A 60948-nucleotide genomic window follows, 5' to 3' on the forward strand; every position below is an offset into this window, starting at 1 on the left:
GCAGAAGGGGGGGCGGATAGGGAAGTCGCAGCGCTAAAATATCCAAAAGGCAACCCCTTTGTTTGGTGAAAGGCTGGCCTGTGCTCTGCGCTCTCTCTTTCTCTTTCCTGCTACACAGTTGTGCTCCGAACTGTCCTTATTCTCATATCTCTCTCTCTCTCTTTCTCTTTCTTCATTTTCCTATCCTGCCTGCCTCTGCTCCTGCTTTGCTGTGCAGCAGCCAACAGACGAACGGAGCTGGGTGTATTCGCCGCTCCATTATAACACTCAGATCCACTCTGTCTCCGACGAGGAGAGCGATACAGTAAGTCGCTGGGGGTGTGTGCATGAGATAACCGTTTGGGTCACGGGGAAAAAGCTCCTTCTCTGATGGTGTCCTGATGAAGCGGACTTGTTGCATGCCCCCGAAAGCTTGCCTTATTATTCCCAACATTTGTAGATCCTGTATCGCTGTGGACAGCCACACAAAACCGGTTTGCGCAACAAACTGGTTGAAACAACAGCGTGCGTGTATATACAGTCAAACCTCGGTTCTCAAACGGCTCCGTTTGTTTCGGCTCCCGAATGATGAAAACCCGGAAGTAAATGTTCCGGTTTTTTGAACGTTTTATCGGAACCCGAACTCCCGACGCGGCTTCCGTTTTGAGTTTCCCTATTGAATCCACTTTCAGTTTTCAAACGTTTCGGAAGTCGGACGGTTCTTCCGGAACGGATTACGTTCGGAAACCGAGGTTCCACTGTAGAATGCAAAAACCACATGGCGAAACCTAAAGTTTAAAAAATGGGCGTAGCGTGTTTTTGAACTTGAGAACCCTGCTGGAATCTAACGTCTGACGTTTAGCAGGGAGGGCAGCTGTCGGATCTCAGCCAGCAGGGAGCTCTAGAGTCGGACCCTCAAAATTGACTACAAAGCTTCTGGTGTGGCCTACACACCATGGGAGGGGGAACCATTGAGAGTGACCGCCCCAAAGATCTCGGCGACCAGGGAGGGATATAAGGGGTCAGGTGGTATTTTAAGGGTCTTGTGACGCTGTGGGTTAAACCACAGAGCCTAGGACTTGCTGATCAGAAGGTTGGCGGTTCGAATCTCTGTGACGGGGTGAACTCCCGTTGCTCAGTCCCTGCTCCTGCCCACCTAGCAGTTCGAAAGCACGCCAGCGCAAGTAGATAAATAGGTACCACTCTGGCGGGAAGGTAAACGGCGTTTCCATGCGCTGCTCTGGTTCGCCAGAAGCGGCTTAGTCCTGCTGGCCACATGACCCGGAAGCTGTATGCCGGCTCCCTCGGCCAGTAAAGCGAGATGAGCGCCGCAACCCCAGAGTCGGCCACGACTGGACCTAATGGTCAGTCCCTTTACCTTTAAATTAATCCAAGAATCTTGAACTACAGAAATCTTTCTCCATTACCTCTTTACCCCTTCATGGTTTATATCAGTGAATGAAATGGAGAATTTTGTAGTCGGGTGTAATTCCTAATCAGTTCTATCTGCCAGCGGGTTACCTTACAAATGCGGTATTTTACCTTGCATTCTGTCTCAGGTGCAAGAGCTTACACGATCTTGGGCGGGCAGGTTGTTGAAAAACGCAGTGGAACTCTGAAAAAGAACCTTGACCTTCGCCCAGCGGGGTTTTCCCAAGCTGGGGCTCTCCCGCTGTTGTCAGACTACAACTCCCATCATGCCCGACCGCTGGACGATGGGAGTTGTAGTCCGACAACAGCGGAAGAACCCCAGCTTGGGAAAACCCTACTTTAAATCAACAAGGGTCATATGCCGGCAGCCGTCTGTCCCCACAATCACTGCGGGATTTACTACGCCACAATTTGTACGTGTGTGAATTTGTACGAAGGCGGCACATGAGTCTCTGCCGGCATAGTGGGGCTGGCGCCGTGCGTCGATGCCTTTTTCCGAACCCCCCTTTTCGCACCTGCCCCGAGCATAGATTGCAGGATAGTACAGTGGTACCTCGGGTTAAGTACTTAATTCGTTCCGGAGCTCCGTTCTTAATGTGAAACTGTTCTTAACCTGAAGCACCACTTTAGCTAATGGGGCCTCCTGCTGCTGCCGCACTGCCGGAGCACGATTTCTGTTCTCATCCTGAAGCAAAGTTCTTAACTATTTCTGGGTTAGCGGAGTCTGTAACCTGAAGCGTATGTAACCCGAGGTACCACTGTAATACCAGCCAGAAACAGTTTTGTTTTGGCTCTTCCAGTAACTCCTTTCTCTTTCCTTTTTTTGTCCCCCTCCTGCAGTAACTTCTATGCAAAGCCCCCGACCCCAAGAAACGAATTGTCCTTCTTGCCACCAGTCGCGGGGTCCCCTCTCGCCCAGCCCTGCTGCCTGCTGCTCAGCTGGGACGGGGAGCAGGGGCGGCGTCACACCTCCTGGATCCCGACCCGTCCTGGGGAAGACAGGAAGAAAAACCTCCATCAACCGCGTCTCGTTCTCTCCTTCCTCTCCCCCCTCAAGATGCGTATTTATATCCATCCAAGCAACGACCTGTAAACAGCTCCTCCTTCTTGGGGGGGGGGGGTGTGTATCAAGCTGGGAAAAGGCCCCTTAATTCTGGGTAGTGACCAATTTATACATATATATATCCCCCCTCAAAGTGCACTATATTGTAGCTGTATGTGATACTGTGAACTTCCTCTCTGTTTTATTTTAAAATCATGTATTTATTTTTTCCGTCCTTGCACAGAATTGTAGCACTGTCGTGCTTTTTTTTTTTTTTTAAGAATTATTATTAAGGAACAGTTTACTGCACTTTTGGGGGCGCGAAGGACAGGGGGGCGGCGTTGTGAACCTGCACGGTTGGTCACCCGGGTGGCCGCAAGCCGGGTGGCCGCAACCCCCCCCCCCTCGATTCCCCGGGAAATGGGGAACGGCTTTCCGCTCAGAAAGGGGGGAGATCAAGGAGCCCCCAAGGAACTCGGCGTGGTCAGAAATACTGCTGTGCCAGAGTTGGCAAGGCTGTCTCCGTGGACGTGGCGCAGAAGCAGTCATTTTGGCTCCCGTGAGCCATTCATTTCAACACTGAGCATTTTGTGTGTGTGTGTTTGTGTGTCAGTTTTGGGCCGAGCCTTCTTTTAAGCAAAGCATCTGCGCACAGCTGGCCCAGCCCAGAGATTTCAACGAGACAGCGTCTTGCCTGGCGGTGAGGTTGAGAGACGGCCCTCTCCTCTCCTTGCCTCTTGCCATGTTGATCTGCGTTCCTGAAAGAAGCGCAAGAAACAAGGCCCCTGTTTTGGTGGCGAAAGGCAGCTCGCTTCCACCGAAGCTTTGAGTGGCTCCACATCGCATCGACTTTGGAGGACCTTGCAGCCCACAGGAGAAGGCTTTTCCGCGCCTCCGAGTGTTAACCGGAGTTGGTTAACCCCGCAGGCTGCAACAGGCAGAGGGAAGAGCTGTCTGGTGAGGCTTTGCAAGTGAGGCAGGCGCTTTTTTTCCTCTTTTAAAAACCAGTTTCCGCCCACCTGGTCTTTGGGACAGAACCGGTTTGAGCGTCTTGTACGCTGCTCTTCGAAACCAAGACCCGGGTAGCAGGAATCGTGGTTCCTTCGAGAGGAGGCCTGCCGCATGCCGGAACGGAAGGCAGTGTTACAAATCCAGCCCTCCTGACATTTTGGGCTGCGGCTGCCATCAGCCCCCCGGCCATCCAGCTGGCAGGAGTTGCTGTTCAAAGCTTCTTGGAGGTTTTTCGAAGGCTGCCCCACGCACGTCCCTGAAAAGACAGCGAAGGCGAGATATTTCCGCAGCCGAGGCTGCCTTAGCTTGCCTGTGCATACGCTCGCTCGCCATCTGTTTTGTTTGCACAGACAAATGTCCTTCTCGGGAAGCGGTTTCCTTAAATAGCCCTTGAGAAGCGAAAGGTCTTGTCCCTCTCAGCGCAGCCTTCAAGAGAAAGCCTGGCCGTGCCTCTCCACGTGGCAGAGCCCCAGATCTGCCTTTGAAACACAGAAAAGCTCTCCTTGCCATTTCTGGGCGTCCTAGCCATCTGCCTCCACGAGCGACCCAGAATCGGAGGGATCCTTTCTTTGACTTAAGGGGAGAGATCTCTCCCTGCCTGTCAAAGAAACCTGCCACCTTCTAGAGGCGTTTGGCTTTGCAGTCCAAGGACAGGAATGTATTTGGGGACGCCTGAGAGCTAGTTGCAAAGCTCTGTGAACCTTGGGCATTACTCCTGGTGAGCGGACTTGATTCCTTCGCCCGCCCTTTCCTTCATCTTGACAATCCGCCCTCAAAGACCTCTCCGTGGAAGCTCTCGCCAGCTTGGAGCCCTGCCCCACATCGCGGGCGATAGGAGCTGTAGTCGGAGCTGCCTTGGGGGCGCTCGGTTCGCCAAGTCTGCCCCAGCTGCCATTTCCCGACGCTGCTTGTGCTGTGTTCGCCACCACCCTTTTAAATTTCCCCGCCACCCCAAAACAGCTGAGCCCACCCTGTCGGAGCGTGGAGCTACTCGTTCTCACCCATCTCCCCATTTCAGCAGGAAAGACAAAATTGGTGCTGTTGGCCAGCAGGGAGCGACATCGGACATCTTTTCTTAGAAGTCTACATTACACCCGTGGGGTGTGCGTGTCTGTATGTACATTATAAATATATATATATATATTTATATCTCTCCCGGTTTTATTTCGTTTTGCAACGTGTTTTCGGATCTTGAGCGCTCACCCCTGTTTTGACGCGCTTTGTACAGAAGGGGGCGTGCAGGATTTTGGGGAGGGGGGCAGAAATCCTGCAGGGCTTGCTCTAGGTCGATGGTCACATATCACCTCTTCCGTTTGGGATTTCTCTCCGCCCGCCCCCTCCCAGAAGTGTAAATCGCTGTGTTGATGACGAACCATTGTAGTTTTGCTGTAAAACCAGCGGCTGTTTCCTTTCTCTCTCGATATATATATATATATATATATATGTGCGTATATCTACAAATGCAACCCAACAGAAAAAAATTCCTCTCTCTCTCTTGATTTTTAAAGAAAGATTTATCTCCTACCCCTCCGCCCTTTGTAAATAAGCTGTGGGGTTTTTTTCCCGAAGTGTGTGATGATTTCATCCTCCATCCTTTCTATAGACCAAGAGCTTCTTGGCTCCCATGTGGAAGATGCAAAACTTCTTGTATTGGGGGGCGGGAAGCAAAATCCTGTTTTGTTTTTGTTTTTAAAGGGGGGATGCAACCTTATCCTACGAAACAGGAGAGCCTTTCCCACTGTTACATCAGGTTCTTTCCTCGGGGGGGGGGCATTTATTCCACCTCCCCATATCTCCCCACCTCTTCCTTGGTGTGTTTAAGGGTTGGGAGGGTCTCTGGCGACCCGGCCGTGCCCATCGATCCTTTCAGGGACGTACCTCTTTTCCCGTTCAGCCCAAAGGCTTGGGGCATCGAAGCGTGTTTTATTATTATTATTTTTATTGTTATTATTATTTCAGCTCCCGTCGGGTGTGGCCCCCCCTCCCCCCCGCCGTTCGTTTTTAACTGTTGTAATTTATTATTAAAACGCTTTATTTAAGGAGAATTTCGGTGTTTTCGTTTTTGGGTTTTGTTTTTTTTTTAAAGAAAAAGTTCTCTTGCCTGATAATAGTAAATGGACAATCCCATTGTGCTTCCTTCTTCCTCCTCCCTGTCCTCCGCTCTTTTCGAAAGAGGCGACGGCAAACCAGATTTCTGTATCCAGGCGTAGAACCGTACGGAGACAAGGTGAAATTCTTGTATGCAATGTCGTCCGTTGCTGCCTTCTGGCATTCCATCCCCCCCCCCCCGTTATTTTTGGAAATATCTAATAAAATAGAATGATAAAAGCACTCCTTTGTTGGGTTGTGTGTGTTTTTTGCCTCTCTTTTTCCTTCCCTCCGTTTGGCTGCGATGGAGCTGAGCGTTCTTACATAATCGCTTGTTTCGTTTATAAATTGGTTCCCTGGAGGTTTCCACACTCTTCCCCCCCCCAAAAAAAAAAGAAACTTGAGAGATAATTAAAAGATTAAGCAGCGCCCTGTGTTGAAATGATCTCATGTGTAAATAAACAGTACAGAGACACTGTAAAGCCCAGCAAGGGAGATGCGGGAGTCGTTCGCGGAGCATGGCGTTAAACTGTGGAACTCTCTGCCACAGTAAGCAGGGAGGGCCAGCTTGGATGGCTTCCAAAAGGGGGTTGGGCAAATGCATGGAAGAGACGGCTTTGGGCGGCATATAGATAATAGAAAATATTAACGTAACATAGCGAAATTGGCTTGCGAGGTGGTGTGTTGTTCAATAAGAGATTGAGTGTTTGGTGGGGGGAGGGAGGGTCATTTAATTTCATTGTACACAGGTTGTGCAATGACAATAAAGCTGGTATTATTATTATTATTATTGGGATGCGAGTGGCGTTGTGGTCTAAACCACATAGCCTAGGGCTTGCCGATCGGAAGGTCAGCGGTTCGAATCCCCGCAATGACGGGGTGAGCTCCCGTTGTTCGGTCCCTGCTCTCCTGCCAACCTAGCAGTTCGAAAACACATCAAGTGCAAGTAGATACATAGGTACCGCTCCAGCGGGAAGGGAAACGGCGTTTCCGTGCGCTGCTCTGGTTCGCCGGAAGCGGCTTAGTCCTGCTGGCCACATGACCCGGAAGCTGTATGCCGGCTCCCTTGGCCAGTAAAGCGAGATGAGCGCCACAACCCAGGAGTCGGTCACAACTGGACCTAATGGTTGGAGTCATTATTATTATTATTATTATTATTATTATTATTTTATTTTATTTTGAGGAATGGAGCAGCTAATGCATGAACTTTATTAGTATTGAGCTTCCTGGACCAGGGATCTGGCTCAGTGTAAAGCAGCCTTCATTATTATTATCATCATCATCATCAGTTTATATACAACCCCTTATCAATAGATCCAAGGGCATTATACAACGTTAATAACACGTAATAAAAAAAATGATTTAAAAAAACTTAACAACAGTCAGAATCTTAGAATTACAGAATCCTGGCGTTGGAAGGGACCCAATGGTCATCTAGTCCAAGCCCCTGAACGGAGGAGGAAGTGAGGAACGCATAGCAGTAGTCCAAGCGGGAGATAACCAGAGCATGCACCACTCTGGCCAGACAGTCTGCAGGCAGGGAGGGTCTCATCCTGTGTACCAGATGGAGCTGCCCTGGACATAGAACTGACCTGCGCCTCCATGGACAGCTGTGAGTCCAAAATGACTCCCAGGCTGCACACCTGGTCCTTCAGGGGCACAGCTAAACCTGAGCCATTCCCTTTGTGAGGCCTAAGGATGCCTCTGCCTGAAAGCCTTCGTCTCTCACCCGGCCCAGTGCTTGACCCTGACGGGAAACGCATTATCCAGACTTTGGATGTGGCGTCGAAAGATTGCAGTTTCCGGGTCACCTTCAAAGGTAGCCCCACGGACAGCGCATGGCAGTAGTCCAAGCGAGAGATAACCAGAGCATGCACCACTCTGGCGAGACAGTCCGCAGGAAGGTAGGGTCTCATCCTGCGTACCAGATGGAGCTGCACTGGATACAGAATAGACCTGCACCTCCATGAACAGCTGCGAGTCCAAAATGACCCCCAGGCTGTGCACCTGGTCCTTCGGGGGCACAGTGACCCCATTCAGGACCAGGGAGTCCTCCACACCAGCCCGCCCCACAAAAACAGTCCTGCCTTGTCAGGATTCAACCTCAATCTGTTATCTGCCACCCATCCAGCCGCCTACAGACACTCACACAGGACCTTCACTGGTTCTGATTTAAGAGAGGTAGAACTGGGTATCATCTGCATACTGATGGACACCCAGCCCAAACCCCCTGATGATCTCCCCAACGGTTTGATATACATGTTAAAAAACATGGGGGAGAGGATAGAGCCCTTAGGCACCCCACAAGTCAGAGCCCAGGGATCTGAACACTCATCCCCCAACACCACTTTCTGGACACGGCCCGGGAGAAAGGAGCAGAACCGCTGTATACCCCATATACCACATACAGGTAGGTAGCCATGCTGGTCTGCCGTAGTCGGAACAAAATAAAAATAATCCTTCCAGTAGCACCTTAAAGGTAAAGGGACCCCTGACCATAGGTCCAGTCATGGCCGACTCTGGGGTTGCGGCGCTCATCTCGCTTTACTGGCCGAGGGAGCCGGCGTACAGCTTCCGGGTCGTGTGGCCAGCAGGACTAAGCCGCTTCTGGCGAACCAGAGCAGCGCACGGAAACGCTGTTTACCTTCCCGCCAGAGCGGTACCTATTTATCTACTTGCACTTTGACGTGCTTTCGAACTGCTAGGTTGGCAGGAGCAGGGACCGAGGAACGGGAGCTCACCCCGTCGTGGGGATTCGAACCGCCGACCTTCTGATCGGCAAGCTCTAGGCTCTGTGGTTTAACCCACAGCGCCACCTGCGTCCCTGGTAGCACCTTAGAGACCAACTAAGTATGTTATTGCTAAGGTGCTACTGAAGGAATTTTTAAATTTAGATACACCAGAGTAATGGCTCCCATTCCCCCTTCGCCCGCCACTTCTGAGCCTGGACTCGCTCTTCCTCTTCAGGGGGCCTTGTGGAAAATGTTTCCTCATCCCCCCAGGATGAGGAAACCACGCTGGCTTGAGTAACACCTTCCCGGATCCTTCCCTTGCGCTGACGAGGGGAAAAGCAAACCACCGACCTCCACTGTCGGGTTAGGCACCGGTTTAAGCTCTGAGCTACTTCCCTAAAGGAAAGCTACACAAAGATCTCCAAAGATCTATTCTCCCAGTTGAATCCTTTCGCCCAGAGATCCCTCGAATACAGATCCCATTCCTTGAAGATGGCAAAAGCCTCTCGGGCGTTCCTCCTCGCGAGAACGCCAAGGTTCCTTCTCGTCCTTCTCCAAGCAGGTAAGATGAGAAGTTTCGGGTGCGTTCGGGTTACAATCTCTCTGCCACCCTGAGGACACCGTCATCATCTTTGGCGATCCCTCTTAGCCGAGTAAGATTGTCTTCCATGAAAAGGGTCTTAACAGTGAGTCCGTAAGTGACTGTGGAGGCCAGTTCTGGATCCCCACGTCCTTCCACAGTGGAGATATAGGTTTCCGGGTGGGAGTTGACCCCAGTGTGGATTTGCCAAGCGTGCCTTCCTCTTAGCACGTTTCTCCCTTGCGTCCTGAGTTCGGGTGTCTTCAAAGCCCACAACACCTTTGGTAAAGGCTGTTCTCCAACTGGAGCGCTCGCAGGCCAGTGTTTCCCAGTTGTCGGTGTTTATACTACATTTTTAAAGATTTCCCTTGTGAGAGTCTTTGAACCTCTTTTGTTGACCACCAGCATTACGCTTTCCATTTTTAAGTTGGGAATAGAGTAGTTGCTTTGGAAGACCATAATCAGGCATCCGCACAACATGACCAGTCCAACAAAATGGTCCAAGGCCTGGAAACGATGCCTTATGAGGAACGGCTAAGGGAGCTGGGCATGTTTAGCCTGGAGAAGAGGAGGTTAAGGGGTGATATGATAGCCATATTCAAATATATAAAAGGATGTCACATAGAGGAGGGAGAAAGGTTGTTTTCTGCTGCTCCAGAGAAGCGGACACGGAGCAATGGCTCCAAACTACAAGAAAGAAGATTCCACCTAAACATTAGGAAGAACTTCCTGACAGTAAGAGCTGTTTGACAGTGGAATTTGCTGCCAAGGAGTGTGGTGGAGTCTCCTTCTTTGGAGGTCTTTAAGCAGAGGCTTGACAACCATATGTCAGGAGTGCTCTGATGGTGTTTCCTGCTTGGCAGGGGGTTGGACTCGATGGCCCTTGGGGTCTCTTCCAACTCTAGGATTCTATGATTCTAACTCAAAACAAAGTTGATGTCAAAGAATCATCGCTTTGACACGGGTGATCTTTGCTTCTTCCAATACAGTGGTACCTCAGGTTAAGTACTTAATTCATTCCGGAGGTCCGTTCTTAACCTGAAACTGTTCTTAACCTGAAGCACCACTTTAGCTAATGGGGCCTCCTGCTGCTGCCGCACCGCCAGAGCACGATTTCTCTTCTCATCCTGAAGCAAAGTTCTTAACCTGAAACACTATTCCTTGGTTAGCGGAGTCTGTAACCTGAAGCGTATGTAACCTGAAGCATATGTAACCTGAGGTACCACTGTACACTGGCGTTAGTTTGCCTGTCTTCCGAAGTGATGTGTAAAAAATTTTGGAGACACTGTAATAGGCCAGGGGCATGAATGCTTTTATCAGTAAATAGATGCAAACAAGTTTTTAGGTGGTCCCGGTGGTCTCTTCCAACTCTACCCATCTCCCACCTTTCTTCCTCATGTAAAACCACATCAGTTCACATCTATCTGCCGCCTTTCATCATACTGCTGTTTCAGTTTATTCTGAAGCAACACTTCGGTTTTTCTTTCTCTGCTACGTGTGAGGGGTAGCGGAAGGAGACCCAAGAAATTCACAGAGATTACTCTGGCTCTGTACAGTGGTCCTCAATAAAATAGGACTATGGGAAGCAGAGAAGAGGCCTCCCCCTCCATCTGGAAATAAATTACCGGGAGTTGCAGCCCCCAGTTGCTTTAGATTAAATTTGCATTTGATCGAACAATGTCGGCTGACAAAATATATTTAGATCAGGAATCTGTGGCGCTGTAAATATTGCAGGGCTATGACTCCCATTGGCTGGTGGTGGTGATACAGTGGTACCCTGGGTTACATACGCTTCAGGTTACAGACTCCGCTAACCCAGAAATAGTACCTCAGGTTAAGAACTTTGCTTCAGGATGAGAACAGAAATCGCGCGGCGACAGCAGGAGGCCCCATTAGCTAAAGTGGTACCTCAAATTAAGAACAGTTTCAGGTTAATAACGGACCTCCGGAAAGAATTAAGTTCTTAACCAGAGGTACCACTGTATATACATTGATAAGGAGCCTTCATAGAATCTACATAAGACTTTGAAGGGACCACGAGAGTCATCTAGTCTAACCCCCAGCAATTCAGTAATCATCATTATCACCATCATCATCATCTATTACTTAGACCCCGCCAATCTGGCCGGGCCTCCCCAGCCACTCTGGGCGGCTTCCAACAGAATATTAAAATACAATAGTCTATTAAACATTAAAAGCTTCTCTAAACAGGGCTGCCTTCAGATGTCTTCTAAAAGTCTGGTAGTTGTTGTTCTCTTTGACATCTGGTGGGAGGGCATTCCACAGGGCGGGCGCCACCACCGAGAAGGCCCTCTGCCTGGTTCCCTGTAACCTCACTTCTCGCAGGGAGGGAATCACCAGAAGACCGTTTGAGCTGGACCTCAGTGTCCGGGCAGAACGATGGGAGTGGAGATGCTCCTTCAGGGATACTGGGCCATTTAGGGCTTTAAAAGTCAGCACCGACACTTTGAATTGTGCTCGGAAATGGACTGGGAGCCAATGTAGGTCTTTCAGGACTGGTGTTATATGGTGTCCACTCCCAGTCCCCAGTCTAGCTGCCGCGTTCTGGATTAGTTGCAGTTTCCGGGTCACCTTCAAAGGTAGCCCCACGGAGAGCACATTGCAGTAGTCCAAGCGGGAGATAACCAGAACATGCACCACTCTGGTCAGACAGTCTGCGGGCAGGGAGGGTCTCATCCTGCGTCCCAGATGGAGCTGCCCTGGACACAGAATTGACCTGCGCCTCCATGGACAGCTGGGAATCCAAAATGACTCCCAGGCTGCGCACCTGGTCCTTCAGGGGCACAGTGACCCCATTCAGGACCAGGGAATCCCCCACACCTGCCCGCCCCCTGTCCCCCAGAAACAGCACTTCTGTCTTGTCGGGATTCGACCTCAATCCATTAGCCGCTCTCACAATCCCTGCTCACAACAACACGCTGTGGAGAACCATAGAAGAAGAGCCTTGCTGTCATTTTGAAAAGATACCTGTCCATTACTCTGCAAATAAAATAACATCCTTTGGGGCCTAACTATTCCGTACTCCGCTGAAACTGCATACAGTCGTACCTCTGATCCCAAATTCCTTGGGACTCCGACATTTCAGATCCCGAACGCCACAAACCCAGAAGTGAGTGTTCCGGTTTGCGAACGTTCTTTGGAACCCGAACGTCTGGTTCCGGAGCTTCCTGCAGCCAATCGGAAGCCGCGCTTTGGTTTCCGAACGTTTTGGAAGTCGAACGGACTTCCGGAACGGATTCCGTTCGACTTCCAAGCCCTGACTGTAAATGTTCCTTTTGTTGTCTCCTGACGCAACTTTGGAGAACTGCTTTTGAATAGTTCTGCCGCAACCTGCCGGACGTTTTCTGACCCAATTCATCCAACAGCCTTTTCTCACACAGGTCTCTGGTTCTTCGCCCCTAGCGCTTGGGGGGGCTGGGTTATCGGGGGCAAGGAAGTTGTGCCCCATTCCCAGCCCTTCATGGCCTCCATCCAGGTGAATGGGGCGCACGTCTGCGGTGGGTTTTTGGTGCGCCGAAAGTGGGTCATGACAGCGGCTCACTGCCTGATGCCCAGGTAAGTTGGAACCAGGGTGGATAAAAAAATCAATGATCCTGTTTTTAAAAAATTGAAACAAATCAGATTTTTATATATATATAAAATCCTGTTTTTTTAATTTAAATCATATTTTCTGGATTTAAATCGGATTTTTAAAATAAAATGCCGGGGGGGGGGGCGGGATATTTTTCTATTTAAGTTACATTATAGTCCAAAGGCTAAGGTAAAGGGGACCCCTGACCATTAGGTCCAGTCGTGGCCGACTCTGGGGTTGTGGCGCTCATCTCGCTTTACTGGCCGAGGGAGCCAGCGTACAGCTTCCGGGTCATGTGGCCAGCAGGACTAAGCCGCTTCTGGCGAACCAGAGCAGCGCATGGAAACGCCGTTTACCTTCCCGCCAGAGTGGTACCTATTTATCTACTTGCACTTGACGTGCTTTCGAACTGCTAGGTTGGCAGGAGCAGGGACTGAGCAACGGGAGCTCACCCCGTCATTGCGGGGATTCGAATCACCGACCTTCTGATTGGCAAGTCCTCGGCTCTGTGGTTTAACCCACAGCGCCACCCACGTCCTTTCCCAGTCCAAAGGCTATTCATCAGGAAATAAGGATTTGTTTTAAGTTTTTCATGTGTGGTTCAGATCCACCACTCGGCCACAGTCCTCGCTGGGTGATGTTGAGGGGGTCATTCACTGCTTAAGATTAAAAATTCAGCAATAAACTAAGGACATGTCTGGTTGGACTCGTCTAAACAGGAGCGTTTTTCACAGGGACTGAAAGAACGACAGCGGAGGCACCTGCTCAAGTTCAAGTGGCAGGCAGTTCCAGAGTTTAGGTGCTGCCAGATTAAAAGATCAATTTCTTACAAATGTGCAATGGCTATTCTGCAGCAACTGGGCCAGTAAGACAGACAGCTGCCTGTCTGGGCTGTTTCCTCTGTCTGGATTTTCCTGCCTTCCCTTCCCATATCTGCTGGTGGTTGTTTTTTTAATTAAATTTTATTTAACATAATTATTACAAAATACAAGCGAAATACTGCAAATACATACATACATACATACATACATACATACATACATATTTCAGATAAGCACACACATATAAAAAAGAACAAAAAAGAAAAAAGGAAGAAAAGAAAAAATAAGAAAAAACAAGTAGAAAAGTTGGAAGAATTTCTTCCAAATTTATTCTACAAATATCTCAATAATAAAATTCCATTGACTGACTTCCATCGCTTACACTGCACTTCCATTTTAAGCAAAATTGTATCCGTTATTCTGTATTTTCCCCATACAATCTCCTACAAACATTCTAATCAATAAGTTTCCTAAATCTATTCTAAACACAACCAATCAGCACCTTAAAAAGTAGAGACAACACCTTGCCAACAAAGGTCCGTATAGTAAAAGCTCTGGTTTTCCCAGTAGTGATGTAGGGAAGTGAGAGCTGGACCATAAAGAAGGCCAATTGCTGAGGAATGGATGCTTTTGAATTCTGGTGCTGGAGGAGACTCTTGAGAGTCCCATGGACTGCAAGAAGATCCAACCTCTCCATTCTGAAGGAAATCAGCCCTGAGTGCTCACTGGAAGGACAGATCCTGAAGCTGAGGCTCCAAGACTTTGGCCACCTCAGGAGAAGAGAAGACTCCCTGGAAAAGACCCTGATGTTGGGGAAGATGGAGGGCGCAAGGAGAAGGGGACGGCAGAGGACGAGATGGTGGGGCAGTGTTCTCGAAGCTACCAGCATGAGTCTGACCAAACTGCGGGAGGCAGTGGAAGACAGGAGGGCCTGGCGTGCTCTGGTCCAGGGGGTCACGAAGAGGCGGACACGACTAAACGACTCAACAACAACAACAAACACAACCAATACCTTACACTTAATCTACATAAATAATCATTTAAATGTTTCCATTGTTTCTGGGCATAGCTGTCAACCGTCCCTTATTTGGAGGGACAGTCCCATATCCCAGCGCCGTGTCCTGCTGCTGTCCCTTATTGATGATGTCCCTTCAATTTCCCGGGTTTCAAAGAAGCAGCTCCTCTCCCTCCCTCCCTCGCTGCCGGCCAGGGAGGAGGGAGGCTCCAACTGTGTTGCTTGGCTGCGTTGCTCACCCAATAAGGAGTCTGAGAACGACTGGGGGGTGGAGCTTGCATGCCTTGTGCTGATCAAATCGGCCACATTGCCTGGGGACCCGCCTTTGCTCAGCGCTTCCCAGCAGAGAGGTGATGGTGGTTTTCCTTGCTGCATCCCCTTTGCCGGGTTGCTGCGCTGTGGGAACCACCGCTTGAGGCTTCGTTTGGCTGCTGGCTGGGCTTTCTGCCTTTGGCTCGGAGGGGCTCCGAAGTCGAACATACCTGTGCTCCGAAAATCCCTTATTTTGGCTGCTGGTCCCTTATTTTCGAGGCTGCTGGTCCCTTATTTTCAAATCTGTAAGCTGACAGCTATGTTTCTGGGTTATACTTTTTGGTTTTTGTCTGATCAAACCAGTCAGTATCTAGCTGCTTTGTAACCGCGCTTTCCAAACTGAAACTCCAGGCGATCGCCGTCCGTCCGCATCGTGCTTGGCGCCCACTCCCTCGCGGCCCCCGAGGCCTCGCAGCAGATTTTTGGGGTGCAAGAATCCATCGCTCATCCTCTTTACAACTCTGGGACCGTGATGAACGACATTCGCTTGCTCAAAGTGAGTGGGGCGAGGGAAGTTCTGGCTAAATACCGTGTTTTTTTGCTCTATAAGACTCACTTTTCCCCTCCTAAAAAGTAAGGGGAAATGTGTGTGCGTCTTACGGAGCGAATGCAGGCTGCGCAGCTATCCCAGAAGCCAGAACAGCAAGAGGGATTGCTGCTTTCGCTGTGCAGCGATCCCTCTTGCTGTTCTGGCTTCTGAGATTCAGAATATTTTTTTCTTGTTTTCCTCCTCCAAAAACTAGGTGCGTCTTGTGGTCTGGTGCGTCTTATAGAGCGAAAAATATGGTACATCCTGCTCTATAAAGTACCGTACTGGGAGTGGTGGGGAACCTTTTCAACCCTGGGGGCCGCAATCCCTCCTGAGCAATTTTTGTGGGGCCGGATGACAACGGGGGACAGGGCCACAGGTAAAATTGGGTTGGGTCAAGGTTTGCAAAATCATCCTTTGCTCAGCAGGCTAGATGTAGGAATGGATTCAGACCCGGGGGGGGGGGGGATATATTGTTCAGTTACAGTGGTATCTCGGGTTAAGAACTTAATTCATTCCGGAGGTCCGTTCTTAACCTAAAACTGTTCTTAACCTGAGGTACCACTTTAGTTAATGGGGTCTCCCGCTGCCACCACACAATTTATGTAATGGGGGCCCCATTAGCTAAAGTGGTACCTCAGGTTAAGAACAGTTTCAGGTTAAGAACGGACCTACAGAACAAATTAAGTTCTTAACACGAGGTACCCCTGTATTGTGTCGGGAGCTGCCCAGAATGGCTGGGGAAACCCAGCCAGATGGGCGGGGTATAAATAGTGAATTATGATGATGATGATACTGATGATGATGATGAAAGGCTATTTTGTTCAGTTATTATCCTTCCTTGCTCAACAGGAGTGAGGTCAGTAGAATATCCTTTTCAGCTGAAACTTGGAAACTTAACAAAAGGTTGATTTAGCCTTCTAGAAATGATAATCCATAATCTGCTTTAAGGCAGACTGGGCTTCCCCCTGAACCCCGCCTTTCTCCCCTTTAAAAGCAGCAATCACACACACATGCACACTGAAAAACCAGTTGTTTAGGAAACAGGCAAACCAGGCTCATATCAGTCGATCAGTTTTATCCAAAGAGCTGCCCCGTGGAAGATGGAGCGAGCGATGCTTTAAGTGAGATTCCTCCATTCCAAGGGGTTGGACTAGATGTCCCTGTGGGGTTCCCTTGCCACTCTACAATATAATAATAATAATTTATTATTTATACCTTGTCCATCTGGCTGAGTTTCCCCAGCCACTCTGGGCGGCTCCCAATCAAATATTAAAAACAATACAGCGTTAAATATTAAAAACTTCCCTGAACAGGGCTGCCGTCAGATGTCTTCTAAAGATAGGATAGCTGCTTATTTCCTTCACATCTGAAGGGAGGGTGTTCCACAGGGCGGGCGCCACCACCGAGAAGGCCCTCTGCCTGGTTCCCTGTAACTTCACTTCTCGCAATGAGGGAACCGCCAGAAGGCCCTCAGAGCTGGACCTCAGTATCCGAGCAGAACGATGGGGGTGGAGACGCTCCTTCAGGTATACAGGACCGAGGCCGTTTAGGGCTTTCAAGGTCAGCACCAACACTTTGAATTGTGCTTGGAAACGTACTGGGAGCCAATGCAGATGTCTCAGGACCGGTGTTATGTGGTCCCAGCGGCCGCTCCTAGTCACCAGTCTAGCTGCTGCATTCTGGATTAATTGCAGTTTCCAGGTCACCTTCAAAGGTAGCCCCACGTAGAGTGCATGGCAGTAGTCCAAGCGGGAGATAACCAGAGTATGCACCACAAGGCTGTGACATGTTCACTGGTGCGCCCTGTCTCAAAAAACTGACCAGTAGGTGGCAGTATGATCTTCTGACAAATGACCACATGTGAACTCTGGAGATTATCCAAAAGGGGAGCAAGGTTTGGAACTGTCAAGAAATGCAATAGGAATCACTGCCTTAAATATAAAGTTGAGGTTCTAGACCTCATGAATAAAGGGGCGATTTAAATAGCAGACTGCCTCAAGCAGCAAAACATCTTGGGCCAGCTTTGCTTTGTATAAGTTTAAGGCTCCCCCAGGGATGCGGGTGGCGCTGTGGGTTAAACCACACAGCCTAGGACTTGCCGATCAGAAGGTCAGCGGTTCGAATCCCCGCAACGACGGCATGAGCTCCCATTGCTCCATCCCTGCTCCTGCCAACCTAGCAGTTCGAAAGCACTTCAAAAGTGCAAGTAGATAAATAGGTACCGCTCTGGCGGGAAGGTAAACAGCATTTCCATGCGCTGTTCTGGTTCGCCAGAAGCGGCTTAGTCCTGCTGGCCACACGACCCAGAAGCTGTATGCCACCTTCCTCGGCCAATAAAGCGAAATGAGCACCACAACCCCAGAGTTGGTCATGACTGGACCTAATGGTCAGGGGTCCCTTTACCTTTACCTAAGGCTCCCCCACGCCCAGTTTTAAATAACGTACATGTTGTTACAAAAGCCAAGTGTCTGTCCATCTCTATGCCAAACGGCAGCAAGAGCCCATAGAGTCTGCGTCCCTTTGGAGAATGGAAGACACAGCAGAGACGGTCCTGCTTTAAGAAAAATGATTTCTTCTTCTTCGGTGATCCCTCGTAGCTGAGTAAGATTGTCTCCCATGAACACGGTCTTAAAAGTGAGTCCGTAAGTGACTTTGGAGGCCAATTCTGGAGCCACACGTCCTTCCACAGTGGGGACATTGGTTTCCGGGCGGGAGTTGATCCTGGTGAGGGTTTGCCAAGCACGCCTTCCTCTTAGCACGTTTCTCCCTTGCGTCCTGAGTTCGAGTGTCTTCAAAGCCCACGACACCTTTGGGAAAGGCTGTTCTCCAACTGGAGCACTCGCAGGCCAGTGTTCCCAGTTGTCGGTGTTTATACTACATTTTTTTTAGATTTGCCCTGAGAGAGTCTTTAAAACTCTCTTGTTGACCACCAACATTACGCTTTCCATTTTTAAGTTCGGAATTTAGTTTCTTTGGAAAATGATAATTGGTTTTCCGAATAACATGACCAGGCCAACGGAGTTGATGTTGAAGAATCCTCCCGTCCATCAGCCTTCCTGTGCGTACTTCCTTTAACCCAGAATAAAAAGGTAAAGGGACCCCTGACCATTAGGTCCAGTCGCGGACGACTCTGGGGTTGTGGCGCTCATCTCGCTTTACTGGCCGAGGGAGCCGGCGTTTGTCCACAGAGAGTTTTTCCGGGTCATGTGGCCAGCAGGACTAAGCCATTTCTGGCGAAACCAGAGCAGCGCACGGAAACGCTGTTTACCTTCCCGCCGGAGCGGTACCTATTTATCTACTTGCACTTTGACGTGCTTTCGAACTGCTAGGTTGGCAGGAGCAGGGACCAGGCAACGGGAGCTCACCCCGTCATTGCGGGGATTCGAACTGCCGACCTTCCAATCGGCAAATTCAAGGCTCAGTGGTTTAGACCACAGCGCCACCCGCGAATAGAGGACCTCAAAACGATTTTGAGTCACAGTTGTCCTTGCTTAAATACCCCGTTCTGCCGCTAGAGGGAGACAAAGCTTAACCCCAGCACTAAACATGTCCCCTGATTCACCTTGCAGCTGAACGGCTCGGCCATCTTCAATCACGCCGTTCAACGTGTCAGGATCCCGCGGGCCGACACCGACCCCCGCCCGGGAGTCATGTGTCACGTGACGGGCTGGGGGGACACCTCCAATTATGGGACGATCCCCACCATACTGATGGAGGCCAACACAACTATTGTCGACCGGAAAACATGCAACGTATCGTGGGCTGGCCAAATCCACCGCTGCATGATCTGCGCCGCCAACACTGACCCCAGTCTCCGGGGGTTCTGCTCGGTGAGTGCTATTTTTTTGGGGGGGGGGTGCCCAAATCAGAATTTTCTGAACCGGAAACCCTGGCGCCTTCTTGAATTCCGAATGCCAGGTTTTTATTTATTTTGTTTCTTTTTATAATCTCTATATAAAACAGAGAGAGAGAGAGAGCATTATTCAAAATAAAAATATGAAAAGCGAAACCATATACAGTGGTCCCTTGGTTCTCCAAGGAAGTCCGTTCCAAAACCAAAGCGTTCCAAAACCAAGGCGTGCTGCTTTCCCATAGAAAGTAAGCCCAAACGGATTAATCCGTTCCAGACTTTTAAAAACAACCCCTAAAATAGCAATTTAACATGGATTTTACGCTCTAATGAGACCATTGATCCATGAAATGAAAGCAATAATCAGTGATGCCAAAAATTCAAATGATATTTTTTTTCCTTACCTGCGCTGATGATGGTTGCTGTTTTGATGGGGGGCTTTTATCCATTTCCGCAGTCACACAAACAATCCATCAGTAGCTGAACTGGGTTCCAAACAGTCACAAAAGCAAATCAATTGAAAAAGCCTCGGAAACAGAAATGCAAAATAAACAGCAAAAACGAAAGCGCCAAACTTAATCCATTCCGGAAGTCTGTTTGACTTCTGAAATGTTCGAAAACCAAGGCGCAGCTTGTTTCCATGCGCTCTGGTTTCTGTCACGGCGTCCCGTTGCGCCAGAAGCGGTTTAGTCCTGCTGACCACATGACCCGGAAAGCTGTCTGCGGACAAACGCTGGCTCCCTCGGCCTGAAAGCGAGATGAGCGCCGCAAGCCCCTAGTCGCCTTTGACTGGACTTAACCGTACAGGGGTCCTTTGTCTTTACCTTAGGGGAGCGGGTGGCGCTGTGGTCTAAACCACAGAGCCTCTTGGGCTTGCCGATCAGAAGGTTGGCGGTTCGAGTCCCCGCGACGGGCTGAGCTCCCGTTGCTCGGTCCCTGCTCCTGCCAACCTAGTAGTTCGAAAGCACATCAAAGTGCAAGTACAGTGGTGCCTCACAAGACGAAATTAATCTGTTCCGCGAGTCTCTTCGTCTAGTGGTTTTTCGTCTTGCGAAACAAGCCCATTGACGGCTTAGTGGGTTAGCGCTATCAGCGCTATTAGCGGCTTTTAGCGGCTTTTAGCGGCTTATCGGCTTAGCGGATAAGCAGATAAGTGGCTTAGCGGCTTAGAAAAAGGGGGGGAAGGGGGAAAAAACCCGCAGGAACTCGCAAGACATTTTCGTCTTGTGAAGCAAGCCCATAGGGAAATTCGTTTTGCGAAGCACCTCCAAAACGGAAAACCCTTTCGTCTAGTGGGTTTTCCGTCTTGCGAGGCATTCGTCTTGCGGGGCACCACTGTAGATAATGAGGTACCGCTCCGGCGGGAAGGTAAACGTCGTTTCCGTGCGCTCTGGTTTCCGCCACGGTGTCCCGTTGCACCAGAAGCGGTTTAGTCCTGCTGGCCACATGACCCGGAAAGCTGTCTGCGGACAAATGCCGGCTCCCTCGGCCTGAAAGCGAGATGAGTGCCGCAACCCCGTAGTCGCCTTTGACTGGACTTAACCATCCAGGGGTCCTTTACCTTGCCTTTATATATTATTTTATATGTGTTGGAAGCCACACAGAGATGAGCGCCGCAACCCCGTAGTTGCCTTTGACTGGACTTAACCGTCCAGGGGTCCTTTACCTTACCTTTATATATTATTTTATATATGTTGGAAGCCACACAGAGATGAGCGCCGCAACCCCGTAGTCGCCTTTGACTGGACTTAACCGTCCAGGGGTCCTTTACCTTTACCTTCAGAATGGGTATCAGTGCCACTGACCTTTGTCTCCCTCGCATGCCAGGGCGACTCAGGCGGACCCCTGCTTTGCGGTTCCAGAGTCCACGGGATCGTCTCTTTCAACGGACGCCGTTGTGGAGACCGCCGGTTCCCGGACGTCTACACTCGCATCTCCAAATACGTTGCCTGGATCCGTTACGTACTACAGACGTTTTGAATTGGAGCAGGTTGTGTGTGTGTGTGTCTTTGGCAAAGTCCTTGTCGGGGATAATTTTTTTGTCCTCCCCTCAGGAAGGAAGCGATGGAGTTGGAATAACAATAGCTTTTTTAAAAAATTAAAAATAAACCCTCCATTTTATAAAAGAAGTAACTGTCGTCCCCATTAGACTCCACAGTGAGTGTGTGTGTGTGAGAGAGAATGGTTATCTGTGTGTGGCTTTGTGGAATAATTTTCTGCTCAACAGAGCCGTTTTGACACCCTCACAAGTCGGTGTGCTCTCCTTCCTTGGAGATATTTCATGTTGTTGTTTAGTCGTTTAGTCCTGTCCGACTCTTCGTGACCCCCTGAACCAGAGCACGCCAGGCACTCCTGTCTTCCACTGCCTCCCGCAGTTTGGTCAAACTCATGCTGGTCCCTTCGAGAACACTGTCCCACCATCTGGTCCTCTGTCGTCCCCTTCTCCTTGCGCCCTCCATCTTTCCCAACATCCGGGTCTTTTCCAGGGAGTCTTCTCTTGTCATGAGGGGGCCAAAGTCTTGGAGCCTCAGCTTCAGGATCTGTCCTTCCAGTGAGCACTCAGGGCTGGTTTCCTTCAGAACGGAGAGGTTTGATCTTTCATAGCCTCCAACATTTCCCCGATGAAAATAGGGACGTCCCGTTCCATAATGATAATTTTACTATTTATACCCCGCACATCTTACTGGGCTGCCCCAGCCACTCTGGGCGGCTTCCAACATTTAAAAAAAAAATAAAAAAACATTAAACATTTTAAAAAGCCACCTTCTCCTATACTGGATTGCCTTCAGACGGCTCAGGGGTCGGATAACTCCATCCCCTTTCTCCGATGAAAATAGGGGCTGCTGGCCACGTGACCCGGAAGTTGTACGCCGGCTCCCTCGGCCAGTAAAGCGAGATGAGCGCCGCAACCCCAGAGTCGGCCACGACTGGACCTAATGGTCAGGGGTCCCATTACCTTTATATATAGGGTGCCTACATTCTGCATGGACTGGTTGCATGGCCACATGCGCAAATGGCTTGAGATACTTATGAGGTCCATCAATGACCATATAGCATATATTCAACACAAAAAAACAGTGACCATTTGTTGTTGACAAAGGACAGCTGGACATATGAAGGGCCCCATTACCTTCAGGAGCTGAGGTCCTCGGCAAACCTAAATCTGGCCCTGCCCGTCCCCCATGGGACAGCAGCTCTGGCGGAAAATGCTTTCCTCCCATCGGCCAAAAGCATCTCCCATCTGTTTTGACTTTGTGGCGTCGTTTTCCAGCCCAGCCAAGGACAACCGGGAACGAGAGCAAAGAGACGGGCGAGGGCGAGGGAGACGAGTCGACAGGGCACCAAAAACAACACGTCTCATAATTGTGTCCTGATGGGCCAGCCTTCCTCGCCCCTTTCTGAGGAAAAAGTCGTCTGGAAAGGGGACAGGATGGATCAGTGGTTAGAGACGAGGCCAGGAGGGCTGGGGCGACCTCCCAGGCATGTCATGGTCCCTCAAGGAGTTGCAGGATTGGCTGGGGTTGGAAGAACAATCCCTTGCCCCGAGGAAAAGCTGTCCCCATGTTAGATCTCCTGCACACATAGCAAAGGTAAAGGGACCCCTGACCATTAGGTCCAGTCGTGGCCGACTCTGGGGTTGTGGCGCTCATCTTGCTTTATTGGCCGAGGGAGCCGACGTACAGCTTCCGGGTCATGTGGCCAGCAGGACTAAGCCGCTTCTGGCGAACCAGAGCAGCGCACGGAAACGCCATTTACCTTCCTGCCAGAGCGGTACCTATTTATCTACTTGCACTTTGACGTGCTTTCGAACTGCTAGGTTGGCAGGAGCAGGGACCGAGCAACGGGAGCTCAGCCCGTGGTGGGGATTCGAACTGCCGACCTTCTGATCAGCAAGTCCTAGGCTCTGTGGTTTAACCCACAGCACCACCCGCATCCCACATACATACTAGGTATCACCTAAACATCGACATCGCTCAACTTGAGCCAACCTCGACTACCTCGCAGGGTTGACGTAAAGGGAAAATGTGCGAGGGAAGGAGTCGTGTCCAACACCTTCGACAGTGAAAGGAAAACAAAGGAAAGGAAATAAAACCGTAGCTGCAAACTGCCTTGAGTCCGTTCCACTGCCGAATGCCACCAGAAAGTTCTTCCCGATGTTTTGAGTCAGACTCTCCTTTCTCAGTACTCAAAGCCATGGGTTCGAGTCCTGCCCTCCGGAGCAGGAGAAAACAAGCTTGCTGCATCTCCCAAGGGACAGCCCTTCAGATATTTGAAGATGGCTCTCGTATCTCCTCTCAGTCTCCTCTTTTCCAGGCTAAACATACTGAGCTCCTTCAAGCGTTCCTCATCAGGCTTGGTTTCCAGACCCTTGACCATCTCTGTCTCCCTCCTCTGCCCACCTTCCAGCTTGTCAACATCCTCCTTAAATTGTGGGGGCCAGAACTGGACACAGTATTCCAGGCGTGATCTGAACCAAGCAGAATAAATTGGGACTATGATTTCCCTTGATCTGGAGACTAGACTTCTGTGGTTGCAGCCTAGAATAGCATTCACTTTTTTTGCTGCTGCATCACACTGTGAGCTCAAGTCAAGTTTGTGGTCCACCAAGACCCCTAGGGACGCGGGTGGCGCTGTGGGTTTAAACTACATGGCCTAGGACTTGTCGATCAGAAAGTCACCGGTTCGAATCCCCATGATGGGGTGAGCTCCCGTTGCTCGGTCCCTGCTCCTGCCAACCTAGCAGTTCGAAAGCACGTCAAAGCGCAAGTAGATAAATAGGTACCGCTCTGGCGGGAAGGTAAACGGCGTTTCCATGCGCTGCTCTGGTTCGCCAGAAGCAGCTTAGTCCTGCTGGCCACATGACCCGGAAGCTGTACGCCGGCTTCCTTGGCCAATAAACTGAGATGAGCGCCGCAACACCCGAGTCGGTCACCTAATGGTCAGGGGTCCCTTTACCTTTACCTTTTAAGACCCCTAGATCCTTTTCACATGTCCTGCTTAGTAAGCCAGGTATCCCACTCCCCATCTTATATTTGTGCATCTGGTTCTTCCTGCATAAGTGAGGAACCTGACATTTACCCCTGTCGAAATTCGCTATCCAATCCGTGAAGGTGCTTTTGAAGGAAACATTCGCACAAAGTCTCCTGCTAGCATGAATAACATTGGAGGGGAAATGTTGGGCGGAACCACAAGTGGAAATGCATACAAATTTCTGTGTGGACGTCCCCCCTTCCCCAAGTCACAAACTGATGGTCCAGCTCCGAGGGCCTTCTGGCGGTTCCCTCCCTGCGAGAAGTGAGGTTATAGGGAACCAGGCAGGGGGCCTTCTTGGTGGTGGCGCCCTCCTTTCAGATGTCAACAACTACCTGACTTTTAGAAGACATCCGAAGGCATAGAAGTTTCTAATATTTGATTAATTATTGTATTTTAATATTCTTTTGGAAGCCGCCCAGAGTGGCTGGGGAAACCCAGCCACATGGGTAGGGTATAAATAATATATTATTATTATTATTACGGATGGGGTGAAAGGGGAGAGCAGAGTGGGAGAATTAGAAACGGAGAGGGGGGAATTAAATTTACAGATCCATCGCTTGGGAGCCCCAGACTTAATCCAATGAGCGTCTTTGTTTATCCCCGAGCCGAGAGAAAGCCGCCACTCGACGCGCCCGGCGACGGCGAAACTGCGTCATTTTTTTGGAAAAGGAAAAACCTATGCAAACCCTCTTGGAATGCGGCGCTCTGCTTTTCTCCTTTTATAGCCTGCAAAATTCTGCCTGTCCACTCTCTCTCTCTCTCTCGGTCTGGGTTTTCAATCTCTTGATGCTAGGACTTTAGGGGATTTTAAGGGACGTCAAATCTCCTAAGGATGAACAGAAAGCCTGCCTGGATCACGAAAGTCTAGTCCGGCTGACTGGCCTGTCTGCCAGATGGCCTCGTGGGAAGCTTTCAAAATGACCTGCTTCCTTCTGCTGCCTCTCAGTGTACCTGCCTGCATTTTCAAGGTAGACTGCCCCTGAGGCCTGGAGGCTCCATTTGGCACAGATTTAGCGCTTGGCTTCCAATATGTCTGGAAAGACAAAGGGCTTTGAGAGCTATCAGGAGATCTAGGTCATAGATAAAAGCCCTGAAAGTGTTGGCAGCAGGCCACCAAATTGGCAGGCGTCCTAAACGGCCTCGGTCTAGTATATCTGAAGGAGCGTCTCCACCCCCATCATTCTGAGGTCCAGCTCCGAGGGCCTTCTGGCGGTTCCCTCCCTGCGAGAAGCCAAGTTACAGGGAACCAGGCAGAGGGCCTTCTCGGTGGTGGCGCCCTCCCTGTGGAACGCCCTCCCACCAGATGTCCAAGAGAAAAACAACTACCAGACTTTTAGAAGACATCTGAAGGCAGCCCTGTTTAGGGAAGCTTTTAATGTTTGATGTATTACAGTATTTTAATATTTTTTTGGAAGCTGCCCAGAGTGGCTGGGGAAGCCCAGCCAGATGGGCGGGGTATAAATAAATTATCATTATTATTATTATTATTATTATTATTATTATTATTATTATTATTATCCCTCTGTGTGGGAGGGAGTTCTCCAGTTCCTCCCTCCACTGCCAGATCCCGTCTCAAATTCTGCAGCACGTTTCTTTGGGGACCTGCGCAAACTGGTTACCAGGCGTCCCCGGTTTCCAGGGACAGTCCCCGGATTTGCAAAACCGTCCCCGGACAAATTCAGTCCCCGGAATGTCCCCAGATTTGCAATTCTGTCCCCGGGAAACGTGGCAGCGGCAGCCTCAGCCAGCCTGGTAGCGCCGTTGGTTCTGGCTGGTTTCAGGAGCTGTTCGCTGCCGCCGCCACGGTAGAACAGGGGAGGTCCGGCAGTACAGATCTCCTGCCCCCTTTGTTTTGACTGATCGGGGAGACTCAGGAGTAGCGGGCGGGCGGCCGTTGCCCAGGAGGGGCGCAAGGCACACGGTTTCTCTGCCAGGCAAGGTGCAAAGCCCTTCTTCCGCACCCTGTGAAACATAAATGCGCAGAGTTTTTTTAAAAACTGGTAAACCCTGAGACTCCCAAGCCTCCCCTGATCAGTCAAAACAAAGCGGGAAGGAGATTGGGGGAAGCTCAGGATTCACGGGCAGATGGCACGCCGTTGCCCAGTTTTTAAAAAACATTTACGTTTCACAGGGTGCAAGAGAAGAGCTTTGCCCCTTTATACAATAAGCATGTGTGCTTGGGCCCAGGGTCTTTTGCCTCGCCGTCCCCACTACTGACTCCCTGTTGTTGTTGTTGTTGTTGTTGTTGTTGTTGTTGAGTCGTTTAGTCGTGTCCGCCTCTCTGTGACCCCCTGGACCAGAGCACGCCAGGCCCTCCTGTCTTCCACTGCCTCCCGCAGTTTGGTCAAACTCATGCTGGTAGCTTCGAGAACACTGTCCCACCATCTCGTCCTCCATCGTCCCCTTCTCCTTGTGCCCTCCATCTTTCCCAACATCAGGGTCCTTTCTAGGGAGTCTTCTCTTCTCCTGAGGTGGCCAAAGTCTTGGAGCCTCAGCTTCAGGATCTGTCCTTCCAGTGAGCACTCAGGGCTGATCTCATTCAGAATGGAGAGGTTTAATCTTCTTGGGACTCTCAAGAGTCTCCTCCAGCACCAGAATTCAAAAGCATCCATTCTTCGGCGATCAGCCTTCTTTATGGTCCAGCTCTCGCTTCCATACATCACTCCAATAGTACCTCGGGTTACATACGTTTCAGGTTACAGACTCCGCTAACCCAGAAATAGTGCTTCAGGTGAAGAACTTTGCTTCAGGATGAGAACAGAAATCATGCAGTGGCGGCAGCGGGAGGCCCCATTAGCTAAAGTGGTGCTTCAGGTTAAGTACAGTTTCAGGTTAAGAACGTACCTCCAGAACGAAGTAAGTACTTAACCCGAGCTACCACTGTACTGGGAAAACCATGGCTTTAACTATACGGACCTTTGTTGGCAAGGTGGTGTCTTTGGAGCCTCAACTACTCAGCTTCAAAAAACAACAACACCATACGCTAAAGGACTCTTACTATTCCCGCAGAGTCAGCACCCAGTCTGCTCCCTTGAAAGATTCGTCAAAATCGGGAGGGAATGGGCCTTGTTTTCAAAGGGGAGGGAAACTGGGTCAGGGGGGATTTCGGTCCAACTTAGCCATAGCAGAAATTTAATCGGCTGCGGTTTCTCTCTCTGCTGCTGCTGCTGCTGCTGTGTGTTTGGGAGGGTGTGGAATTTTGCATTTCACTGGAAACTCCTGCCTGCAGGCAGACATAACAAAACGCCCTCCCAGAGTTTGGTCTGAACTCGAGGATTTGATGAGACACACACTCACGCGGCAAAGGCAAGCTATCTTTTATTGCATCTGCAAATCCCCTCCCTCTGTCTCCAAAAGGCTTGGCTGCTTTCGAAACATCTGGCACCGAAGCTTTCTTGGGAAAGCGGGATGTGGAAATGACCTAATGCAGAGGGTTAGGAAGAATGCACCCGTTGGCCTTGGTTTTCCGGATTCTTGCGCTCGGATCCTGCCTGCGGGTTTCTCGTAAGGGACACCCTGAGATGAGGATGCTAGACGGGGTGGGAATGCTTAGGCCTCATCCTGCAAGCCGGGGTTTTCCCCCTTGCTCTTACGGAACCTCCAGGTACAGTTGCAGTCTATCTGCACTCCAAGGTTCTTAGGGCTATTTGGCCAGGGTGCTGGGCCCCTGATCCAGTTCTGCAACGGAACAAAAAGCAACTGCACAACGTGTTTCCAAAACAACAACAACAACTTCTACAACCATACAACCCGCGCGAAGTCTGCAAGTTCGGTCAACTGCTTTAAAGCCGCTCAGCCTGAAATTTGCACAACCGCTAAAAAGGCCATAATAATAATATTATAATAAATTTTATTTATATCCCGCCCTCCCCAGCCAAAGCCGGGCTCAGAGCGGCTAACATCAAATGTATAACACATTAACATAAAATCAGACAATCAATTAAAATACATCCTCAAATCAGATCAGGATCAGAATAAAATCCAATCAGATGGCAACCTGCAGATTAGGGTTAGGGACCTTAAATGCTCACCAGGCACAACTGTTTGTGCTGAACTTATATGGGCCTACTAAGTCAGTTCTTGGTATGAGCTTTCGTGTGCATGCACACTTCTTCAGATACACGTGTATCTGAAGAAGTGTGCATGCACACGAAAGCTCATACCAAGAACTGACTTAGTTGGTCTTTAAGGTGCTACTGGAAGGAATTTGTTTTGTTTTGACTATGGCAGACCAACACGGCTACCTATCTGTAACTGGAACTTTATATGGGCCTGTGAGAAAAATTGGGAGGCCACTTTCATGCAAGTTCTTAGGAAAGGGAAGAGGGAATCAGACTGAACCCCGACCAAAGGCCTGGCAGAACAGCTCTGTCCTGCAGGCCCTGCAGAAAAATGTCAAGTCCCGCAGGGCCCTAGTCTCTTGTGACAGAGCGTTCCACCAGATTGGGGCCACAGCTGAAAAAGCCCTGGCTCTAGTTGAGGCCAGCCTAACCTCTCTGTGGCCTGGGACCTTCAGGATGTTTTTGTTTGAAGACAGTAAGGTCCTCCATGGGACATACCAGGAGAGGCAGTCCCGTTGGTACAAGGGTCCTAGGCCGTATAGGGCTTTGAAGGTTAAAACCAGCACCTTAAACCTGATCCTGTACTCCACCGGGAGCCAGTGCAGCTGGTATAGCACCGGGTGAATGTGATCTCGCAGCGAAGACCCCGTAAGGAGTCTCGCTGTGGCATTCTGCACCCGCTGGAGTTTCTGGGTCAGTCTCAAGGGCAGCCCCATGTAGAGCGAGTTAGTAAAAGAGCTTGTGTGATGTATGGCAGTGGACCTGTGAGAGACCAGAGTTCGAATCCCCACTCAGCGTCCGTGAAGCTCACTGGGTGCAGCTTTGGGGGCCCAGTCCCTGCCTCTCAGTCTGACCAGCCTTGCAGGGTTGTGGGATTAAATGCGGAGGGAGGGAACTATGCAAGACATCTGGAGCTCCTTGAGAGGGGGAGGAAGGAGGGATATAAATGCAACCAGTTGACCTGATGGAAATGCAAGTTCACAAATGAGCAAGGTTTGAAATGCACAAACAGGTTTGCAGGGCAGAAATGTCTTCACTTTAATGCTGGCACAGAGCAGGGACCAATCAAATCCTCCTTTGGGGAGTTTCCCAATTGGGACGGGGCCATCGCTGAAAAGTCCCTGTTCTCATGCCAACCAGTGCCAGCCATATCTCTCTGTCGGTGGCAGAACGGGAAGCAGGGCATAGGAAGATAGCTGCTAAATGTGGCACAGGGCGGGCAGCCAGGTCTCTGTGGAAACATGGCCTGGAGGGTAGGACTCGAACCCATGACTTCAAGTTGCAGGAAAGGTGCTTCCAACAAAACAGCAGGAAGAACTTGCTGACAGAGCTGTTCGGCAGTGGAACGGACTCCCATGAGGGTCCCTTTCAATTCTACAATTCTATACTTCTATGATCTGGATCTGAGTCTAGTTGAATATGCTGATGTTGCAGCCCCATTGCAGAGAACTCTGACCCATCCTATTTGGGTCCCCACTTTTTTTTTTGCCCTTTAGTTGGCTTCTAAGCATGCAAATGAAGGGACGCAGGTGGCGCTGTGGGTTAAACCACAGAGCCTAGGACTTGCCGATCAGAAGGTCGGCGGTTTGAATCCCCACAATGACAGGGTAAGCGCCCGTTGCTTAGTCCCTGCTCCTGCCAACCTAGCAGTTCGAAAGCACGTCAAAGTGCAAGTAGGTAAATAGGTACCACTCCGGTGGGAAGGTAAACGGCGTTCCCGTGCGCTGCTCTGGTTGGCCAGAAGCGGCTTAGTCCTGCTGGCCACATGACCCGGAAGCTGTACGCCGGCTCCCTCCGCCAATAAAGCGAGATGAGCGCCGCAACCCCAGAGTCGGCCACGACTGGACCTAATGGTCAGGGGACCCTTTACCTTTAAGCATGCAAATAGACAGGGGGGAGACTGGATATTTGTGTCAAGGCAAAATCAGGGAGCAAAGCCAAAGTACATTTGGGGAGAAGTACATTTGGGGAGAAGTACATTTGGGGAAAAGTACATTTGGGGAAAAGTACATTTTCTTGAAGTTGAGGCTCCAAGACTTTTGGCCACCTCATGAGAAGAGAAGACTCCCTGGAAAAGACCCTGATGTTGGGAAAGATGGAGGGCGCAAGGAGAAGGGGACGACAGAGGACGAGATGGTGGGACAGTGTTCTCGAAGCTACCAGCATGAGTTTGACCAAACTGCGGGAGGCAGTGGAAGACAGGAGGGCCTGGCGTGCTCTGGTCCAGGGGGTCACGAAGAGGCGGACACGACTAAACAACAAAAACAACATTTGGGGAAGGGGTCAGTTTGCAAATTATCCAATGCCACAGATCCCCTAAACCAGGGGTGCCCAAACCAGGGCCAGATTTGATGAAGTGAACATGCATGAGGGCCAACCAAAGTTGCTGAGCTTTTTTTTTTAGGATTTTACCCCAAGACATATACGACCACAGGGACCAAAATAAGTTGACCAGCGGGCCCGCAAAACGGACTTTGGACATGGCTGCCCTAAACGGAGCCTGCGCTTACACCGTTCCGTTCAAAGCACAAAGCGGACTGTGGTGGTTCGCCCCACGTGCAGAGCTACAACTCCCATCACCACGAAACTACAGTTCCTGGAAGTCTCTGGAAGGAGCTGGGTTGGTGGAAAGTGTTTTAGAACCATGCCTCCCACTCCGTCCAAGCTTCCGGATTGCAAAACCACCACGAGTCGCCACGCTGGAAAGGTTTCAAAAACAAATGGGAGGTGGCGGTTTTCTGGTGCGTTCCCCAAACCCCAGACATCAGACGTTTGGAAAGGGAGAGGGGAACAGAAAGAGAGAGGATTCTCTGCGGCGCGCGGGGGACGACGAGTTTGGAGAAGCATTTCCAGGAAGGAAAAATTTGGGACTGAGGAGGTGGGCGGTGGGGGTGAAGGATGCTAATCTTCCCAATCCAGAAGTTTAGGAGGGAGGGGGAAGAGGAGCGCCGCGCGTCGCCAGCTGCGCCGCCTCTCGCTCCCACCGCGCGCAACGAGAGCGCACAGGCGTGCGCCACGACCCGGGAGGGCGCGTTATTGATGCTTCTCTTAACGATCCGGATTTGGCCGCATTCAGGCTGGCCTGGGGCGCAATACACTCCCCAGACACGTTACTGGCTGCCCTCGACACCGCCTCCCGTGGAGCTATGATTCAGACTGTTACAGACACCCTCACACACTTCACAGAGAGAGAGAGAGACGCGGGGAGAGGAGACGGCAGGGGGGTGCTTTTAAAAGGGGGAGAAACACCCTCCCGGGAAGGCAGTGCCAAAGAGGACCCCGGATTATTCCCAAGCTAGGTGCCTGCTCTTTGCTGAGACTTCGCTCCTGCTTGGGAGGCACAAGAATCTGAAGTTTCCTGGAGGTTCCTAATTTTCCTTTCCCCCTGTGGATTTTTGCGCCTCGCCATGAAATTCTGCCTTCTGCTGTTGAGCGCGCTCTGCGCTGCCGGCGGGGGCTCCTTCTCAGGTAAGCGCATTTTTGGGGAAATGGGGTGCCGGGCTTTAAGCAACACCCCAACCTCCTTTTCCTTCCAGGTTCCAGGTTTTAGGAGCCCAAGGAAACCCCGAGGTGGAGTGGTTTCCCAGGCCTCCCCGGGGACAAGGGAACGCGGGTGTTCCCCAAGACCCCCCCCCGATGCTTAGAACGTCGGATGGGATGGGAAAGAGGGCGTCTGAGCGTGTGCAGAGTGCGGGATTGAAGCAGGATCCCTGAACTAGTTTTAAAACTTTCGGGAGTCAGTCCCAACCCAGTTCTGACTCCCTAGAATGGATGTGGGTGGGCCGAATTATTATTATTATTAGTAGTAGTAGTAGTAGAAGAAGAAGTAGTAGTATAATACTGTGCTATTTATTATTATTATTATTATTATTATTATTATTATTATTATTATTATTATTATTTATACCCTGCCCATCTGGCTGGGCTTCCCCAGCCACTCTGGGCGGCTTCCAACAAAATATTAAAATACGGTAATGCATCAAACATTAAAAGCTTCCCTAAAATTACAATATCAAAAACACATAAAATTAATCAATTACCAGCTTTTAGGGGATTGCAAAAGGAGACTGTGATAATTTTTAAGGTGATAAGTCAAGGGATATATTTTTAGTTGCGGGGGCGGGGGGGAGTTAAACTTATTTTAGTTCTGGTATGGTTACTGTTAAGAGGGTTTGAAAAGGAGAGGATAAAATATGCCCTCCATCCATTTAAAATTGTTTTAAAAGCAAGAGGGGGTTAGGAATTAAAGCGTGGTTTTTAATGATGCCCACCCCGAGTTCTTGATTGTAAAAAAAAAAATCAATAAATTATCAATAAGAAAAACAAATGGCAGTGATTTAAGACTTTCGAAAAGCTGAAATAAACATCTGGGTTGGCTCGTCTAAACAGAAAATGTGTTCAGCGGGGGGCAGAAAGAGTGTGGCAAATGCACCTTCCTGGTCTCAAGTGGCAGGGAGTTCCGAAGGTTTTATCTAAAGCGATACAGCTGGGAAATTTGGAAAAGGAGCAATAGAATCGGAAGAGACCGTTAGGGTTTGCACACATTTGTGCTGCAAATGCGTAGCCCTCAGCTATCTTTGATGGTGTGCCATAGTGCCTTAGTGATCATGCGTGTGGGTTTCTGCGCATGAGCATTAAAGCATCTCTCTATTATTATTATTATTATTATTATTATTATTATTATTTTACACGCCAGACAGATCTGAACCCTTGACAAAGACGGTCCAGGAAACTAGCTGCGTTTGTGGTGCCTTTGGCGTGAATTTTCTCCGTCGAGATAATTGACGGCAAAATCTATGGTGCGATAATGCCAAGGTTGCGGGTTCGAATTCCATGCACGACACAGCTGTATATTTCAGCGTTGCATGGGAGGACTAGATGACTCCAACTCTGTGGTTCTGCGACCGCACTTGGAACACTGCGTACGGTTCTGGCCGCCTCTTACCAAAATGGATGTGTTGTAGAGTTGGCAAAGCAAATGTTTTTTGTTTTTGTTGCATTCAAGAGTTGCAGAAACTTAATGCAAAAGCGGGTTTTGGGGGGCTCCTTTGGGGGGGGTCAGGAATGCTTGGGCTGTGATTGCATTGCGGAGGAAAAAATATTATGTTATTTTCTAAAAATTATGTATATATTAAATTTTTACACTGCCCTTCATCCGAGGACCGCAAGGCGGCTTACGATATAAAAACACAAAGATATGCAACGTGCTAGCCAGCAAAAGTAGTAGCCAGCGACAGTACCCCGCTGCCGCTGTTTGAAAAGCCGTATTTTCATAGAGAGTTGGAAGGGAACCCAAAGGTAATCCAGCCTGACCCTCTGCAATGCAGAAATCTTTTGCCCAATGTGGGGCTCGAAGCCACAAACCTGAGATTAGGAGCCTCCTGTATTTTTGCTGTTGCAAAAAACTGCCCTGAGATATGCAAATCGAATAAATTAATTAAATGAAGGAGCCCAAAGTCCTGGAATTTAGGGTTGCCGACGATGGACCGGAGGGTTCTGAGCAGTTGAATCTGCGCCCCGATTTCCCCGTTTGCAAATTATGGGATGTTTTACGCGAAAACATGCCTCCCTTGGTGTTTGGGGAGGGGGGGACCCTCGCACGGCGAGACTGGAATCCGAGCTCCCGAACCAGGTGGGGTTTTTGAAAAAGGAGACGCTTCCTTTGAAGTGGGAAAATTAATCTTTCAACAGGGCTTTACCTCTCTTCTTCAGGTGTAATTGCACAAGACGTCCCTCTTTGATGGGAAGCGGGGGCCAAGTCAGACAGGCAGACAGACAGCCCTGCAGGCCAAATACCTAATTTTATTTTATTCCCTCCACCCCCAGCAAAACGTCTAGAGTTTCAAAGCTCTCTTTGGGGTTGAGAGTTTCCTGCGGCCAAGAGAGGGCTTCCTATCCTTGCTATAACAACAACAACAACAACAACAACAATAATTTATTTATTATTTATACCCCGCCCATCTGGCTGGGTTTCCCCAGCCACTCTGGGCGGCTTCCAACAGAACACAATAATCTATTAAACATTAAAAGCTTCCCTAAACAGGGCTGCCTTCAGGTGTCTTCTAAAAGTCTGGTAGTTCTTTTTCTCTTTGACATCTGGTGGGAGGGCATTCCACAGGGCGGGGGCCACCACCGAGAAGGCCCTCTGTCATTCGGTTGAATTGCTAGCACATTTTGCTATTGCCCCTTTCCTGAATTAAAGGGAGCTAGAACTGGGGAAATAGAAGTCCCCAATGCGGATAATAATAATAATAATAATAATAATAATAATAATTTCTTATTTATACCCCGCCCTCCCCAGCCAAGGCCGGGCTCAGGGCAGCTAACAAGCAATAATAAAAACAAGTTGAATGAATACAACTTAAAAACAAGATTAAAATACAACATTAAAATATTGAAACATTAAAATATGAAAATGCAGCCTCATTCGATCCGGGTCAAATCCTATCGCAGAATCGTAGAATTGAAAGGGTTGGACCCTTGCAATGCAGGAATTTTTTTCTGCCCCGTGTGCAACTCGAACCCACAACCCTGAGATTGGCTCTGCCCACTGAGCTACCCATGTTGGAGGGGGATGGCAGGGTTTTTTTGAGGGGGGTTAGGCGCAGGGAGGCGATTGCGGTTATACAGCCGCCCAAATACTGGGTGCGCTGCAAAGCCACCGGCTATCTTAACATGCCCAGAGGCTCACTTTTCATCCTGTGGCCTTAAACACCTAAGAAACCCCTCTCCGTGGCGGACGGCAACCCAGTCAGATGGGCAGGTAATAATAATAATAATAATAATAATAATAATAATAATAATAATAATCTCTGCAAAAAAACCTTCCACCACCACCTCCCAAGGGAGTCCATTTCACCATCAAACAGCTCTTGCTATCTATCAGAAAGCAATGTTGACGTTGAGTCAGAAGCTCCCTCCTCGTAACGTGGAGCCACGGGTTCGAGTCCTGCCCTCCAGAGCAGGAGGAAACAAGCTTAGAATCATAGAATCCTAGAGTTGGAAGAGACCCCAAGGGCCATTGAGTCCAACCCCCTGCCAATCAGGAAACACCACCAGAGCACTCCTGACATATGGGTGTCAAGCCTCTGCTTCAAGACCTCCAAAGAAGGAGACTCCACCACACTCCTTGGCAGCAAATTCCACTGTCCAACAGCTCTTACTGTCAGGAAGTTCTTCCTAATGTTTAGGTGGAATCTTCTTTCTTGTAGTTTGGAACCATTGCTCCGTGTCCGCTTCTCTGGAGCAGCAGAAAACAACCTTTCTCCCTCCTCTATGTGACATCCTTTTATATATTTGAACCTGGCTATCATATCACCCCTTAACCTCCTCTTCGCCAGGCTAAACATGCCCAGCTCCCTTAGCCGTTCCTCATAAGGCATCGTTTCCAGGCCTTTGACCATTTTGGTTGCCCTCCTCTGGACACGTTCCAGTTTGTCAGTGTCCTTCTTGAACTGTGGTGCCCAGAACTGGACACAGTACTCCAGGTGAGGTCTGACCAGAGCAGAATACAGTGGCACTATCACTTCTCTTGCTGCCTTTCTCCACGGCACAGCCCTGCAGTTGCTTGAGATTTAAAGGAGTCATAAAACAACAGAATTGTAGAGTTGGAATGTGCCCCTGGGGGTCATCTAGCTAGCCCAACAATGCCTGTAATTCCAGGACTGTCCCGGGACAACTGGGACGCTTGGAGGAGGGCGCATCGTTGCAGAGGGTTGGGCTGGATGACCCTTGGGTGTAAAAGCCCCAAATCTTTGATTCTGTGAATCTGCCAAGACCCAGCCAGGCCTGTTCTGCCATCTGCAGAACAATGAGGACGGTCGGCCTCGCTGCTAATAGGAATTCTAAGGTCTTATATATATATAAAATAAATGTTCATAAGCGTACAAGGCAAACACATGCATAAGTCTATAAACCACATGTCTGCAATAGTAAAGGTAAAGGGACCCCTGACCATTAGGTCAAGTCGTGGCCAACTCTGGGGTTGCGGCGCTCATCTCGCTTTATTGGCCGAGGGAGCCGGCGTACAGCTTCTGGGTCACGTGGCCAGCAGGACGAAGCCGCTTCTGGCGAACCAAAGCAGCGCACAGAAACGCCATTTACCTTCCCGCCGGAGCGGTACCTATTGATCTACTTGCACTTTAATGTGCTTTCGAACTGCCAGGTTGGCAGGAGCAGGGACTGAGCAATGGGAGCTCACCCCGTCATTGCAGGGATTCGAATCACCGACCTTCTGATTGGCAAGTCCTAGGCTCTGTGGTTTAACCCACAGCGCCACCCGCGTCCCTGTGTCTGCAATAGTACAGAAGAGCAAACCTGAAGCCGTTTTGACTCTCCCAAATTGACCTCAAAATTAAGCAGCTCTCCAATTAAAAAGGTTCGGGAAGGTGGCCTCGCTGCTGATTGTTATAGGAATTCTAAGGTCTTATATCTTAAAAAGTAGAGACATCACCTTGCCAACAAAGGTCCGTATAGTCAAAGCTCTGGTTTTCCCAGTCGTGATGTATGGAAGTGAAAGCTGGACCATAAAGAAGGCTGATCGCCGAAGAATGGATGCTTTAAAATTCTGGTGCTGGAGGAGACTCTTGAGAGTCCCCTGGACTGCAAGAAGATCAAACCTCTCCATTCTGAAGGAAATCAGCCCTGAGTGCTCACTGGAAGGACAGATCCTGAAGCTGAGGCTCCAAGTCTTTGGTCACCTCATGAGAAGAGAAGACTCCCTGGAAAAGACCCTGATGTTGGGAAAGATGGAGGGCACAAGGAGAAGGGGACGGCAGAGGGCGAGATGGTGGGACAGTGTTCTCGAAGCTACCAGCATGAGTTTGACCAAACTGCGGGAGGCAGTGGAAGACAGGAGGGCCTGGCGTGCTCTGGTCCAGGGGGTCACAAAGAGGCAGACACGACTAAATGACTAAACAACATTAAGGTCATATATATATGTATAAAATAAATGTTCATAAAGGTACAAGGCAAACACATACATAAGTACACAAACCACGTTCTGCAATAGTACAGGTGAGGAATCCTGAAGCCGTTTTGACACTCCCAAATTGACCTCAAATATTTCTCTGCAAGGAGGAAGGAAATGGGGAAAGCTTTCCAATGGTCTTTGGACTGTAGGGGCTTACACCTCCCTTTGCAAATACAGCCTGGCAAATATCTGTTAAGCTGAGCAAAGTTATCAATATGCCTAAGAGATTCAGGAACAAAGTGTTATCTCCAAGGAATGGTTAGGCTACCCAGAAAAGGCGATTGATAAGGCATGATCAGGTCTCCTGGCAGACAGGAGTGAAGCAACACACTCTAATTTCTGCTGGGGACCACCTTTTTTCTGTGATGTATGTATGATGTTTGGGGGGTGGTCTTGAGTGGGTGGCACTGTGGGTTAAACCACAGAGCCTTGCCGATCAGAAGGTCGGCGGTTCGAATCCCCGTGACAGGGTGAGCTCCCATTGTTCGGTCCCTGCTCCTGCCAACCTAGCCGTTCGAAAGCACGTCAGAGTGCAAGTAGATAAATAGGTACCGCTCTGGCAGGAAGGTAAATGGCGTTTCCGTGCGCTGCTCTGGTTCGCCAGAAGCAGCTCAGTCCTGCTGGCCACATGACCCGGAAGCTGTACGCCGGCTCCCTCGGCCAGTAAAGCGAGATGAGCGCCGCAACCCCAGAGTCGGTCACGACTGGACCTAATGGTCAGGGGTCCCTTTACCTTTTACCTTGAGCTACAGGGGAGGCAATTTCGAAGGTCTATATAAGAGCTTGCACACCAATGTTCTGGGTTCCTCTCCCCCCTCCCTGCGTGGGATGAGCAGGAGACCCTGTTGCAACAGATTAAGAAAGATCAGGCTTACTAGCTGCTTTGCTTCTCAATATTTTCTGGTTGGCCTCTGTTATTTTCTCTGACCGATGGAGAACCTACTTAAGGACTCTATATGGGCTCTTGGATACCCCATAAGGGAAAAAGGAGCAGTTTTTTCTTATAACATTGGCCTGTTATTTTCTCCTACTGATAGGGAACTGTTAACGGAGAAATCTGAGGGCTCCCTTGGACAAAAAACAAGGACACCAGCTAGGAATACCAGAGCAAAACAGCAGCCGGTAGGCTTGGTCTTTATTGAAGACTGTTGCGACAGGACTCCCACCTGCCACCAGGTGGAACAAGATGGAAGCCCCGAACAAAAGAGCCCCCAAACTTTTATTAGCTGCTAATCCCCATGTTACAGCCCCCCAACTACATCACTCATACATCATGAAAGGGGAGGTCTGGTGGCCGTAATCTGAGCATCCTGGACCCTGCCCCATGGTTCCTCTTGCCCTCCACCAAACACCCATCAAGTGGAACAAAAAATATATTTACATTAACCTGTTTACCAGCCAAGTTCATCACACCCTTTTGTCTCCATCTGGGTTTGTTATTTCTGGAACGGCTACCTGTCTGGCACTCAGGTATCAGGATGCCAGGGATTATCACTCAGGCAGAGGGGCTGCTGAGGAGCTGAGCTCACCTGTCTAGATGAATTTTTAAGTTTTTCCAGTGAGCCAAAACATAGATACATTTATTCATTTATCAGTGAATTCTGACATTTGGTATCGTGCAGCAAAGGCCCTTTGAACAGACAGGAAGAAACTGCGACCAACTATTTTGTGGGGACAAATCGCAAAAGTCACAAAAGTGATTGTGCTGGTTTTGGTAGTGGGCAGGATGTGCATGATATCTGCTGGAGGGGCAACCCCCCCAAAAAAACCTATACATAAATTCCTGCAACGGAACCTACATAAGGACTCTGTACAGGCTCTTGGAGGGAGAAAGGTTGTTTTTTGCTGCTCCAGAGAAGCGGACACGGAGCAATGGATCCAAACTACAAGAAAGAAGATTCCACCTAAACATTAGGAAGAACTTCCTGACAGTAAGAGCTGTTCGACAGTGGAGTTTGCTGCCAAGGAGTGTGGTGGAGTCTCCTTCTTTGGAGGTCTTTAAGCAGAGGCTTGACAACCATATGTCAGGAGTGCTCTGATGGTGTTTCCTGCTTGGCAGGGGGTTGGACTCGATGGCCCTTGTGGTCTCTTCCAACTCTAGGATTCTATGATTCTTGGATACCCCATAAGGGAAAAAGGAGCGGTTTTTTCTTATAACACTGAAAAAGGGCACCCCTCCTGAACTGAGGAGCCTTGGGGGTGGGAATGGAAAGATTCCCCCCCACCCTCTCCCTCCTGAAACGTGGGAGCATCTGGGGCACCCCAGACAGGAATGGCCCCGGGGGCTTTGCTCTCCAAAAAAATGAACGATTCGTTCACCAGATTAAGGAACAAACAGCCTTTTGAATCGGCTGCCAGCTGGCTGGCTGCTTTGCCGCCGGCAGTCTTGGGTAGTACTTTTTTTCGGGGGGGGGGTTAGGTTTGAGGATGCCATGAGCAATGGGGGGGGGGAGGCAAATCAGAAGTCCCAGACAGACCTCACACGCTCAGGCCTGATGTTTCACTCCAAGAGCCAAACAAAGCACAGTTTGTCTGTCCAGGGGGTTTGGGGGGGGTGAGGAAGAGATCAGGCTTGTTGTGGGTGGGGGGCAAGAATGAGGGGGTCAGCCCTCGCCAGCTTGTTTTGAAGGCCTGCGGCGAGCGAGGTCCATGCAGGGTCATCCACCCCCTGCAATGTCCTCCGAAGTCAGGATTCGAACACAAGACCCTGAGATTCAGAGTCTAATGCTCTGCACTTGACAACTGCCAGACGAGAATTGCAACCTGTTGTCGCATACCCAAAATTTATTGTTTTATATCGGGGATCAGCAAACTTTTCCAGCAGGGGGCCGGTCCACTGTCCCTCAAACCTTGCGGGGGGCCGGACTATATTTTGGGGGGGAATGAATGAATTCCTATGCCCCACAAATAACCCAGAGATGCATTTTAAATAAAGGGACACTCATATAAAAACACGCTGATTCCCAGACCATCCACGGGCTGGATGGAGAAGGCGATTGGGCCGGATTTGGCCCCCAGGCCTTAAGTTTTCCTACCCATGTTTTATATCATATCAGCTTATTTTTTTTGCTAGCGTCAAAGTATATCTACGAATAGCCAGTAATTCTTTTTATTATTATTATCATTTTTTCTGTGCAGAAATGCGCTTAGATTTCGCTTCCCGGCTAGCTCTTCCAACCCTAAACGCCTAACCAAGTTTCCGGTCCTCATTGCCGTGAAATAAAAAGCTGGTTTTAAAAAGGACCGCAGGAAGCGGCACTGATCCACCTAGGTCTTGTAATTGTATTGAATACGGCAGTATTCCCTGCCTGGAGATATTGGAGGTGTTTTCCATGCAAAATAGGAACCCTAAGCACTTAGGGTATTTGGTGATAGAGTGCTCCTGGGAATGGAAGCTCCACAGAAAACTTGGAATACAGTGGTGCCCCGCAAGACGAACGCCTCGCAAGACGGAAAACCCGCTAGACGAAAGGGTTTTCCGTTTTGGAGGCGCTTCGCAAAACGAATTTCCCTATGGGCTTGCTTCGCAAGACGAAAATGTCTTGCGAGTTCCTGTGGGGTTTTTTCCCTCCCCCCCTTTCCTAAGCTGCTAAGCCGCTTAACAGCTGATCCGCTAAAAGCCGCTAAACCGCTAATAGCGCTGATCCGCTAAGCTGTCAATGGGCTTGCTTCGCAAGACGAAAAAACCGCTAGACGAAGAGCCTCACGGAACGGATTAATTTCGTCTTGCGAGGCACCACTGTAATAGGCACAGATGGGCGAATCCTGCCGATTGCTGGGAAACCACAAAACGCCCTTATGCAAAGTCTCCCAATAGTCAAGGCCGCGAAAGTAGAACTTCTGTAGCCTAGCACAGTCTACCTTTGCTCTAGATCTCCTATGCCCTTTTAAAATGTGGGTTTTTTTTCCCCAGTTCTGGGGGCAGGCTATTGGGTTGTGGTTTTTATTTTTATTAGGTATTTTGTGGTTTTATATCTTGATTTTACTCTGTGAACCGCCCTGAGACCGTTGGGTATAGGGTGGTATATTATTAATAATAATAATAATAATAATAATAGTCAGTGCTTCTTTTCTTAAAAAAATGTTTAGGGGTACTCTCATTTTGACTCAAGAAAACCACCATTTTATAGTTCAAATTGGGGGGGGGGAATAAATACAGTAAATGGACAAAAGTGCAAAGATTCACAAAATCTTTAGGGGCATGTGTACCCCTGGGTCCCCCCCCCCTAAAAAAAAGCACTGATAATAATAGATATAAACATAAAGAGTTGGTCCGGACAGGCTCCTGGAATAGATGGGCCTGTAACAGCAGTCTCTTCCGATGTTCTTATGAAACCTCCAGGCCCAGGAACAGTCTATCTGAACTCCTAGGTTGTTTTAATGGGTATTCGGCTGCTGTGAGGACAGGGTGCTGGTCTAAGCCACGTAAGCTGGCCAGTCATGTGGCGGTGAGTTCCGCGAGCTAACCGATCTCTTAAGAGCCGATATTCCGTTCTAACGGTCCCTTTTTCCCAAACAGGCGGTATCTGCTGGCTGCAGCAAGGGCGCGAGGCGAAATGCACCATGATCGTCCGGACCGGCGTGAGCTGGGAGGAATGTTGCGCCAACGGGAGCACAGACATGGCCTGGTCAAATGCCTCGCACCCGGACAACAAGATCAGCCTCCTCCGGATCCTGGGGCTCGTGACCTGTCACCCTTGCAAAGGTAGAGGGGCTTTTTTTAAAAAAAAGAATTGCAAGGGGCCACCACTATGAAGGCGCCGTGGAAGCTGGGAGCCAGCAGTAGGTGGCGCCAGAGCATAGGGAAAAAAGGCAGGCAGGTGGCCCTCTTCGGCAGAGGGCAGACTACAGCCGCAAACAAAACGTTTCAACTGTCTTTTAGTTTCATTTTTGGAATCATTTTCATTTGGTTTTACAAAACAGAAAAATTACGACAAGGCCAGCTGCATAACCAACCGTCTATTGAGATTTTTTCTTCCCATCTTTGACTGCATATTATTTCATAATCCACATATTATAACTCTCCGTATTATCCATTTGCTCTTAAAATCCTGCTAATCTTTTTATCTGTTTTGCAGCGGTCGTTTTTAAGTGTGTTTTAAGCGCATTGTACTAATCTGACACTAGGTGGCGGTGGCGAGCTAATGCCAATTCAATTTATATATTTTGAAATGTGTGGTGTTGTTTTTTAAAAAAGCATCTTCACGGTATGTGTGTGTGTATGCATAAGGTAAAGGTAAAGGGACCCCTGACCATCAGGTCCAGTTGTGGCCGACTCTGGGGTTGCGGCGCTCATCTCGCTTTATTGGCCGAGGGAGCCGGCGTACAGCTTCCAGGTCATGTGGCCAGAAGGACTAAGCCGCTTCTGGCAAACCAGAGCAGCGCACGGAAACGCCGTTCGCCTTCCCGCCAGAGTGGTACCTAGTGATCTACTTGCACTTAGACGTGCTTATGAACTGCCAGGTTGGCAGGAGCAGGGACCGAGCAACGGGAGCTCACCCCGTCATTGCGGGGATTCGAACCGCCGACCTTCTGATCGGCAAGTCCTAGGCTCTGTGGATTAACCCACAGCGCCACTCATGTCTCTGTCTATATATGCGTAGTTTCTACCTAAGTCCGGTTGGGCAGTACTGCGTTCGCCCCAATTTATCAGCCTCGATTGCAGCCACCACGAATGCAAGGAGACATATCGGGACAGCAACATTCTCCCATCAGTTCCCTGGCTCAGAGATCGCACCCATTCAAGCTGTTGTGTTTTAGGGAGAGTTACGTATGTGGCCCCCAAAAAAGAAGAGAACGTGCCCCTCGTTCTGAAACAGGCTCTCCAGGCAGAAGGAGCTGCAGGTGGAGAATACCGTATTTTTCGCTCTATAAGTCGCACCAGACGCACCTAGTTTTTGGAGGAGGAAAACAAGAAAAAAAATATTCTGAATCTCAGAAGCCAGAACAGCAAGAGGGATCGCTGCGCAGTGAAAGCAGCAATCCCTCTTGCTCTTCTGGCTTCTGGGATAGCTGCGCAGCCTGCATTCGCTCCATAAGACGCACAGACATTTCCCCTTACTTTTTAGGAGGGGAAAAGTGAGTCTTATAGAGCAAAAAATATGGTACTTTCCTTAAACTGCTTTTTGTAGACGGGTTCCCTAGGGATCATCTACTCTAACCCCCCAGAGCCAGAAACAAAAAGTTGGGGCAGATTTGGGGAGGGCGACGTCCGGAATTCCTGGACATATATCCGGAATATCGGAAGCCGTGTCAACCCAGTGTCGCTTTTGGTGATCTTCCTTAAATCGTACTTCGTAACTAGCCTTCACTGGCATAAATTAAAACAGGAAAAATTATGAAATGGTACAAAATACGTTGATAATCCAAACGAACATACAGGATATAAAAGACTAAATTAAAGTAAAAGACGGGATAACCACTATGAAATAAATCGGGCAACTTTAGATTTAGGCTTTAAGAATCTCAGGTGTTGCTTAACAATAGTTCAAAAACTATTCCCTGCCCCCTGGAATTGGCCCAAAAAAGCTCAGCAGATTTTCACTGTTTGAAATATGCAGGAATCTTTTGCCTGCCGCAGCACTCGAACCCGTGACCCTTAGATTAAGAAGCTCCTGCTCTGAGCTGTCAGGAGGGGGGAAAACCCCACCCTGAAAAAAAACAAACCAATCTCAATAACTTTTGTGTCCGGATTTTCACTGTTTGAAATACGGCAACCCTAGATTTGGTTCTTTGAGTCCTGTGGGGCAGGACGCTGCCGGGAAAACGGGCGCTGCTTTTTCCCACCCCCAGACTTGCCTTGGGGGGTGTGTGACATTTTCCCAGACAGCCAGAGAGAGCCCACCCACGTCTCAAAGGGGGGGAACTGTGCGTCTCGCCCCTCTCCCATCTCCGCCAGACTTTTAATTTTGCCCTGGGGTGACCCTCCAACATAATGCACCCGTCTGTCTCCTGAGACTCTCCCTCCTTCCCCACAGACACAAGGGGCTCCCCCCATCCCGGCTGCCTCCCCCAGACAGATCCTTCCCTCTCTCTGATTTGTTGTTTTCATGTCACGGAAGCCGGCGAAGGAACAGGGGCATCTATTGTGCGAGAAAAAGCTCTCCGTGGAAAGTCTTGGGGGAAAAACTCCCCTCTCCTGCAAAACCCAAGTTTTTGGGCACCTCGTTGCGAACCCCAGTTTTGCAGACCCTCCAACCTGTCCCAGGGGTGTCATGAGGACTGCAATCTTGAGTCGTTTTTAAGAGAAGCGTGGAATTTTAGGGAATCCTTGGGTCATCAAACTAATGCAATGCAGGAATCACAACGGGAAAATCCCAGGCTCATGGACATCTGACCTCTGCTTAAATACCAGACCCTCTAAGTGTCCCTATTTTCCACGGACAGTCCCCGATTCAGAGAAGCTGTCCCGGTCACCCCGGAACATCCTGCTTTTCCTTAGGACGTCCCTATTTTCACGGGAGAAACTTTGGAGGGGACGGAATAGGACGTCTCTATTTCCAGGGGAGAAACGCTGGAGGGGATGGAATAGGACGTCCCTATTTTCAGGGGAGAAACATTGGAGGGGATGGAATAGGATGTCCCTATTTTCAGGGGGGAAACGTTGGAGGGGATGGAATAGGACGTCCCTATTTTCAGGGGAGAAACGTTGGAGGGGATGGAATAGGACGTCCCTATTTTCACGGGAGAAACGTTGGAGGGGATGGAATAGGACATCTCTATTTTCAGGGGGGAAACGTTGGAGGGGATGGAATAGGACGTCCCTATTTTCAGGGGAGAAACGTTGGAGGGGATGGAATAGGACGTCCCTATTTTCAGGGGAGAAACGTTGGAGGGGATGGAATAGGACATCCCTATTTTCATCAAAGAAACATTGGAGGGGATGGAATAGAATGTCCCTATTTTCAGGGGGGAAACGTTGGAGGGGATGGAGTTATCCGACCCCCGAGCCGCCTGAAGGCAATCCTGTATAGGGAAGGTATTTTTAAAAATGTTTAATTTTTTTTACATTTTTTATATATGTTGGAAGCTACCCAGAGTGGCTGGGGCGGCCCAGTAAGTTGTGTGGGATATAAATAGTAAAATTATCATGATGGAACGGGACGCCCCTATTGTCATTGGAGAAATGTTGGAGGGTACGATTTTGCTTCTCTCCGTTTCCTTCTGCTTTCTGCAGATTTTAATTTAACTGCTCTGCCGTGCTTCGGATGAATAATAATAATAATAATAACCACCTCTCAATTCCTCCTTCCTCAGAGAGCTGCGAAGGGGTGGACTGCGGTCCGGGAAAAGTCTGCAAAATGAAATATGGACGCCCACACTGTAGCTGCGCCCCAGATTGCACCAACCTCTCCCGGAAACTTCAGGTGTGTGGATCCGATGGCTTCACCTACCGAGACGAATGCGAGCTTCTGACGGCAAAATGCAGAGGACAACCCGACCTGGAAGTCATGTATCAAGGCCGGTGCAAAAGTAAGCTGGTCTCCCCGCTTCAAACTCCCACCACGGGCATTTACCAAAGTTTGACTAACATAAAACACAAGCGCTCTAGAAACTATGGTTTGTTAAACCCAACCGCAAATGGTCCGGCAGGTTATCGGACAAAACGTGGCTTGCGTGGTGTTGGGGGATGAGTGTTCAGACCCCTGGGCTCTCACTTGTGGGGTGCCTCAGGGTTCTGTCCTCTCCCCCATGCTTTTCAACATTTACATGCAGCCACTGGGAGAGATCATCAGGAGGTTTGGGCTGGGTGTTCATCAGTATGCGGATGAAACCCAGCTCTACCTCTCTTTTAAATCAGAACCAGTGAAGGTCCTGTGTGAGTGTCTGGAGGCGGTTGGAGGATGGATGGCGGCTAACAGATTGAGGTTGAATCCTGACAAGACAGAAGGACTGTTTTTGGGGGACAGGAGGTGGGCGGGTGTGGGGGACTCCCTGGTCCTGAATGGGGTTACTGTGCCCCTGAAGGACCAGGTGTGCAGCCTGGGAGTCATTTTGGACTCACAGCTGTCCATGGAGGCACAGGTCAATTCTGTGTCCAGGGCGGCTGTTTACCAGCTCCATCTGGTACGTAGGCTGAGACCCTATCTGCCTGCGGACTGTCTCTCCAGAGTGGTGCATGCTCTGGTTGTCTCCCGCTTGGACTACTGCAATGTGCTCTACGTGGGGCTACCTTTGAAGGTGACCCGGAAACTACAACTAATCCAGAACGTGGCAGCTAGACTGGTGACTGGGAGCGGCCCCCGAGACCATATAACACCAGTCTTGAAAGACCTACATTGGCTCCCAGTGCGTTTCCGAGCACAATTCAAAGTGTTGGTGCTGACCTTGAAAGCCTTAAACAGCCTGAAGGAGCGTCTCCACCCCCATCGTCCATCCCGGATGCTGAGGTCCAGCACCGAGGGCCTTTTGGCGGTTCCCTCATTGTGAGAGGCCAAGCTACAGGGAACCAGGCAGAGGGCCTTCTTGGTAGTGGCACCCACCCTGTGGAACGCCCTCCCATCAGATGTCAAAGCGATAAACAACTACCTGACATTCAGAAGACATCTGAAGGCAGCCCTGTTCAGGGAAGTTTTTAATGTGTGACATTTTAGTGTACTTTTCATCTTTGTTGGAAGCCGCCCAGAGTGGCTGGGGAAACCCAGCCAGATGGGCGGGGTACAAATAATAAATTATTATTATTGTTGTTGTTGTTACTTGCGCCAACACAGTCGTACCTTGGTTCTCAAATGTAATCCATTCTGGGAGTCCGTTCGATGTCTGAAAATGTTCGAAAACTGAGGCACGGCTTACGGTCGGCTGCGGGAGCTTCCAGCGTTCAATCGGAAGGCAAGTCGGATGTTTGGCTTCTGAAAAACGTCCTCAAACCGGAACACTCACTTCCGGGTTTGCGGCGTTCGTTTAAAAGCCTGGGATGGATTAATCCGTTCTGCATTCCTTTCTATGGGAAAGCAACGCTCCTTGGTTTTGGAACGCTTTGGTTTCGGAACAGACTTCCGGAACGGATTAAGTTTGAGAACCAAGGTACTGCTGTATTGAGTAGAATTTCATGACAGAAAGCGGCGACAGCTCGCCCAAAGTTCTAGCTGATCTTGATCCTTGGACTACTGCAATGCCCTCTACGTGGGGCTACCTTTGAAGGTGAACGGAAACTACAATTAATCCAGAATGCGGCAGCCAGACTGGGGACTGGGAGCAGCCGCCGAGACCACATAACACCGGTCCTGAAAGACCTACATTGGCTCCCAGTATGTTTCCGAGCACAATTCAAAGTGTTGGTGCTGACCTTGAAAGCCCCAAATGGCCTCAGCCCAGTATACCTGAAGGAGCGTCTCCACCCCCATTGTCCAGCCCGGACACGGAGGTCCAGCTCCAAGGGTCTTCTGGCGGTTCCCTCCCTGCGAGAAGCCAATTTACAGGGAACCAGGCAGAGGGCCTTCTCAGTGGTGGCACCCGCCCTGGGGAACGCCCTCCCACCAGATGTCAAAGGGAAAAATAACTAACTTTTAGAAGAAATCTGAAGGCAGCTTTGTTTAGGGAAGCTTTTAATGTTTAATAGGTTATTGTATTTTAGTGTTTTGTTGGAAGTCGCCCAGAGTGGCTGGGGAAGCCCAGCCAGATGGGCGGTGTATAAATAATAAATCATTATTATTATTTCTCTGATATGTGTGTGTGTCCCCTTGTGCAGAATCGTGCTCCACTGTCGTGTGTCCTGGGACCCACACGTGTGTCGTGGACCAGACGGCCAGTGCCCACTGCGTCATGTGCCGGGCCGCCCCTTGCCCGGACCCCACCGACATTGACCACGCGATCTGCGGGAACAACAACGTCACGTACCCCTCCACCTGCCACCTCCGAAGAGCCACTTGCTTCCTGGGGAGATCGATCGGCGTCCGACATTATGGAAGTTGCACAGGTAGGTTGTCCCCTGGGGTCAGGCCCCGAGACTCTGTTTGGCAGGACTCCAGCCCCAGTGTGCCTAGGGTCTCACACCTCGGCGAGTTAGGGGTTTCCCCTGCAGGATGATGATGATGATGATAATAATAATAATAATAATAATATAATAATACAGTGGTGCCTCGCAAGACGAAATTAATCCGTTCCGTGAGGCTCTTCGTATAGCAGTTTTTTCGTCTTGCGAAGCAAGCCCATTGACAGCTTAGCGGATTAGCGCTATTAGCGGTTTAGCGGCTTTTAGCGGATCAGCTGATAAGAGGCTTAGGGCTTAGGAAAAGGGGGGGGAGGGGAAAAACCCGCAGGAACTCGCAAGACATTTTCGTCTTGCGAAGCAAGCCCATAGGGAAATTCGTTTTGCGAAGCGCCTCCAAAACGGAAAACCCTTTCGTCTAGCGGGTTTTCCGTCTTGCGAGGCGTTCGTCTTGCGGGGCAACACTGTAATTTATTATTTATACCTCGCCCATCTGGCTGGGTTTCCCACAAAACACTAAAATACAATAACCTATTAAACATTAAAAGTTTCCCTAAACAGGGCTGCCTTCAGATGTCTTCTAAAAGTTGGGTAGTTATTTTTCTCTTTGACATCTGGTGGGAGGGCATTCCACAGGGTGGGTGCCACCACCGAGAAGGCCCACTGCCTCGTTCCCTGTAACTTGGCTTCTCGCTGCGAGGGAACTGCCAGAAGGCCCTCGGAGATGGACCCCGGTGTCCGGGCAGAACGATGGGGGTGGAGATGCTCCTTCAGGGATACAGGACCGAGGCTGTTTAAGGCTTTAAAGGTCAGCACCAACACTTTGAATTGTGCTCGGAAACGTACTGGGAGCCAGTGTAGGTTATATGGTCTCGGCGGCTGCTCCCAGTCACCAGTCTAGCTGCCGCATTTTGGATTAGTTGTAGTTTCCAGGTCACCTTCAAAGGTAACAGGACCGGTGGTCAGGGATGATGGGAACTGTAGTCCCAAACATCTGGAGGGCCGGAGTTTGCTTATGCCTGGCTGAGGGCCTCATCAGACCTAAATCTGGCCCTCTTTGTGGGATATCTTTGGGAGAAACAAAAAACTCAGGAGTAAACCTACACAGATCCGGAGTCCCTAAGGGTTAGGGTCACCAAGCTGTCTTATGCTCTGTTATCCTTTGGACCGCCATAAGCATTTCCCCCCATCTGGGAATTGTAGCTGTCGGATGGGCAAACTAGAGTTCCCATAATTCTGTTGGGTGTTGAGGGAAATATGCCTCCAGATTGTAAGTTCTTTGCGGGCGGAGACGCTGACGGTGCCGTTCTGTGCAAATCCTGAATTTTGCCCTCTCCTGCTTTGATTTCTCCCTTAGCCCCGAACCGATACCCGCTGGACACAGATGAAGCCGAGGAAAACTACGTCTGAACCTGCGTTTGTGATCTATCCGACTCCCGACACACCTGGGGCATTATCTGTTAACAGTGTACAGACCGTATATATCTGATATTTATTAAGACCAAAAGACGACGACAGCCTTATTTATATATATATATAGACAGATAGATAGATAGAGATCTTGGCTGATGTAACCTAAGCATATCTGCCCCAGTTTTTCCTCCTCCTCCTTCTTTTGGGCACCCCCCACTCTGCAGAATTCTCCTCCAATAGTGCGGAGGGAGATCTACTCCACATTGTGAGAGCGAGGGGGAAGCCGGGACTGCAGTTCTTGAGGTCTAGCAGCTTAGCTCAGATCAGTATGGGGTTCTCTGCTCTCTGCTTGCCTCTCGGCGACACCCTATTCCTGCCCTAAAATCCTGCGGGAGGTTTTTCTCTGTGCTGAAAATTCAGGCCCTGCCCCAACTCCCGAAGCTGCGCCGTTTGTTAACATCCCGTCGCTGACTCTTCCCACAAACATTCCGTGACATCACAGCGATCAAGCACACTTTGGGGCGGGAACTCACCCAGACAAATTACCAATTTTTAGACTTTAAATATATATATACTTACATATCTCTCTCTAATTTAAATTCACCACTATGGTCACACTGAGTGCCTCATAAGCTGGATGTTGTTGTGTTGTTGTTTTTAAAAAAGATGTTGTTTCTTGTTCTCTTTCTACATTTTTTTAAAAAGCCTATTTTCTATAAAAACAAGAACAAAAAATACCTTTGTGTCCCGATCTTTTTACATGCTTCTTTTACCTGTCGGATTATGATGATGGTGTTTATTAATGATGGGTTGAAATTAAATTTATCCACGGTCCTTCCTCCGAAGATCACCAGGTGGTTTGCAACACAATCTCATTTATAACCAGCCTTTCCTCTAAAAATAGCAGCAGGCGAACGACAGATTAAAACCCATAGCAACTTTCTAAACGTATTTATAAGTTGGACAAGCATGTCTAAACAAAAACGTGCTTTTTTTTGACAGGTGCCAAAAAGAGGACTCTGAGGACGCCTGCCAGATATCCAGTGGCAGGTAGTTCCAAAGTTTAGGCTGGCAGGAAAGCAGGCTGGCTCACTGTTTTAGGAATGTATCCAGCTAAATTCGGCTCCAGAGACATTGATATGGATGGAGCTGAGTGAGTCCTAGCCATTAGCTTCAGTAGGATTACTCTGAGGAGAAGCTAGCGTTGGCTAGAGCCCTTAGGCCCCATCTGATCCACTCCCCTGTAATTTGGGGTGTGGGTGAAGAAGGAAGGAAGGAAGGAAGGAGAGAGAGAGAGGAAGGAAAGAAGGAGAGAAAGAAAAGGAAGGAAGGAAGGAAAAAGGAAAAGAAGGAAGGAAGGAAGGAAGGAAGGAAGGAAGGAAGGAAGGAAGGAAAGTAGGAAGGTTAAGTAAGTAAGAAGGAAGGAAGAAAGAAAGGAAAGTAAGAAAAGAAGGAAAGGAGGGAGGGAGGGAGGGAGGGAGGGAGGGAGGGAGGGAAAGAAGGAGGGAAAGAAGGAAAGAAAAGAAAGAAAGAAAGAAAGAAAGAAAGAAAGAAAGAAAGAAAGAAAGAAAGAAAGAGGAAGGAAGGAAGGTAAGAAAAGGAAAGAAGGAAGCAGAGAAAGATAAGATAAGATAAGATAAGATAAGATAAGATAAGATAAGATAAGATAAGATAAGATAAGATAAGATAAGATAAGATAAGATAAGATAAGATAGAAAAGGAAGGAAGGAAGGAAGGAAAAGAAAGATAGATAGATAAATCCGGTAATCAGCGTGTTTTTATATGAGTAGAATGTGTGCTTTTATTTAAAATGCATCTCTGGGTTATTTGTGGGGCATAGCTATTTGTTCATCCCCCCCCCCAATAAAGTCTGGCTCCCCACAAGGTCTGAGGGACGCTGGACCGGCTCCCCGCTGAAAAAGTTTGCTGACCCCTGGTCTAATCCATTTGCTGGAAACGATACGACTGTGATTTCCAGTTTTGGGCCCGTTTATTTGTATCATAAAACTTACACACAGGCTTGATTGCAAACAAGGAAAACGTCAAGGAAACAATAAAACCATCAATTTGAAACATCAGCAGCAACAATCAAAAAAAGTTGCAATAAGAGACTAAAAACAGAAACTCTCATCAGCTTTGTAAACATGCGGGCAGGCTTCTCAAAAAAAAAAAAAATGTTAATGGGTGCCAAAAAGAACACTGCAAAGGATGACATCAAGAGGTAGGGAGTTCCAAAGGTTTTTTTAAAAATGAGAAGGCACTGACTGTTTATAGAAATGCAGCTATTTTGTTCTTGGCATCCGTCTGTCTTGAGAGACAACGTTTCAAAGTTTTTCCGTGAGAGGGTTTCTTAGGTGTTTAAGGGCACGGGATGACAAGTGGGCCGCTGGGCATGTTAAGATCGCCGGTGGCTTTGCAGAGCACCCGGTATTTGGGCGGCTGTATAAATGTAATCTCAGATATGCAGATGACACAACCTTGATGGCAGAAAGTGAGGAGGAATTAAAGAACCTCTTAATGAGGGTGAAAGAGGAGAGCGCAAAATATGGTCTGAAGCTCAACATCAAAAAAACGAAGATCATGGCCACTGGTCCCATCACCTCCTGGCAAATAGAAGGGGAAGAAATGGAGGCAATGAGAGATTTTACTTTCTTGGGCTCCATGATCACTGCAGATGGGGACAGCAGCCACGAAATTAAAAGACGCCTGCTTCTTGGGAAGAAAAGCAATGACAAACCCAGACAGTATCTTAAAAAGCAGAGACATCACCTTGCCAACAAAGGTCTCTATAGTTAAAGCTCTGGTTTTCCCAGTAGTGATGTATGGAAGTGAGAGCTGGACCATCAAGAAGGCTGATTGCCGAAGAATGGATGCTTTTGAATTCTGGTGCTGGAGGAGACTCTTGAGAGTCCCATGGACTGCAAGAAGATCAAACCTCTCCGTTCGGAAGGAAATCAGCCCTGAGTGCTCCCTGGAAGGACAGATCCTGAAGCTGAGGCTCCAAGACTTTGGCCACCTCAAGAGAAGAGAAGACTCCCTGGAAAAGACCCTGATGTTGGGAAAGATGGAGGGCACAAGGAGAAGGGGACAGCAGATGGCGAGATGGTGGGACAGTGTTCTCGAAGCCACAAACATGTGTTGGACCAGCGGCTTAGCGTGGGGGGTGCAGGGGGGGCCGGCCGCTCCGGGCGCAACGTCTGGGGGTTAGGGTGCGCAAATCCATGGGTTAGGGGGCGTAAATTACTTGCCTTGCCCCGGGTGCTGACAACCCACGCTACGCCATTGAGTTGGACCAAACTGGGGGAGGCAGTGGAAGACAGGAGGGCCTGGCGTGCTCTGGTCCAGGGGGTCATGAAGAGGCGGACACGACGAAACGACTAAACAACAACAACATAAACATAATCGCCTCCCTGCGCACTGAAACCCCAACTCCTGCCTTCCTCCTCCAGCATGGGTAGCTCAGTCGGCAGAGCCTGGGACTCTGAATCTCAGGGTTTCGGGTTTGAGTCCCACATGGCGTGGGGGGGGGGGGGAAATCCTGCATTGCAGGGGGTCAGGATGGATGGCCCTTGGGGGTCTCATCCTCTACACCTCTATGATTCGAAGAGATGGGTGATGACGGCACCGGGTTTAGGTTTAATGAGGTCCTAACCTCCTGAAGGTAATGGGGCCCTTTATATGTCCAGCTGTCCTTTGTCCACAACAAATTGTCACTGTTTTTTTGTGTTGATATGCTGCAGGTATGGGGCAGTATATAAATGCTAAGAAGAAGAAGAAGAATTGCAGTATAGGGGAGTATATAAATAATAATAATAATAATAATAATAATAATAATAATAATAATAATGTGAACTGCAGGTATTTGTTGTTGTTGTTTAGTCGTTTAGTGGTGTCCGCCTCTTCGTGACCCCCTGGACCAGAGCACGCCAGGCACTCCTGTCTTCCACTGCCTCCCCCAGTTTGGTCAAACTCATGCTAGGAGCTTCAAGAACACTGTCCCACCATCTCGTCCTCTGTTGTCCCCTTCTCCTTGTGCTCTCCATCTTTCCCAACATCAGGGGCTTTTCCAGCGAGTCTTCTCTTCTCCTGAGGTGGCCAAAGTCTTGGAGCCTCAGTTTCAGGATCTGTCCTTCCAGTGAGCACTCAGGGCTGATTTCCTTCTGAATGGAGAGGCTTGATCTTCTTGCAGTCCATGGGACTCTCAAGAGTCTCCTCCAGCACCACAATTCCAAAGCATCCATTCTTCGGCCATCAGCCTTCTTTACGGTCCAGCTCTCACTTCCATACATCACTACTGGGAAAACCAGAGCTTTGACTATACGGACCTTTGTTGGCAAGGTGATGTCTCTGCTTTTTAAGATGCTGTCTAGGTTTGTCATCACTTTTCTCCCAAGAAGCAGGCATCTTTTAATTTCGTGGCTGCTGTCACCATCTGCAGTGATCATGGAGCCCAAGAAAGTAAAATCTCTCACTGCCTCCATTTCTCCCCCTTCTATTTGCCAGGAGGTGATGGGACCAGTGGCCACGACCCTCTTACGATGCTCCCAAGCTAATTCCCTTGGTAGAAGATGAGCAACTTGTTCAACAAGGTTGATTTATTGGCAGTACTGATACCCCGCAAACTCATCAAAGTTCCCCGGGAACTGCAGGTATAGGGAGGTATATAAATGCAATTAATAACAATAATAACAGTAATAATAATAACAGTAATAATAATAATAATAATAATAATAATAATAATAATGTGAACTGCGGGTATAGGGCTGTATATAACAGCTAATAATAACAATAGGAAGAAGAGGAAGAAGAAGAGGAATCGCAGATATAGGGTGGTATCCAAATGCAATTAATAAAAATTAAATTAAAAATATACTGCGGGTATAGGGCGGTATGTAAATGCAAATAATAATAATAATAGTGTGAGCTGCGGATATATAACAGCTAATAATAATAATAGGAAGAAGAAGAGGAGGAATCGGGGATATAGGGTGGTATCCAAATGCAATTAATAAAAATCAAATTAAAAATATACTGCGGGTATAGGGCAGTATGCAAATGCAAATGCAAATAATAGTAATAATAATGTCGACTGCGGATATATAACAGCTAATAATAATAATAATAATAGGAAGAAGAAGAGGAGGAATCGCGGATATAGGGTGGTATCTAAATGCAATTAATAAAAATTAAATTAAAAATAGCAATTAAATGCGTGCTGCTTTGGGGCAAGGGCGTTTCCAGAAAATATATATATATATATATAAAGATGCAATATATATATATAAAGATGCAATATATATAAAGATGCAATATATATAAATGCAATATATATAAATGCAATATATATAAAGATGCAATATATATATATAAAGATGCAATATATATATAAAGATGCAATATATATATATAAAGATGCAATATATATAAAGATGCAATATATATAAATGCAATATATATAAAGATGCAATATATATATATAAAGATGCAATATATATATAAAGATGCAATATATATATATAAAGATGCAATATATAAAGATGCAATATATATATATAATATATATATAAATATTTTATATATATATATAAAGATGCATATATATATAAAGATGCAATATATATATATAAAGATGCAATATATAAAGATGCAATATATATATATAAAGATGCAAGTTGAACCCGGAAGCTTCCCACCATACCTCCACTCTTCACTTTTCATAGCTCTGCGGTCCCAGGGGGGGGGAGAAGAGAGGGGGGGCGCATGCGTACATGCGTGCGTGCTGCGCGCGGCGTCGCTGGGATCCGTGGGCGGGGCGACGTCTGTGACGCCAGGCCGGAGGTGGGCGTGGCTTAGCGAGAGAGCGAGGGAGGAGGCGCAGAAGGAGACGGAAGAGGCGCCGGCGCCGGAAGTGGGCCGTGGGCGCTCGGCTTCCGCTTCCGGCCTGGGCTCTTCCTCTCTCTCTCTTTCCGCTCGGCGAGGCCGGAGGTGCAGCAGGAGGGCCGCGTGGAGGTGGGTGGGGGGCCGCGCCTCGGACGCCTGGGTCCCTCTCGCCCCTCGCATTGCGGGAGGGGGAGGCCGGAGGCGCCTGCCTCCTTTCCTGGATTTAATTATCATTTAATTAAAAAAAAAATAAATTATTTACTTAAAAAAAAATTATTTACTTAAAAAAAAAATTATTTACTTCCCCCCCCTAAAAATTTATCATTTTCTTTAAATATATATATATACCCGTGAAAATCTACGAAAGCATATATATATATATATATATATATATAATTTACTTTTTTTTCTTTTTAACTATCATTTACTTAAAAATATATATTATCATTTACTTCCCCCCCCCCTAAAAATTATCATTTACCTCGCCTCGGACGCCTGGGTCCCCCTTTCATTTCGGGAGGGGGAGGCAGGAGGCGCTTTCGTCCTTTCCTGGATTTAATTATCATTTACTTAAAAAAAAAATATTTACTTCCCCCCCCTAAAAAATTATCATTTACTTTAAATATATATATATATATATATTACTTTTTTTTCTTTTTAACTATCAGTTACTTAAAAAATATATTATCAGTTGCTTCCCCCCCCCTAAAAAATTATTTACTTTTAAAATATATATATCATTTACTTTTTATCATTTACCTCGCCTCGGACGCCTGGGTCCCCCTTTCATTTCGGGAGGGGTAGGCGGGAGGCGTTTTCATCCTTTCCTGTATTTAATTATCATTTACTTTTTCCCCCTTAAAAAATTATCATTTACTTTTTTCCCCTTTAAAAATTATCATATATATATATATATATATATATATATTACTTTTTTTAAAATTATCACTTACTTTTAAAAAAAAATAATAACTATCATTTGCTTTTGAATTCTTGTCTACTCGCGAGTCGGGCAGCCTCTTTAGACGGCCTGTGCCTTTGTGGATAATCTCATTTCTCTCCCCCTCTGAGAGGGCTTTGTATCTGGGGCCCTTTCTGGGTTGGATGTCACGTTCGTAATTTAGGCTATATTTGTAATTTGTATTTGTGTTTTATTACATAGAGAAGGAAAGAAAGAGAGAGAGAAAATAAAACATAAATTATGAATAGGACATAAAACCCAGAAACAGACTAGGATATACTATATATGTTTGTGTGTGTGTGTGTATTTATTACCTTGTCAGTTTCTGGGTTATATGTTATGTCCATAATTTGTGTTATATTTATATATCTATAACTCTCTGTTTCTGGGTTTTATGTTATATTTGTAATTCTGTGTTTTTATACACACACACACATATATAACCTTTCCTGTTTGTGGGTTTTTTATACATTGCCATCTGAACTGCCCGCTGGGTTTGAAGGGCTGGTGGTTAAATCTTCTAAGGGTAATGGATTTGATTTGTTCAGTGGGGGCTTACTCCTAGGTAAGCAAGCAGGGGATCTCAGCCTTTAAAACAGTTTGATTTTGTTTAGGCCCTCCCCCAATATTGCTCACAACCATGATTGTGTCATTATTGGGCCGGGGGCATAACATGGTAATATTCAATGCAGGATTTTAAAATATAGGTTCCCATCTTAAGCGGTGTGTTTTGTGTGCCTCTGAATTTACCAGGTGTGTTTAAGGAAGTACCTCTCTGCTTCACTTCTTCACACCTGTGAAGTGGCGATCCTGATATTGATTTGGTTTAACCACTTCATCTATCCCCCCCCCCTTTCAGGTGACGCTCAACTGCCAGGATGCAGATTTTTGTGAAGACCCTGACGGGCAAGACCATCACCCTTGAGGTGGAGCCCAGCGACACTATCGAGAACGTCAAGGCGAAAATCCAGGATAAGGAAGGTGAGAATGATTGACTCTGTTGGGGGTGCCAGAGCCACCCGGAGACTGCTGCTTTTTCAGAGCGTTGGGCTTGCAGAGGGGCCTGCAAAAGATTCAGTTGAAAGCAAGATCGTCTCTGCCCATAGGCAGAAAAAACGTGCTACAGGAGGGCAAAGGGGGAGAATTCGAACTCAGGCACCAATTCTTAAAATTCTTCTTCTTGTCTCATAATAACCAGCTAGTTTAGGGGAGGAGGAGTAGAGCTGATGGAGTGAGGAGAGCTTGGTTTTTTTGGTGGGGGCATTTTATAAAGTAAAGGTAAAGGGACCCCTGACCATTAGGTCCAGTCGTGACCTACTCTGGGGTTGCGGCTCTCATCCCGCTTTATTGGCCGAGGGAGCCGGCATACAGCTTCCGGGTCATGTGGCCAGCAGGACTAAGCCGCTTCTGGCGAACCAGAGCAGCGCACGGAAACGCCGTTTGCCTTCCCGCCGGAGCGGTCCAAATTTATCTACTTGCACTTTGACGTGCTTTCGAACTGCTAGGTGGGCAGGAGCTGGGACTGAGCAATGGGAGCTCACCTCGTCATTGCGGGGATTCGAACTGCCGACCTTCTGATCGGGAAGTCCTAGGCTCTGTGGTTTAACCCACAGCGCCACCCGTGTCCCTCTTTATAGAGTAGTTCAGATATATTAATATAATTTGTCGGCACGCATACATCAGGGCAAACCCAACTTTTCATACCAACTGGGGCCACAAAACTACAGTTGTACCTCAGAAGTCAAACGGAATCTGTTCCAGAAGTCTGTTCCACTTACAAAACGTTCGGAAACCAAGGCGCTGCTTCCTGATTGGCTGCAGGGAAGCCCCCTGCAGCCAATCAGAAGCTGCGTCCGGGGTTCGGGCTGCAAAGAACGTTCGCAAACTGGAATGTTCACTTCCGGGTTTGTGGCGTTCGGGATTCAAGGTACGACTCTACTGTGACCCAGAAACTGAATAAATTTCCTTATCATAAAGCGTTCACAATGTATTTAATGTACCAAATAATTAATATATTTAATTGTGTGTAATTAAACACACAGTTGATAGATTTAATATACTTAGTTGCTAAGCGAATTGAATACACAAACAGATCTGTGTGATTTTGTTAACCACGCATGACACAGAAAATTATCTTAGTTACCAATTATTATATTATATTATACCAATTATATTATTATTATTATTATAAAAACATAATTATTATCTCCCTCCCCCTTTGAATGTTGCTGAGGGCTGCCAAAAAGGCCACCCTGATACAGATACCTAGGTATAGTAAAGTTTAAAAAGTGTGTTTGTGAGAGAGAGTGTACAATTACAACAGCAGGCAAGAATTTTAAAAAACGATAAACTAAACTATAAAGTAGGCATGCAGAATGAGGACAGTGCCACACGGGTTAAAATAAGAAAGCGCTGGTAAAAGACTGATAGCGCACAGGAATATATTCCTGTACTGTGTTGCATCTTCATAACCATGAGGACTACAATCTCGCTTTGTCGATATAGAGGAAGAGCCTGAAACTCCTCAGGGAGTCTCTGCCAGCCAGTGTAGCCAATCCTGGGCCGGTGGGTCTGACTGCACAGGGCTCTCCTACGTTCCCGCGGGCGGGATTTTCATAACATCTCCTTTTGCAGGTATCCCTCCTGATCAGCAGCGTCTGATCTTCGCAGGGAAGCAGCTGGAAGACGGCCGCACGCTCTCCGACTACAATATCCAGAAAGGTATGCTTCTGGGGTGGAGAATACCCCACCCTGGCCCCCTTCTGCCACACAAGACGGCAGTCTCTTTTTATTATTATTTTTTTATTTCCAAAAATGAAAAATTACAAACATCAAATTCAACATCCATATTCATTTTCTAACATAAACCTATTACATAATTAACTAAATTAAAGGTAAAGGGACCCCTGACCATTAGGTCCAGTCGTGGCTGACTCTGGGGTTGTGGCGCTCATCTCGCTTTATTGGCCGAGGGAGCCGGCATACAACTTCCGGGTCATGTGGCCAGCAGGACTAAGCCGCTTCTGGAGAACCAGAGCAGCGCACGGAAACGCCGTTTACCTTCCCGCCAGAGCGGTACCTATTTATCTACTTTGACGTGCTTTTGAACTGCTAGGTTGGCAGGAGCAGGGACCAAGCAACAGGAGCTCACCCCGTCATTGCGGGGATTCGAACCGCTGACCTTCTGATCGGCAAGTCCTAGGCTCTGTGGTTTAACCCACAGCGCCACCTGCGTCCCAATTAACGCAGTTAAAATATACCTAATTACTCTAAACTTCTCTTTTCTGTATACAAATACAACACAGTTAGTAATTTTATATTGAAGCTTTTAGATTATAAATAATACTTCAAATTCCCCTATGCCCCCCCCTTCCCCTTCACCCATGTGTGATCTCATTTTCTTTTTTACTTCCGTCGTCTTGTGTCTCATTCTGCTCCTTTCTGCCTAATTCCTTGTGTCCCCCATAACTGGCAACTCTGATTTAGAATTCCTGGAGTCCCCGTGAAGCTGGATTTCCAGGCTGGCTGCTCCCAGTCCCCCCCACCCCCCAAAAAACCACCCCGAAACACCAGTTTAGGACCTGCTAATCTTGCTTTTCCCCCTTCGCCTGCTCAGAGTCCACTCTCCACCTGGTTCTTCGTCTCCGTGGTGGGATCATCGAGCCCTCTCTTCGCCAGCTGGCCCAGAAATACAACTGCGACAAAATGATTTGCCGCAAGTAAGTTGTCTGGGTGGGTGGCTTGCTTGCCGGGACGGATCCTTATCCTCTGATCCGGAGCCTCACTGTTTCTGCACTGTTCCCCTTCCAGGTGTTACGCCCGCCTGCACCCCCGGGCCGTCAACTGCCGCAAGAAAAAGTGCGGGCACACCAACAACCTTCGCCCGAAGAAGAAGGTCAAGTAGACATAGTGAGAGAGACAGAGCACACGGCGGGGCGTCTCTTCTCCCCCAGCGTCCCTCCCAAAATCTGGGTATCGCGCTACTCTGCCGAAATGTGCTAACACCTGTTCATTCTGGGCATTTGGTTCTTGCCTGTTAGAATAAAACTTCCATTGCACCAAGCAAAGAGTGTGTCTGTCTCTTAAATGGTTTGCTTGGGCCAGTTGCCGAGCCCAGATCCTCTGCCGATATGATAGTCTTTGTTGTCATTGTCCCATACAGAACAATGAACAGTGGTGCCTCGCAAGACGAGAAGAATCCGTTCCGCGATTCTCTTCGTCTAGCGGTTTTTTCATCTTGCGAAGCAAGCCCATTGACGGCTTAGCGGATTAGCGCTATTAGTGGTCTAGCGGCTTTTAGCGATCAGCTGAGAAGTGGCTTATCAGCGGATCAGCTGTTAAGCGGCTTAGCGCTTAGGGAAAGGGCAAAAAAACCCCCGCGGGAACTCGCAATATTTTTTCGTCTTGCGAAGCAACCCCATAGAGAAATTCGTTTAGCGAAGCGCCTCCAAAACGGAAAACTCTTTCGTCTAGCGGGTTTTCCGTCTTGCGAGGCGTTTGTCTTGCGGGGCACCACTGAAGTTGAAAAATCTACATCAGGCATTCAGAAACCAACAAGCCTGCTATCCCAGCCTGGTTAGCCCCCGAAAACTCTGATACCATATTTTTAAATGCAATATACTCCCATAAAGGTAAAGGTACCCCTGCCCGTACGGGCCAGTTGTGTCCGACTCTAGGGTTGGGCGCTCATCTCACTTAAGAGGCCGGGAGCCAGCG

The 60948-nt window shown here is 48.6% G+C and overlaps 4 protein-coding genes across 13 annotated transcripts in view; all 4 read left to right on the forward strand.

Moving 5' to 3' along the window:
• Nucleotides 1-2406, forward strand: part of PIP5K1C (phosphatidylinositol-4-phosphate 5-kinase type 1 gamma) — a 43834-nt gene extending 41428 nt beyond the window's left edge. For 4 of the 10 annotated variants that reach the window (XM_081846147.1, XM_081846151.1, XM_081846149.1 and 1 more), the window contains 2 exons: nt 221-304; nt 2251-2406. In XM_081846147.1, the coding sequence (XP_081702273.1) occupies nt 221-304; nt 2251-2253 (87 nt within the window). In that variant the 3' untranslated portion in view covers nt 2254-2406. Of the gene's footprint in view, nt 1-217; nt 305-2250 lie in introns of those variants that run through there. The other 6 variants (XM_081846145.1, XM_081846150.1, XM_081846148.1 and 3 more) reach the window with 4 other exon arrangements.
• A 6308-nt stretch (nt 2407-8714) lies between these two features.
• Nucleotides 8715-21544, forward strand: LOC309332994 (serine protease 57-like). Its single transcript, XM_081846413.1, has 5 exons — nt 8715-8845; nt 12265-12439; nt 14955-15099; nt 18705-18965; nt 20813-21544. The coding sequence occupies exons 1-5, from the start codon at nt 8776-8778 to the stop codon at nt 20963-20965; spliced, it is 804 nt and encodes a 267-aa protein (XP_081702539.1). The 5' UTR covers nt 8715-8775; the 3' UTR covers nt 20966-21544.
• Nucleotides 21545-31074: 9530 nt separating this feature from the next.
• Nucleotides 31075-50134, forward strand: FSTL3 (follistatin like 3). Its single transcript, XM_081846434.1, has 5 exons — nt 31075-31548; nt 41571-41756; nt 45308-45523; nt 47739-47966; nt 49336-50134. Exons 1-5 carry the CDS (start codon nt 31488-31490, stop codon nt 49386-49388), a joined length of 744 nt encoding a protein of 247 aa, XP_081702560.1. The 5' UTR covers nt 31075-31487; the 3' UTR covers nt 49389-50134.
• A 5122-nt stretch (nt 50135-55256) lies between these two features.
• On the forward strand, nt 55257-60299 carry UBA52 (ubiquitin A-52 residue ribosomal protein fusion product 1). Its single transcript, XM_081846499.1, has 5 exons — nt 55257-55400; nt 57091-57213; nt 58867-58953; nt 59849-59951; nt 60043-60299. Exons 2-5 carry the CDS (start codon nt 57111-57113, stop codon nt 60134-60136), a joined length of 387 nt encoding a protein of 128 aa, XP_081702625.1. The 5' UTR covers nt 55257-55400; nt 57091-57110; the 3' UTR covers nt 60137-60299.
• Nucleotides 60300-60948: the final 649 nt, after the last annotated feature.

The sequence above is a fragment of the Podarcis erhardii genome (genome assembly GCF_964252035.2).
Source record: "Podarcis erhardii genome assembly, chromosome: 18".
NCBI lineage: Eukaryota > Metazoa > Chordata > Lepidosauria > Squamata > Lacertidae > Podarcis > Podarcis erhardii.

Excerpts from the sequence above, each read along its gene's own strand:
- LOC309332994 (XM_081846413.1), top strand. The coding sequence starts at position 8,776 with ATGGCAAAAGCCTCTCGGGCGTTCCTCCTCGCGAGAACGCCAAGGTTC. Across the intron at positions 8,846-12,264 it reads TCTCGTCCTTCTCCAAGCAG|GTCTCTGGTTCTTCGCCCCT; the intron begins GTAAGATGAGAA and ends TTTCTCACACAG. Across the intron at positions 12,440-14,954 it reads GCTCACTGCCTGATGCCCAG|GCGATCGCCGTCCGTCCGCA; the intron begins GTAAGTTGGAAC and ends CTGAAACTCCAG.
- FSTL3 (XM_081846434.1), top strand. The coding sequence starts at position 31,488 with ATGAAATTCTGCCTTCTGCTGTTGAGCGCGCTCTGCGCTGCCGGCGGG. Across the intron at positions 41,757-45,307 it reads GACCTGTCACCCTTGCAAAG|AGAGCTGCGAAGGGGTGGAC; the intron begins GTAGAGGGGCTT and ends CTCCTTCCTCAG. Across the intron at positions 47,967-49,335 it reads ACATTATGGAAGTTGCACAG|CCCCGAACCGATACCCGCTG; the intron begins GTAGGTTGTCCC and ends TTTCTCCCTTAG.
- UBA52 (XM_081846499.1), top strand. The coding sequence starts at position 57,111 with ATGCAGATTTTTGTGAAGACCCTGACGGGCAAGACCATCACCCTTGAG. Across the intron at positions 58,954-59,848 it reads CGACTACAATATCCAGAAAG|AGTCCACTCTCCACCTGGTT; the intron begins GTATGCTTCTGG and ends TCGCCTGCTCAG. Across the intron at positions 59,952-60,042 it reads GACAAAATGATTTGCCGCAA|GTGTTACGCCCGCCTGCACC; the intron begins GTAAGTTGTCTG and ends TTCCCCTTCCAG.